This window comes from Heptranchias perlo, chromosome 3, assembly GCF_035084215.1.
Source record: "Heptranchias perlo isolate sHepPer1 chromosome 3, sHepPer1.hap1, whole genome shotgun sequence".
In the NCBI taxonomy this organism is placed as follows: domain Eukaryota; kingdom Metazoa; phylum Chordata; class Chondrichthyes; order Hexanchiformes; family Hexanchidae; genus Heptranchias; species Heptranchias perlo.
The window spans coordinates 6,879,034-6,951,122 of record NC_090327.1 but is presented as its reverse complement, the minus strand read 5'-3'; positions in this window follow the sequence as shown (position 1 = coordinate 6,951,122).

Below are 72,089 nucleotides of genomic sequence, written 5' to 3'. Positions count from 1 at the left end.
ATAAATAGAATATCACAGGACAGGATACTAACATATAAATAGAATATCACAGGACAGGATACTAACATAGAAATAGAATATCACAGGACAGGATACTAACATATAAATAGAATATCACAGGACAGGATACTAACATATAAATAGAATATCACAGGACAGGATACTAACATATAAATAGAATATCACAGGACAGGATACTAACATATAAATAGAATATCACAGGATAGGATACTAACATATAAATAGAATATCACAGGATAGGATACTAACATATAAATAGAATATCACAGGACAGGATACTAACATATAAATAGAATATCACAGGACAGGATACTAACATATAAATAGAATATCACAGGACAGGATACTAACATATAAATAGAATATCACAGGATAGGATACTAACATATAAATAGAATATCACAGGACAGGATACTAACATATAAATAGAATATCACAGGACAGGATACTAACAGATAAATAGAATATCACAGGATAGGATACTGACATATAAATAGAATATCACAGGACAGGATACTAACATATAAATAGAATATCACAGGACACGATACTAACAAAAAATAGAATATCACAGGACAGGATACTAACATATAAATAGAATATCACAGGACAGGATACTAACATATAAATAGAATATCACAGGACAGGATACTGACAAAAAATAGAATATCACAGGACAGGATACTCACAAAAAATAGAATATCACAGGACAGGATACTAACAAAAAATAGAATATCACAGGACAGGATACTAACATATAAATTGAATATCACAGGACAGGATACTGACATATAAATAGAATATCACAGGACAGGATACTAACATATAAATATAATATCACAGGACAGGATACTAACAAAAAATAGAATATCACATGACAGGGTACTAACATATAAATAGAATATCACAGGACAGGATACTAACATATAAATAGAATATCACAGGACAGGATACTAACATATAAATAGAATATCACAGGACAGGGTACGAACATATAAATAGAATATCACAGGACAGGATACTAACATATAAATAGCATATCACAGGACAGGATACTAACATATAAATAGAATATCACAGGACACGATACTAACATATGAATAGAATATAACAGGACAGGATACTAACATATAAATAGAATATCACAGGACAGGATACTAACATATAAATAGAATATCACAGGACAGGTTACTAACATATAAATAGAATATCACAGTACAGGATACTAACATATAAATAGAATATCACAGGACAGGGTACTAACATATAAATAGAATATCACAGGACAGGATACTAACATAGAAATAGAATATCACAGGACAGGATACTAACATATAAATAGAATATCACAGGACAGGGTCCCAACATATAAATAGAATATCACAGGACAGGATACTAACATAGAAATAGAATATCACAGGACAGGATACTAACATATAAATAGAATATCACAGGACAGGATACTAACATATAAATAGAATATCACAGGATAGGATACTAACATATAAATAGAATATCACAGGACAGGATACTAACATATAAATAGAATATCACAGGACAGGATACTAACATATAAATAGAATATCACAGGATAGGATACTAACATATAAATAGAATATCACAGGACAGGATACTAACATATAAATAGAATATCACAGGACAGGATACTAACATATAAATAGAATATCACAGGATAGGATACTAACATATAAATAGAATATCAAAGGATAGGATACTAACATATAAATAGAATATCACAGGACAGGATACTAACATATAAATAGAATATCACAGGACAGGATACTAACATATAAATAGAATATCACAGGATAGGATACTAACATATAAATAGAATATCACAGGACAGGATACTAACAAAAAATAGAATATCACAGGACAGGATACTAACATATAAATAGAATATCACAGGACAGGATACTAACATATAAATAGAATATCACAGGACAGGATACTAACAAAAAATAGAATATCACAGGACAGGATACTAACAAAACATAGAATATCACAGGACAGGATACTAACATATAAATAGAATATCACAGGACAGGATACTAACATATAAATAGAATATCACAGGACAGGATACTAACAAAAAATAGAATATCACAGGACAGGATACTAACAAAAAATAGAATATCACAGGACAGGATACTAACAAAAAATAGAATATCACAGGACAGGATACTAACATATAAATAGAATATCACAGGACAGGATACTAACATATAAATAGAATATCACAGGACAGGATACTAACAAAAAATAGAATATCACAGGACAGGATACTAACAAAAAATAGAATATCACAGGACAGGATACTAACAAAAAATAGAATATCACAGGACAGGATACTAACATATAAATAGAATATCACAGGACAGGATACTAACAAAAAATAGAATATCACAGGACAGGGTACTAACATATAAATAGAATATCACAGGACAGGATACTAACATATAAATAGAATATCACAGGACAGGATACTAACATATAAATAGAATATCACAGGACAGGGTACGAACATATAAATAGAATATCACAGGACAGGATACTAACATATAAATAGAATATCACAGGACAGGATACTAACATATAAATAGAATATCACAGGACAGGATACTAACATATAAATAGAATATCACAGGACAGGATACTAACATATAAATAGAATATCACAGGACAGGATACTAACATATAAATAGAATATCACAGGACAGGATACTAACATATAAATAGAATATCACAAGACAGGATACTAACATATAAATAGAATATCACAGGACAGGGTACTAACATATAAATAGAATATCACAGGACAGGATACTAACATAGAAATAGAATATCACAGGACAGGATACTAACATATAAATAGAATATCACAGGACAGGGTCCTAACATATAAATAGAATATCACAGGACAGGATACTAACATAGAAATAGAACATCACAGGACAGGATACTAACATATAAATAGAATATCACAAGACAGGGTCATAACATATAAATAGAATATCACAGGACAGGGTCCTAACATATAAATAGAATATCACAGGACAGGATACTAACATATAAATAGAATATCACAGGACAGGATACTAACATAGAAATAGAATATCACAGGACAGGATACTAACATATAAATAGAATATCACAGGACAGGGTCCTAACATATAAATAGAATATCACAGGACAGGGTCCTAACATATAAATAGAATATCACAGGACAGGGTCCTAACATATAAATAGAATATCACAGGACAGGGTCCTAACATATCAATAGAATATCACAGGACAGGGTCCTAACATATAAATAGAATATCACAGGACAGGATACTAACATATAAATAGAATATCACAGGACAGGATACTAACATATAAATAGAATATCACAGGACAGGATACTAACATATAAATAGAATATCACAGGACAGGGTACTAACATATAAATAGAATATCACAGGACAGGATACTAACATATAAATAGAATATCACAGGACAGGATACTAACATATAAATAGAATATCACAGGACAGGGTACTAACATATAAATAGAATATCACAGGACAGGATACTAACATATAAATAGAATATCACAGGACAGGATACTAACATATAAATAGAATATCACAGGACAGGATACTAACATATAAATAGAATATCACAGGACAGGATACTAACATATGAATAGAATATCACAGGACAGGATACTAACATATAAATAGAATATCACAGGACAGGATACTAACATATAAATAGAATATCACAGGACAGGGTACTAACATATAAATAGAATATCACAGGACATGATACTAACATATAAATAGAATATCACAGGACAGGATACTAACATAAAATTGAATATCACAGGACAGGATACTAACATATAAATAGAATATCACAGGACAGGGTACTAACATATAAATAGAATATCACAGGACAGGATACTAACATATAAATAGAATATCACAGGACAGGATACTAACATATAAATAGAATATCACAGGACAGGATACTAACATATAAATAGAATATCACAGGACAGGATACTAACATATAAATAGAATATCACAGGACAGGATACTAACATATAAATAGAATATCACAGGACAGGATACTAACATATAAATAGAATATAACAGGACAGGGTACTAACATATAAATAGAATATCACAGGACAGGATACCAACATATAAATAGAATATCACAGGACAGGGTCCTGACATATAAATAGAATATCACAGGACAGGATACTAACATATAAATAGAATATCACAGGACAGGATACTAACATATAAATAGAATATCACAGGACAGGATACTAACAAAAAATAGAATATCACATGACAGGGTACTAACATATAAATAGAATATCACAGGACAGGATACTAACATATAAATAGAATATCACAGGACAGGATACTAACATATAAATAGAATATCACAGGACAGGGTACGAACATATAAATAGAATATCACAGGACAGGATACTAACATATAAATAGCATATCACAGGACAGGATACTAACATATAAATAGAATATCACAGGACACGATACTAACATATGAATAGAATATAACAGGACAGGATACTAACATATAAATAGAATATCACAGGACAGGATACTAACATATAAATAGAATATCACAGGACAGGTTACTAACATATAAATAGAATATCACAGCACAGGATACTAACATATAAATAGAATATCACAGGACAGGGTACTAACATATAAATAGAATATCACAGGACAGGATACTAACATAGAAATAGAATATCACAGGACAGGATACTAACATATAAATAGAATATCACAGGACAGGGTCCCAACATATAAATAGAATATCACAGGACAGGATACTAACATAGAAATAGAATATCACAGGACAGGATACTAACATATAAATAGAATATCACAGGACAGGATACTAACATATAAATAGAATATCACAGGATAGGATACTAACATATAAATAGAATATCACAGGACAGGATACTAACATATAAATAGAATATCACAGGACAGGATACTAACATATAAATAGAATATCACAGGATAGGATACTAACATATAAATAGAATATCACAGGACAGGATACTAACATATAAATAGAATATCACAGGACAGGATACTAACATATAAATAGAATATCACAGGATAGGATACTAACATATAAATAGAATATCAAAGGATAGGATACTAACATATAAATAGAATATCACAGGACAGGATACTAACATATAAATAGAATATCACAGGACAGGATACTAACATATAAATAGAATATCACAGGATAGGATACTAACATATAAATAGAATATCACAGGACAGGATACTAACAAAAAATAGAATATCACAGGACAGGATACTAACATATAAATAGAATATCACAGGACAGGATACTAACATATAAATAGAATATCACAGGACAGGATACTAACAAAAAATAGAATATCACAGGACAGGATACTAACAAAACATAGAATATCACAGGACAGGATACTAACATATAAATAGAATATCACAGGACAGGATACTAACATATAAATAGAATATCACAGGACAGGATACTAACAAAAAATAGAATATCACAGGACAGGATACTAACAAAAAATAGAATATCACAGGACAGGATACTAACAAAAAATAGAATATCACAGGACAGGATACTAACATATAAATAGAATATCACAGGACAGGATACTAACATATAAATAGAATATCACAGGACAGGATACTAACAAAAAATAGAATATCACAGGACAGGATACTAACAAAAAATAGAATATCACAGGACAGGATACTAACAAAAAATAGAATATCACAGGACAGGATACTAACATATAAATAGAATATCACAGGACAGGATACTAACAAAAAATAGAATATCACAGGACAGGGTACTAACATATAAATAGAATATCACAGGACAGGATACTAACATATAAATAGAATATCACAGGACAGGATACTAACATATAAATAGAATATCACAGGACAGGGTACGAACATATAAATAGAATATCACAGGACAGGATACTAACATATAAATAGAATATCACAGGACAGGATACTAACATATAAATAGAATATCACAGGACAGGATACTAACATATAAATAGAATATCACAGGACAGGATACTAACATATAAATAGAATATCACAGGACAGGATACTAACATATAAATAGAATATCACAGGACAGGATACTAACATATAAATAGAATATCACAAGACAGGATACTAACATATAAATAGAATATCACAGGACAGGGTACTAACATATAAATAGAATATCACAGGACAGGATACTAACATAGAAATAGAATATCACAGGACAGGATACTAACATATAAATAGAATATCACAGGACAGGGTCCTAACATATAAATAGAATATCACAGGACAGGATACTAACATAGAAATAGAACATCACAGGACAGGATACTAACATATAAATAGAATATCACAAGACAGGGTCATAACATATAAATAGAATATCACAGGACAGGGTCCTAACATATAAATAGAATATCACAGGACAGGATACTAACATATAAATAGAATATCACAGGACAGGATACTAACATAGAAATAGAATATCACAGGACAGGATACTAACATATAAATAGAATATCACAGGACAGGGTCCTAACATATAAATAGAATATCACAGGACAGGGTCCTAACATATAAATAGAATATCACAGGACAGGGTCCTAACATATAAATAGAATATCACAGGACAGGGTCCTAACATATCAATAGAATATCACAGGACAGGGTCCTAACATATAAATAGAATATCACAGGACAGGATACTAACATATAAATAGAATATCACAGGACAGGATACTAACATATAAATAGAATATCACAGGACAGGATACTAACATATAAATAGAATATCACAGGACAGGGTACTAACATATAAATAGAATATCACAGGACAGGATACTAACATATAAATAGAATATCACAGGACAGGATACTAACATATAAATAGAATATCACAGGACAGGGTACTAACATATAAATAGAATATCACAGGACAGGATACTAACATATAAATAGAATATCACAGGACAGGATACTAACATATAAATAGAATATCACAGGACAGGATACTAACATATGAATAGAATATCACAGGACAGGATACTAACATATAAATAGAATATCACAGGACAGGATACTAACATATAAATAGAATATCACAGGACAGGGTACTAACATATAAATAGAATATCACAGGACATGATACTAACATATAAATAGAATATCACAGGACAGGATACTAACATAAAATTGAATATCACAGGACAGGATACTAACATATAAATAGAATATCACAGGACAGGGTACTAACATATAAATAGAATATCACAGGACAGGATACTAACATATAAATAGAATATCACAGGACAGGATACTAACATATAAATAGAATATCACAGGACAGGATACTAACATATAAATAGAATATCACAGGACAGGATACTAACATATAAATAGAATATCACAGGACAGGATACTAACATATAAATAGAATATCACAGGACAGGATACTAACATATAAATAGAATATAACAGGACAGGGTACTAACATATAAATAGAATATCACAGAACAGGATACCTACATATAAATAGAATATCACAGGACAGGGTCCTGACATATAAATAGAATATCACAGGACAGGATACTAACATATAAATAGAATATCACAGGACAGGATACTAACATATAAATAGAATATCACAGGACAGGATACTAACATATAAATAGAATATCACAGGACAGGATACTAACAAAAAATAGAATATCACAGGACAGGATACTAACATATAAATAGAATATCACAGGACAGGGTACTAACATATAAATAGAATATCACAGGACAGGATACTAACAAAAAATAGAATATCACAGGACAGGATACTAACAAAAAATAGAATATCACAGGACATGATACTAACATATAAATAGAATATCACAGGACAGGATACTAACATATAAATAGAATATCACAGGACAGGATACTAACATATAAATAGAATATCACAGGACAGGATACTAACATATAAATAGAATATCACAGGACAGGATACTAACATATAAATAGAATATCACAGGACAGGATACTAACATAGAAATAGAATATCACAGGACAGGATACTAACATATAAATAGAATATCACAGGACAGGATACTAACATATAAATAGAATATCACAGGATAGGATACTAACATATAAATAGAATATCACAGGACAGGATACTAACATATAAATAGAATATCACAGGACAGGATACTAACATATAAATAGAATATCACAGGATAGGATACTAACATATAAATAGAATATCACAGGACAGGATACTAACATATAAATAGAATATCACAGGACAGGATACTAACATATAAATAGAATATCACAGGATAGGATACTAACATATAAATAGAATATCAAAGGATAGGATACTAACATATAAATAGAATATCACAGGACAGGATACTAACATATAAATAGAATATCACAGGACAGGATACTAACATATAAATAGAATATCACAGGATAGGATACTAACATATAAATAGAATATCACAGGACAGGATACTAACAAAAAATAGAATATCACAGGACAGGATACTAACATATAAATAGAATATCACAGGACAGGATACTAACATATAAATAGAATATCACAGGACAGGATACTAACAAAAAATAGAATATCACAGGACAGGATACTAACAAAACATAGAATATCACAGGACAGGATACTAACATATAAATAGAATATCACAGGACAGGATACTAACATATAAATAGAATATCACAGGACAGGATACTAACAAAAAATAGAATATCACAGGACAGGATACTAACAAAAAATAGAATATCACAGGACAGGATACTAACAAAAAATAGAATATCACAGGACAGGATACTAACATATAAATAGAATATCACAGGACAGGATACTAACATATAAATAGAATATCACAGGACAGGATACTAACAAAAAATAGAATATCACAGGACAGGATACTAACAAAAAATAGAATATCACAGGACAGGATACTAACAAAAAATAGAATATCACAGGACAGGATACTAACATATAAATAGAATATCACAGGACAGGATACTAACAAAAAATAGAATATCACAGGACAGGGTACTAACATATAAATAGAATATCACAGGACAGGATACTAACATATAAATAGAATATCACAGGACAGGATACTAACATATAAATAGAATATCACAGGACAGGGTACGAACATATAAATAGAATATCACAGGACAGGATACTAACATATAAATAGAATATCACAGGACAGGATACTAACATATAAATAGAATATCACAGGACAGGATACTAACATATAAATAGAATATCACAGGACAGGATACTAACATATAAATAGAATATCACAGGACAGGATACTAACATATAAATAGAATATCACAGGACAGGATACTAACATATAAATAGAATATCACAAGACAGGATACTAACATATAAATAGAATATCACAGGACAGGGTGCTAACATATAAATAGAATATCACAGGACAGGATACTAACATAGAAATAGAATATCACAGGACAGGATACTAACATATAAATAGAATATCACAGGACAGGGTCCTAACATATAAATAGAATATCACAGGACAGGATACTAACATAGAAATAGAACATCACAGGACAGGATACTAACATATAAATAGAATATCACAAGACAGGGTCATAACATATAAATAGAATATCACAGGACAGGGTCCTAACATATAAATAGAATATCACAGGACAGGATACTAACATATAAATAGAATATCACAGGACAGGATACTAACATAGAAATAGAATATCACAGGACAGGATACTAACATATAAATAGAATATCACAGGACAGGGTCCTAACATATAAATAGAATATCACAGGACAGGGTCCTAACATATAAATAGAATATCACAGGACAGGGTCCTAACATATAAATAGAATATCACAGGACAGGGTCCTAACATATCAATAGAATATCACAGGACAGGGTCCTAACATATAAATAGAATATCACAGGACAGGATACTAACATATAAATAGAATATCACAGGACAGGATACTAACATATAAATAGAATATCACAGGACAGGATACTAACATATAAATAGAATATCACAGGACAGGGTACTAACATATAAATAGAATATCACAGGACAGGATACTAACATATAAATAGAATATCACAGGACAGGATACTAACATATAAATAGAATATCACAGGACAGGGTACTAACATATAAATAGAATATCACAGGACAGGATACTAACATATAAATAGAATATCACAGGACAGGATACTAACATATAAATAGAATATCACAGGACAGGATACTAACATATAAATAGAATATCACAGGACAGGATACTAACATATGAATAGAATATCACAGGACAGGATACTAACATATAAATAGAATATCACAGGACAGGATACTAACATATAAATAGAATATCACAGGACAGGGTACTAACATATAAATAGAATATCACAGGACATGATACTAACATATAAATAGAATATCACAGGACAGGATACTAACATAAAATTGAATATCACAGGACAGGATACTAACATATAAATAGAATATCACAGGACAGGGTACTAACATATAAATAGAATATCACAGGACAGGATACTAACATATAAATAGAATATCACAGGACAGGATACTAACATATAAATAGAATATCACAGGACAGGATACTAACATATAAATAGAATATCACAGGACAGGATACTAACATATAAATAGAATATCACAGGACAGGATACTAACATATAAATAGAATATCACAGGACAGGATACTAACATATAAATAGAATATAACAGGACAGGGTACTAACATATAAATAGAATATCACAGGACAGGATACCAACATATAAATAGAATATCACAGGACAGGGTCCTGACATATAAATAGAATATCACAGGACAGGATACTAACATATAAATAGAATATCACAGGACAGGATACTAACATATAAATAGAATATCACAGGACAGGATACTAACATATAAATAGAATATCACAGGACAGGATACTAACAAAAAATAGAATATCACAGGACAGGATACTAACATATAAATAGAATATCACAGGACAGGGTACTAACATATAAATAGAATATCACAGGACAGGATACTAACAAAAAATAGAATATCACAGGACAGGATACTAACAAAAAATAGAATATCACAGGACATGATACTAACATATAAATAGAATATCACAGGACAGGATACTAACATATAAATAGAATATCACAGGACAGGATACTAACATATAAATAGAATATCACAGGACAGGATACTAACATATAAATAGAATATCACAGGACAGGATACTAACATATAAATAGAATATCACAGGATAGGATACTAACATATAAATAGAATATCACAGGACAGGATACTAACATATAAATAGAATATCACAGGACAGGATACTAACATATAAATAGAATATCACAGGATAGGATACTAACATATAAATAGAATATCACAGGATAGGATACTAACATATAAATAGAATATCACAGGACAGGATACTAACATATAAATAGAATATCACAGGACAGGATACTAACATATAAATAGAATATCACAGGACAGGGTACTAACATATAAATAGAATATCACAGGACATGATACTAACATATAAATAGAATATCACAGGACACGATACTAACAAAAAATAGAATATCACAGGACAGGATACTAACATATAAATAGAATATCACAGGACAGGATACTAACATATAAATAGAATATCACAGGACAGGATACTAACATATAAATAGAATATCACAGGACAGGATACTAACATATAAATAGAATATCACAGGACAGGATACTAACATATAAATAGAATATCACAGGACAGGGTACTAACATATAAATAGAATATCACAGGACATGATACTAACATATAAATAGAATATCACAGGACAGGATACTAACATAAAATAGAATATCACAGGACAGGATACTAACATATAAATAGAATATCACAGGACAGGGTACTAACATATAAATAGAATATCACAGGACAGGATACTAACATATAAATAGAATATCACAGGACAGGATACTAACATATAAATAGAATATCACAGGACAGGATACTAACATATAAATAGAATATCACAGGACAGGATACTAACATATAAATAGAATATCACAGGACAGGATACTAACATATAAATAGAATATCACAGGACAGGATACTAACATATAAATAGAATATAACAGGACAGGGTACTAACATATAAATAGAATATCACAGGACAGGATACCAACATATAAATAGAATATCACAGGACAGGGTCCTGACATATAAATAGAATATCACAGGACAGGATACTAACAAAAAATAGAATATCACAGGACAGGATACTAACATATAAATAGAATATCACAGGACAGGGTACTAACATATAAATAGAATATCACAGGACAGGATACTAACAAAAAATAGAATATCACAGGACAGGATACTAACATATAAATAGAATATCACAGGATAGGATACTAACATATAAATAGAATATCACAGGATAGGATACTAACATATAAATAGAATATCACAGGACAGGATACTAACATATAAATAGAATATCACAGGACAGGATACTAACATATAAATAGAATATCACAGGACAGGGTACTAACATATAAATAGAATATCACAGGACATGATACTAACATATAAATAGAATATCACAGGACACGATACTAACAAAAAATAGAATATCACAGGACAGGATACTAACATATAAATAGAATATCACAGGACAGGATACTAACATATAAATAGAATATCACAGGACAGGATACTAACATATAAATAGAATATCACAGGACAGGATACTAACATATAAATAGAATATCACAGGACAGGATACTAACATATAAATAGAATATCACAGGACAGGGTACTAACATATAAATAGAATATCACAGGACATGATACTAACATATAAATAGAATATCACAGGACAGGATACTAACATAAAATAGAATATCACAGGACAGGATACTAACATATAAATAGAATATCACAGGACAGGGTACTAACATATAAATAGAATATCACAGGACAGGATACTAACATATAAATAGAATATCACAGGACAGGATACTAACATATAAATAGAATATCACAGGACAGGATACTAACATATAAATAGAATATCACAGGACAGGATACTAACATATAAATAGAATATCACAGGACAGGATACTAACATATAAATAGAATATCACAGGACAGGATACTAACATATAAATAGAATATAACAGGACAGGGTACTAACATATAAATAGAATATCACAGGACAGGATACCAACATATAAATAGAATATCACAGGACAGGGTCCTGACATATAAATAGAATATCACAGGACAGGATACTAACAAAAAATAGAATATCACAGGACAGGATACTAACATATAAATAGAATATCACAGGACAGGGTACTAACATATAAATAGAATATCACAGGACAGGATACTAACAAAAAATAGAATATCACAGGACAGGATACTAACAAAAAATAGAATATCACAGGACAGGATACTAACATATAAATAGAATATCACAGGACAGGATACTAACATATAAATAGAATATCACAGGACAGGATACTAACATATAAATAGAATATCACAGGACAGGATAGTAACATATAAATAGAATATCACAGGACAGGATACTAACATATAAATAGAATATCACAGGATAGGATACTAACATATAAATAGAATATCACAGGACAGGATACTAACATATAAATAGAATATCACTGGACAGGATACTAACATATAAATAGAATATCACAGGATAGGATACTAACATATAAATAGAATATCACCGGATAGGATACTAACATATAAATAGAATATCACAGGACAGGATACTAACATATAAATAGAATATCACAGGACAGGATACTAACATATAAATAGAATATCACAGGATAGGATACTAACATATAAATAGAATATCACAGGACAGGATACTAACATATAAATAGAATATCACAGGACACGATACTAACAAAAAATAGAATATCACAGGACAGGATACTAACATATAAATAGAATATCACAGGACAGGATACTAACATATAAATAGAATATCACAGGACAGGATACTAACAAAAAATAGAATATCACAGGACAGGATACTAACAAAAAATAGAATATCACAGGACAGGATACTAACATATAAATAGAATATCACAGGACAGGATACTAACATATAAATAGAATATCACAGGACAGGGTACTAACATATAAATAGAATATCACAGGACAGGATACTAACATATAAATAGAATATCACAGGACAGGGTACTGACATATAAATAGAATATCACAGGACAGGATACTAACATATAAATAGAATATCACAGGACAGGATACTAACATATAAATAGAATATCACAGGACAGGATACTAACAAAAAATAGAATATCACAGGAAAGGATACTAACATATTAATAGAATATCACAGGACAGGGTACTAACATATAAATAGAATATCACAGGACAGGATACTAACAAAAAATAGAATATCACAGGACAGGATACTAACAAAAAATAGAATATCACAGGACAGGATACTAACATATAAATAGAATATCACAGGACAGGATACTAACATATAAATAGAATATCACAGGACAGGATACTAACATATAAATAGAATATCACAGGACAGGATACTAACATATAAATAGAATATCACAGGACAGGATACTAACATATAAATAGAATATCACAGGATAGGATACTAACATATAAATAGAATATCACAGGACAGGATACTAACATATAAATAGAATATCACAGGACAGGATACTAACATATAAATAGAATATCACAGGATAGGATACTAACATATAAATAGAATATCACAGGACAGGATACCAACATATAAATAGAATATCACAGGACAGGGTCCTGACATATAAATAGAATATCACAGGACAGGATACTAACAAAAAATAGAATATCACAGGACAGGATACTAACATATAAATAGAATATCACAGGACAGGGTACTAACATATAAATAGAATATCACAGGACAGGATACTAACAAAAAATAGAATATCACAGGACAGGATACTAACAAAAAATAGAATATCACAGGACAGGATACTAACATATAAATAGAATATCACAGGACAGGATACTAACATATAAATAGAATATCACAGGACAGGATACTAACATATAAATAGAATATCACAGGACAGGATAGTAACATATAAATAGAATATCACAGGACAGGATACTAACATATAAATAGAATATCACAGGATAGGATACTAACATATAAATAGAATATCACAGGACAGGATACTAACATATAAATAGAATATCACTGGACAGGATAGTAACATATAAATAGAATATCACAGGACAGGATACTAACATATAAATAGAATATCACAGGATAGGATACTAACATATAAATAGAATATCACAGGACAGGATACTAACATATAAATAGAATATCACTGGACAGGATACTAACATATAAATAGAATATCACAGGATAGGATACTAACATATAAATAGAATATCACAGGATAGGATACTAACATATAAATAGAATATCACAGGACAGGATACTAACATATAAATAGAATATCACAGGACAGGATACTAACATATAAATAGAATATCACAGGATAGGATACTAACATATAAATAGAATATCACAGGACAGGATACTAACATATAAATAGAATATCACAGGACACGATACTAACAAAAAATAGAATATCACAGGACAGGATACTAACATATAAATAGAATATCACAGGACAGGATACTAACATATAAATAGAATATCACAGGACAGGATACTAACAAAAAATAGAATATCACAGGACAGGATACTAACAAAAAATAGAATATCACAGGACAGGATACTAACATATAAATAGAATATCACAGGACAGGATACTAACATATAAATAGAATATCACAGGACAGGGTACTAACATATAAATAGAATATCACAGGACAGGATACTAACATATAAATAGAATATCACAGGACAGGGTACTGACATATAAATAGAATATCACAGGACAGGATACTAACATATAAATAGAATATCACAGGACAGGATACTAACATATAAATAGAATATCACAGGACAGGATACTAACAAAAAATAGAATATCACAGGAAAGGATACTAACATATTAATAGAATATCACAGGACAGGGTACTAACATATAAATAGAATATCACAGGACAGGATACTAACAAAAAATAGAATATCACAGGACAGGATACTAACAAAAAATAGAATATCACAGGACAGGATACTAACATATAAATAGAATATCACAGGACAGGATACTAACATATAAATAGAATATCACAGGACAGGATACTAACATATAAATAGAATATCACAGGACAGGATACTAACATATAAATAGAATATCACAGGACAGGATACTAACATATAAATAGAATATCACAGGATAGGATACTAACATATAAATAGAATATCACAGGACAGGATACTAACATATAAATAGAATATCACAGGACAGGATACTAACATATAAATAGAATATCACAGGATAGGATACTAACATATAAATAGAATATCACAGGACAGGATACCAACATATAAATAGAATATCACAGGACAGGGTCCTGACATATAAATAGAATATCACAGGACAGGATACTAACAAAAAATAGAATATCACAGGACAGGATACTAACATATAAATAGAATATCACAGGACAGGATACTAACATATAAATAGAATATCACAGGACAGGATACTAACAAAAAATAGAATATCACAGGACAGGATACTAACAAAAAATAGAATATCACAGGACAGGATACTAACATATAAATAGAATATCACAGGACAGGATACTAACATATAAATAGAATATCACAGGACAGGATACTAACATATAAATAGAATATCACAGGACAGGATAGTAACATATAAATAGAATATCACAGGACAGGATACTAACATATAAATAGAATATCACAGGATAGGATACTAACATATGAATAGAATATCACAGGACAGGATACTAACATATAAATAGAATATCACTGGACAGGATACTAACATATAAATAGAATATCACAGGATAGGATACCAACATATAAATAGAATATCACAGGATAGGATACTAACATATAAATAGAATATCACAGGACAGGATACTAACATATAAATAGAATATCACAGGACAGGATACTAACATATAAATAGAATATCACAGGATAGGATACTAACATATAAATAGAATATCACAGGACAGGATACTAACATATGAATAGAATATCACAGGACACGATACTAACAAAAAATAGAATATCACAGGACAGGATACTAACATATAAATAGAATATCACAGGACAGGATACTAACATATAAATAGAATATCACAGGACAGGATACTAACAAAAAATAGAATATCACAGGACAGGATACTAACAAAAAATAGAATATCACAGGACAGGATACTAACATATAAATAGAATATCACAGGACAGGATACTAACATATAAATAGAATATCACAGGACAGGGTACTAACATATAAATAGAATATCACAGGACAGGATACTAACATATAAATAGAATATCACAGGACAGGGTACTGACATATAAATAGAATATCACAGGACAGGATACTAACATATAAATAGAATATCACAGGACAGGATACTAACATATCAATAGAATATCACAGGACAGGATACTAACAAAAAATAGAATATCACAGGAAAGGATACTAACATATAAATAGAATATCACAGGACAGGGTACTAACATATAAATAGAATATCACAGGACAGGATACTAACAAAAAATAGAATATCACAGGACAGGATACTAACAAAAAATAGAATATCACAGGACAGGATACTAACATATAAATAGAATATCACAGGACAGGATACTAACATATAAATAGAATATCACAGGACAGGATACTAACATATAAATAGAATATCACAGGACAGGATACTAACATATAAATAGAATATCACAGGACAGGATACTAACATATAAATAGAATATCACAGGATAGGATACTAACATATAAATAGAATATCACAGGACAGGATACTAACATATAAATAGAATATCACAGGACAGGATACTAACATATAAATAGAATATCACAGGATAGGATACTAACATATAAATAGAATATCACAGGATAGGATACTAACATATAAATAGAATATCACAGGACAGGATACTAACATATAAATAGAATATCACAGGACAGGATACTAACATATAAATAGAATATCACAGGATAGGATACTAACATATAAATAGAATATCACAGGACAGGATACTAACATATAAATAGAATATCACAGGACACGATACTAAGAAAAAATAGAATATCACAGGACAGGATACTAACATATAAATAGAATATCACAGGACAGGATACTAACATATAAATAGAATATCACACGACAGGATACTAACAAAAAATAGAATATCACAGGACAGGATACTAACAAAAAATAGCATATCACAGGACAGGATACTAACAAAAAATAGAATATCACAGGACAGGATACTAACATATAAATAGAATATCACAGTACAGGATACTAACATATAAATAGAATATCACAGGACAGGATACTAACATATAAATAGAATATCACAGGACAGGATACTAACAAAAAATAGAATATCACAGGACAGGATACTAACAAAAAATAGAATATCACAGGACAGGATACTAACATATAAATAGAATATCACAGGACAGGATACTAACATATAAATAGAATATCACAGGACAGGGTACGAACATCTAAATAGAATATCACAGGACAGGATACTAACATATAAATAGAATATCACAGGACAGGATACTAACATATAAATAGAATATCACAGGACAGGATACCAACATATAAATAGAATATCACAGGACAGGATACTAACATATAAATAGAATATCACAGGACAGGATACTAACATATAAATAGAATATCACAGGACAGGATACTAACATATAAATAGAATATCACAGGACAGGATACTAACATATAAATAGAATATCACAGGACAGGATACTAACATATAAATAGAATATCACAGGACAGGATACTAACAAAAAATAGAATATCACAGGACAGGATACTAACAAAAAATAGAATATCACAGGACAGGATACTAACATATAAATAGAATATCACAGGACAGGATACTAACATATAAATAGAATATCACAGGACAGGGTACTAACATATAAATAGAATATCACAGGACAGGATACTAACATATAAATAGAATATCACAGGACAGGGTACTGACATATAAATAGAATATCACAGGACAGGATACTAACATATAAATAGAATATCACAGGACAGGATACTAACATATAAATAGAATATCACAGGACAGGATACTGACAAAAAATAGAATATCACAGGAAAGGATACTAACATATAAATAGAATATCACAGGACAGGGTACTATCATATAAATAGAATATCACAGGACAGGATACTAATAAAAAATAGAATATCACAGGACAGGATACTAACAAAAAATAGAATATCACAGGACAGGATACTAACATATAAATAGAATATCACAGGACAGGATACTAACATATAAATAGAATATCACAGGACAGGATACTAACATATAAATAGAATATCACAGGACAGGATACTAACATATAAATAGAATATCACAGGACAGGATACTAACATATAAATAGAATATCACAGGATAGGATACTAACATATAAATAGAATATCACAGGACAGGATACTAACATATAAATAGAATATCACAGGACAGGATACTAACATATAAATAGAATATCACAGGATAGGATACTAACATATAAATAGAATATCACAGGATAGGATACTAACATATAAATAGAATATCACAGGACAGGATACTAACATATAAATAGAATATCACAGGACAGGATACTAACATATAAATAGAATATCACAGGATAGGATACTAACATATAAATAGAATATCACAGGACAGGATACTAACATATAAATAGAATATCACAGGACACGATACTAAGAAAAAATAGAATATCACAGGACAGGATACTAACATATAAATAGAATATCACAGGACAGGGTACGAACATATAAATAGAATATCACAGGACAGGATACTAACATATAAATAGAATATCACAGGACAGGATACTAACATATAAATAGAATATCACAGGACAGGATACCAACATATAAATAGAATATCACAGGACAGGATACTAACATATAAATAGAATATCACAGGACAGGATACTAACATATAAATAGAATATCACAGGACAGGATACTAACATATAAATAGAATATCACAGGACAGGATACTAACATATAAATAGAATATCACAGGACAGGGTACTAACATATAAATAGAATATCACAGGACAGGATACTAACATAGAAATAGAATATCACAGGACAGGATACTAACATATAAATAGAATATCACAGGACAGGGTCCCAACATATAAATAGAATATCACAGGACAGGATACTAACATAGAAATAGAATATCACAGGACAGGATACTAACATATAAATAGAATATCACAGGACAGGGTACTAACATATAAATAGAATATCACAGGACAGGATACTAACATAGAAATAGAATATCACAGGACAGGATACTAACATATAAATAGAATATCACAGGACAGGGTCCCAACATATAAATAGAATATCACAGGACAGGATACTAACATAGAAATAGAATATCACAGGACAGGATGCTAACATATAAATAGAATATCACAGGACAGGATACTAACATGGAAATAGAATATCACAGGACAGGATACTAACATATAAATAGAATATCACAGGACAGGGTCCTAACATATAAATAGAATATCACAGGACAGGGTCCTAACATATAAATAGAATATCACAGGACAGGATACTAACATATAAATAGAATATCACAGGACAGGATACTAACATATAAATAGAATATCACAGGACAGGATACTAACATATAAATAGAATATCACAGGACAGGATACTAACATATAAATAGAATATCACAGGACAGGATACTAACATATAAATAGAATATCACAGGACAGGATACTAACATATAAATAGAATATCACAGGACAGGGTCCTAACATATAAATAGAATATCACAGGGTAGTGTGCTAACATTTGAATAGCAGCTTGTCAGAATTTCAAGTCATGTGGCTAATTTCGCTTTTCGCAGCTAATTTATGACACAACTTTGCAGAATATCACAAATCAATTTCGGAAAACAGAACACAATATAAAATTACAAATATCTGGGTAACACAACACAATACTGAAAAACAATAATGCTGCAACATCAGGAAATATTATTTTTTAAGATTGCCAGACATTAGAAAATCATTATCCCAAGTATAATGCTATAACATTATCAGTCGTGTCAGCCATGGCTCAGTGGGTAACACTCTTGCCTCTGAGTCAGAAGGTCATGGGTTTACGTCACACTCAAGAAACTTGAGCACAAAATCTATGCTGACTCCCCAGTGTCGTACTGAGGGAGTGCTGCACTGTCGGAGGTGCCGTCTTTCAGATGAGACATGAAACTGAGGCCCTATCTGCCCTCTCAGGTGGCTGTAAAAGATCAAATGGCACTATTTCAAAGAAGAGCAGGAGAGTTCGCTGCAGTGTCCTGCGGCCAATATTTATCCCTCAACCAACATCACTGATGCAGATTGTTTGGTCATTAACACATTGCTGTTTGTGGGATCTTGTTGTGCACAAATTGGCTGCCATGTTTCCTACATTACAATAGTGACTGCACTTCCAAGGCACTTCATTGGCTGTGAGGTGCTTTGGGACTTCCTAAGGTCATGAATGGCGCTATATAAATGCAAGTTCTTTCTTTCTTTAACATTTGGTAGAAGATCTGCCCATAATTCAGGATGGACACCAACCAAAGGGACCCATCATAGTCAATGAACAGAGATAGGATGATCCATTAAAGGGAAGGATGATGCAGCACTTCCAGATCAGAATGGGTCACCAGCAAAAGACTACCATCCTTAATGGAACTAGGCAGCAAGAAGTCATAAAAATTTACAGCAAAGGAAGAGGCCATTCATCATATCTTGTCTGCGCTAGCTCTTCACCAGAATGATCCAAAACTCACCCCACTGTCCCGCAGTCTGACCATAGCCCTGTATCTTCCCCTGCTTCAAGTATTTATCAAACTTTCCTTTAATAGAGCAGGAGGAAGCCACACAGCCCCTCGAGCCTGATCTGCCATTCAATTAGACCATGGCTGATCTGTACCTCAACTCCATTTACCTGATTTTGCTCCATATCCTTTAACACCCGTACCTAACAAAAATCTCTCGATCTCAGTCCAGAGAGCTCCAAGTGTCCTAGTATCCACAGCCGTTTTGGCGGAGAGAGTTCCAGATTTCCACTACCCTTTGTGCGAAAAGATGCTTCCTGATTTCACTCCTAAATGGCTTAGCTCTAATTTTAAGGTTATACCCCCTTGTTCTAAACAGCCCCACCAGAGAAAATAATTTCTCTCTATCCACCCCATTGAATCCTTTCTCATTTTGAAGTCCTTGATTTGATCACCTCTCAACCTTCTAAACTCAAGGAAATACAAGCCAAGTTTGTGCAACCTGTCCTCGCAATTTAACCCTTTCATTCTGGTGAATCTGCGCTGCACCCCCTCCAAGGCCAATATATCCTTCCTGAGTTGCGGTGCTTAAACTGATCGCAATACTCCAGATGGGGTCTAACCAGAGCTCTGTACGACTGAAGCGTAACTTTCTCCCCCTTGAGATGATGGCCAACATTCCATTAGCCTTTTTGATTACTTTTTGTGTCTGTGCACAAGCTTCTAGTGATTGGTATAAATGGCCATTTAAATCCCTTTGCACCTCCACAGTTCTCACTATTAAGAAAGTATTGCAGTTTATCACATCCAAAGTGGATGACCTCAGATTTCCCCACATTAATTGCCACAGTTTTGCCCACTCACATAGTCTGTCTCTGTCTCTTTGTAACTACCTGCTCTCATCCAAACAACATACTGTGCCTCCTAACTTAGTGTCAGCTGCAAACTTGGGTATACGACTCTCTGTTCCTTCATCCAAGTCATTCATATAAATGGTGAAAGGCTGATGCCTGGGGAACACCACTTGTCACATCCCGCCAATCAGAGACTGTTCCCTTTATCTCTACTCTCCGTCTCCTCACCCCCAACCATTTGCTGACCCTCGTCACCAAGTTACCTCCAATTCCTTGTGCGCTACCTTTTGCTAATAACCTCTTGTGCGGAACCTTATCAAATGTCTTCTCGAAGCTCATACAGACAGCATCGATAGAGGCTCCCCTATCCACCATGCTAATTACATATAATTACATAGAATGTACAGCACAGAAACAGGCCATTCAGCCCAACGGGTCCATACTGGTGTTTATGCTCCACATGAGCCTCCTCCCACCCTTCTTTATCCAATGCTATCATCATAACCTACAATTTCTTTCTCCTTCTGTACTTATCTAGCTTCCCCTTAAATGCATTTATTCCTATTCACCTCAACTACTCCTTGTGGTAGCGAGTTCCACATTCTAACCACTCTCCGGGTAAAGAGGTTTCTCCTGAATTTATTACTGACTATCTTATATTTATGGACCCTAAAGTGATCTCCTCAAAAAAAAAATTAACTAGATTAGTCAGACACGACCTACCCTTCACAAATCCATGGTGACTCTCTTTGATCAGCTCAGATTTGTCCAAGTGCTCAGTCACTCTGGGGGTGAACTTGTTCTGTGCCAGGATCGCCAATCAGACTCATGGTGAAATGACAGCCCGTTTTACACCGAGACTGATTTTCTTTTCCATTCAAGCCATTGAGGCCATTGTACTCCACAAATGATGTTAAAATAGCAAAGAGTAGCGATAAAAAAGCATACGGGATCCTGGGCTTTATTAATAGAGGCGTAGAGTACAAAAGCAAGGAAGTTATGCTAAACCTTTACAAAACACGAGTTAGACCTCAGCTGGAGTATTGTGTTCAATTCTGGGCACCGCACTTTAGGAAGGATGACAAGGCCTTGGAGAGGGTGCAGAGGAGATTTACTAGAATGGTACCAGGGACTTCAGTTATGTGGAGAGACTGGAGATGCTGGGATTGTTCTACTTAGACCAGAGAAGGTTAAGGAAGATTTAATAGCGGCATTCAAAACCTTGAAAGGTTTTGATAGAGTAAACAAGGAGAAACTGTTTCCATTGGCAGGAGGGTTGGTAACCAGAGGACACAGGTTTAAGATAATTGGCAAAAGAACCAGAGGGGAGTGAGGAGAAATTTTTTTAAGCAATGAGTTGTTATGATCTGGAATGCACTGCCTGAAAGGACGGTGGAAGCAGATTCAATAGTAACTTTCAAAAGGGAATTGGATAAATACTTGAACAGGAAAAATTTGCAGCGCTACGGGGAAAGAGCAGGGGAGCGGGACTAATTGATCGCTCTTTCAGCGAGCCGGCATGGGCGCATTGGGCCGAATGGCCTCCTTCTGTGCTGTATGGTTCTGGGGTGAAGCAAAAGGAGTCCTAGGACCCTTCCAGCCACTGCAGTGCACCCAATCAACAAAGCCGAAGGGATGTTGAGTTAAATCACCAAAACAGTAGTGTACAAGTTAAGGGACATCATGAGTCAAAGTTCATGGAGCTCTGGTCAGGCCACACTTGGTCAGGTCACCGAGCCACAGAGAGACATTCAGGCTCTGGAAGCAGTGCAAAGAAGAGCCAAGGACTCTCCCTAATGTGAGAAGTTTGAGTAATGAGGAGAGATTGGTTAGCCTTGAAAGGAGGTGCAGGAGTGGCGATGTTATAGATATGATAGCAATCGGTATCAAAAAGCTAAATCCATATAATTTTAAATTAAATCGCAAGAGTAGAATAAAGGGATACAAGGTTCAAAATAATAAAGGGTGATATAGGACTGATGTCAGGAAGTTCTTATTCACACAAAGAATGGACACATGGGGCTCGATATTAGGAGGGAGGCGGGTTGGCAGCGGGGGGGTCGATGGGCCAGTGAATTCGGGGTGCTCCGCACGCGATTGCAGCCTAATTGGAGCCACTTACCTTGGCTTCCGGGTTTTGCGCTGGAAAGCTGCGCAGCGGGCGGACTGCGCACCCGCATCATAGGCTGTCAGCTGGGGGGAGCCCTATTTAAAGGGGCAGTCCTCCACTGACTGATGCTGCAGAAAGGAGCCAAAATTACAACATGGAGCAGCCTAGGGGGAAGGCTGCTCCCAGGTTTAATGATGCCTCACTCCAGGTCTTACTGGATGGGGTGAGGAGGGGGAGGACAGAGATCTTCTCCCCGATGGACGGGAGGAAGTGGCCTGCCTCTGCCACCACGAAGGCCTGGCTCGAGGTGGCAGAGGAGATCACCTGCACCACCAACATATCACGCATCTGCATACAGTGCATTAGGCGCTTCAATGTCCTAAGTAGGTCAGCTCAAGTGAGTACACTTACTCATTCCCCTACACTCTGTCTGCCACATCACTGCCCCCACCCCACATCTCCTTCTGCACTGCCAACACTACTCTGTCACATCACTCCTCACACCCACTCAAACCTCATCCTCATCTTACCTGCACTTACTCACCTCGTCAGTACTCATCCCACCACTACCACTCAACCCAATCCTCATACAATCTCATGGCTCTGTCTCATACTCACCCTCTAATGCATCTCTTTGAATGTCAGCCTCACTCAACCTGCCACTACCTGTGCTGCAGCCACAGGGCATGCATCACATATGTGCAGTAGGAAGCGTAAGGCAAACGTGTCGTGAGCATGAAGGGGATGCACAATGGTGTTTGAGGGTTTGCATTGGTTTTTACTTATATTTGATTTCTGATCAACTCACATCACATATTATATTGTCACCACTACTGCCACGTCTTTGCAAATCTTGTCTGGTTTGTGCAATAATGCCCTTTCCTGAGGATCACAATGAAGACCCACACCTGATGCCACCCATTGTGTCACTGCAGAGTGGGTGTAGGTGTATTTGCAGGGCTGTTTTGTGCAGACGACTGAGAGACGTCGGCGATGTCCCTGGTGGCACCCTAGAAGGATGCAGAGGAGAAGTTGTTGAGGGCAGTGGTGACTTTGACAGCGACAGGTGAGAATATTGTGCTTGGGCCAGCCGGGAGCAGCTCGGCATGAAAGAGGCTGCAGATGTCCACGACTACATGTCGAGTGACTCTGAGCCTCCGTGTGCACTGCTGCTCAGAGAGGTGCAGGAAGCTGAGCCTCGGTCTGTAGACCCTGTGGCGAGGGTAGTGCCTTCTGCGACGCATCTCTCTCTCTGTGGTTGCCCTCCCTCCTGCTGTGCAGGTGGATGTGTCACAGCACTCTGTTGTGGAGCTCCACGTGTCAGAGGTGGACGGCGTGGCCGGCGAGGCTGGTGATGCCGTTCATCCTCCAAGGAGGTCATGACTGCAGCTATGGCGGCCCCCATCCGGAAGATATACGTTTGAGGGGGTCCGCAAGGTGTCTGCACACCGGGGTTGAGGTTCCAAGTTGGTGAATTTTATTGTTAGGAGGAGGGTGGTGGAGGCCACACTTTGTCCAAAGTGACAGAGTGGTCTCCTGCAATGAGTGAGGGTCTCCCCCCCCACCTGACAAATGGACCTTTGCAGCTGCCACAGGCTGATGGCTGCAAGACGTCCATTTCAACTGGGAGTGTTTCCCCCAGTACGGGAAACACGCTCAGTTGAGATGAAAATCCCACCCCTCCTAAAATATCCTACAAATCTGGTCTGCTGACGACCTGAACTATGTAATTAATTGCCTTAATTGGGATCTCGCCGGCTTTAATTGCCGGCGGGAGACCCGCATGCGGGGGCTGCTCGCGCATCTAAGCGCGTCACTGGGGAACACGGGAGTGGGCGGGTTGGAGCCGGGCTCCGGACCCGCCCCGGGAATCCCCGATTTTCGGAGCCCCCCCACCACGAACCCGCTGGCTCGGACGTCCAAAAATCGAGCCCATGGAGTGGACTCCCCGATCGAGTAGTGGAGGCAGGAATCCTGGAATTATTTAAGGAAAATTGGCTGCTGCAATAGGGAGACTTTGGATGAATGAATTCAGATGGGCCAAATTATCTCGTGATCTGGAAAAGGCTCACTGGGGACTTCTTAGATTTTGAACGTCCGACCTCCGAAATTGAAAAAGGGAAATGTCAGTCAAATACAAACTGATTCAATCATACAATCTTGTTTAAATTTGAACTATCTTTCAATTAAACCTGTAACTACAGGCATCTCGGGGCACAGATACACAAATCACTAAAAGTAGTAATGCAGGTTAATAAGGCCATAAAAAAAACAAACCGAGCACTGGGGTTCATTTCTAGAGCGACAGAATTGAAAAGCAGAGAAATTATGTTAAACTTGTGTAGATCCTTGGGTAGCCCACACTCAGAGTACTGGGAACAGTTCTGGTCTCCATATTACAAAAAGGATATAGAGGCACTGGAGAAGGTGCAAAAAAGATTCACAAGGATAATAACAGAGCTTTCCTATCAGAAAAGGCTAAACAGGCTGGGATCACTGTGGGATCACTGGGTGCACTGTGGGATCACTGGGACACACTGGGTGCACTGTGAGATCACTGGGACACACTGGGTGCACTGTGGGATCACTGGGACACTCTGGGATCACTGTGGGATCATTGGGTGCACTGTAGGATCACTGGGACACACTGGGTGCACTGTGGGATCACTGGGACACACTGGGTGCACTGTGGGATCACTGGGACACACTGGGTGCACTGTAGGATCACTGGGACACACTGGGTGCACTGTGGGATCACTGGGACACACTGGATGCACTGTGGGATCATTTGGTGCACTGTAGGATCACTGGGACACACTGGGTGCACTGTGGGATCACTGGGACACACTGGGATCACTGTGGGATCATTGGGTGTACTGTGGGATCACTGGGACATTCTGGGATCACTAGGTGCACTGTGGGAACACTAGGTGAACTGTGAGGTAACTGGGACACTCTGGGATCACTGTGGGATCACTAGGTGCACTATAGGATCACTGGGACACTCTTGGATCACTGGGATCACTGTGGGATCATTGGGTGTACTGTGGGATCACTGGGACATTCTGGGATCACTAGGTGCACTGTGGGAACACTAGGTGAACTGTGAGGTAACTGGGACACTCTGGGATCACTGTGGGATCACTAGGTGCACTATAGGATCACTGGGACACTCTTGGATCACTGGGAGCACTGTGGGATCATTGGGTGAACTATGGGATCACTGGGACACTCTGAGATCACTGTGAGATAACTGGGACACTGTGGGATCTCTGGGACATTCTGGGATCACTGGGTGGACTGTGGGATCACTAGGTGCACTGAGGGATCACTGGGACACTATGAGATCACTGGGAGCACTGTGGGATCACTGGGATACTGGCGGCCCGTGTGTGTTTCAGTCTCAGCTCCTGTACACATACAGTACACAGTGGGTAAAAGGGAATGATTCCTGGACACTCTCTGTCATACCCAGGAAGGTTTGACTTGATAGATAAAAAGTGTCACAAATGGGTCTGTTCATACACATGTCACTGACTGTTTAACGTGTGTGTCTCAGTGTCACTGGTCACATAATGTAACCCAGGGACCCCTCAAATCCTGTCTCCCCCTCCCTCTGTGGCCCAAGCACCCCAGGGTCTCCTGGCATATCCCACACTTTCCGGTGACAACATTTAAAGGACGAAAGCTAAACAGAATCTGCTACAAAGGCATGACAGCTGGAGCACTGGAATTGGAGCTGACACTTTCCTTCTGCTCTGGTCCAGGCCTCAGGGCTCTGTATATTCTCCCATCTCCTGTTCCTTTATGTGTTTTGTCATATTGAAGTTTCTCAGACATTGTTTAACCGTTTCATTGTCTCCGGGGGTTTACTGTAAACAGCTTCAATCCGGTGTAGATACGGGGGACAAAATCTAATTCTCACCCTATTGAATTGGACAAATCGTCCACTTTTGGAGGAGTCCAAAACTAGGGGTCATAAATATAAAAGATATTCACAAATAAATCCAAAAGGGAATTCAGGAGAAACTCCTTCACCCAAAGAATGGTGAGACTGTGGAACTCACTACCACAAGGAATAGTTGAGGCGAATAGGATAGATACATTTAAGGGAAAGCTAGATAAACACACGAGGGAGAAAGGAATAGAAGGATGATACCTGGACTTCAAGGGTTAAGTTACGAGGCGAGATTACACAAATTGGGGTTGTATTCTCTAGAGTTTCGAAGGTTAAGGGGTGATCTGATCGAAGTTTATAAGATATTAAGGGGAACAGATAGGGTGGATAGAGAGAAACTATTTCCGCTGGTTGGGGATTTTAGGAGTAGGGGGCACAGTCTAAAAATTAGAGCCAGACTTTTCAGGAGCGAGATTAGAAAACATTTCTACACACAAAGGGTGGTAGAAGTTTGGAACTCTCTTCCGCAAACGGCAATTGATACTAGCTCATTTGCTAAATTTAAATCTGAGATAGATAGCTTTTTGGCAACCAAAGGTATTAAGGGATATGGGCCAAAGGCAGGTATATGGAGTTAGATCACAGATCAGCCATGATCTTATCAAATGGCGGAGCAGGCACGAGGGGCTGAATGGCCTACTCCTGTTCCTATGTTCCTATGTCCTGATGGGGTGAGATGAAGTAGGGAGGGAGAAGGCTCGTGTGGAGCATAAACACCAGCATGGACCCGATGGGCCGAATGGCCTGATTCTGTGCTGTAATTTTGATGTAACCCGACGTAACTTGATGTATACATATGTACATACGAATTAAGAGCTGGAGTAGGCCATTCGGCCCCTCAAGCCTGCTCTGCCATTTGATGAGATTATGGCTGATCTGATTGTGACCTCAACCCTACTTTCCTGTCTACCAACTATAACCTTTGACTCCATTGTTAATCAGGAATCTATCTAACTCAGCCTTAAAAATATTCAATGACCCTGCTTCCACCGCTCTCTCAGGAAGGGAGTTCCACAGACTCACAACTCTCTGAGAGAAAACATTTCTCCTCATCTCCGTCTTAAATGGGAGACCCCTTATTTTTAAACTGTGGCCCCTCGTTCTAGTCTCTCCCACAAAGGGAAACATCCTCTCAGCATCTACTCCTTCAAGTCCCCTCAGGATCTTATATGTTTCATTAAGATCGCCTCTCATTCTTCTAAACTCCAGTGTTTACAGGCCCAATTTGTCCAACCTTTCCTCATAAGATAACCCCCTCATCCCAGGAATCAGTCGAGTGAACCTTCTCTGAACCGCCTCTAAAGCAATTATGTCCTTTCTTAAATAAGGAGACCAAAACTGCACACAGTATTCTAGATGTGGTCTCACCAATGTCCTGTACAACTGTAGCAAAACATCTCTACTTTTATATTCCATTCCCCTTGCAATAAATGACAACATTCCATTTGCCTTCCTAATCACTTGCTGTACCTGCATATTAACTTTTTGTGATTCATGTACTAGGACACCGAGATCCCTCTGTACCTCAGAGTTCTGCAATCTCTCTCCATTTAAATAATATACTGCTTTTCTGTTCCTCCTGCCAAAGTGGACAAGTTCACATTTTCCCACATTATACTCCATCTGCCAAATTTTTGCCCACTCACTTAACCTATCTATATCCGTATGAAGCTATCTATATGTATGAAGCTGGCAACACTGTATAGAGACAGGGCAGGCCCAGCATTCCTGGCTTTAGCTGGCTGCTAAACTCCACATGCATTATGGAACATAGGAGCAGGAGTAGGCCATTCAGCCCCTCCAGCTTATTCCGCCATTCAATTAGATCATGGCTGATCTGTATCTTAACTCCATTTACCCACCTTGGTTCCGTAACCCTTAATACCCTTTGCCTAACAAAAATCTATCGTTCTCAACTTTGCCATTTTCAATTGACCCCCAGCCTCAACAGCTTTTTGGGGGGGAGAGAGTTCCAGATTTCCACTCCCCTTTGTGTGAAGAAGTGCTTCCTGACATCACCCCTGAACGGCCTAGCTCTAATTTTAAGGTCATGCCCCCCCCCTTTGTTCTGGACTCTCCCCACCAGAGGAAATAATTTCTCTCTAATTATGACTGGGTTTAAAAGGGAAGCTACCAAACCAACACAAGACAAAACAAAAAAAAAAATCGTTATTTGTTCCAGAGATATCTCACCGATCCATCATTACCAAGCGGCCGATAATGCATTATCTCTCATGTGATTAGCAGGAACCAATCCCTGACCTTCTGTAGCCATGAACACTGCTGTTGGCCTCAGTATCTCTACTTCAAGTCTCAACCTTTATGTTCCAAAAATTCTTCCCATGCTTCTTCTAAACCTGACCTCCTCTTCAGCCCATAACCTACGCTGCAGAGAATGTACTAGTGTTGCATAAAGTTTATGATAATCACTGTCTATGTACATAATTAAAGCCTCCAGTCATATTTTTAACCAGATACTCATGAATCTCACTTGAAAGTAGCTAATTGGAGCTGCATTAATTCCTTTTGATTGCAGTCTGCTTGACAGATCGACTACTCTGTATTGTAAAGCAATAAATATTTCTAATCACTAGACTCACTTGAGATTTACCAGTTTTTTGGCCATGTATTTTTGTTCTGCAGTCAGTTAATTTAAATAACCAGCTTATGTATGTATATTATCCTCACCTTTCAGGCATTTGAGTTGTTACGATCTGGTGCTCTGCAGGGCAGTAGGGAAAGAGCAGGGGAGTGGGACTAATTGGACAGCTCTTTCAAAGAACTGGCACAAGCACGATGGGCAGAATGGCCTCCTTCTGTGCTGTGTGAGTCTATGATTCTGTACTGCTGCATGACATGATGATGGCATACAAGGTAGTTCCTGATTTAAAGATTTGTATCATGTCCATTCTCAATTTTGTTAGTGACGATTAAATAAACAAAGAAACAAATATATATCTCATAATGGATGGATTACTAATGCAAAATAGATATAGACATAGTATCATAGTAGATACAGCACAGGAGGAGGCCATTCAGCCCATCGCGCCTGTGCTGACTCTTTGAAAGAGCTATCCAATTAGTCCCACTCCCCTGCTCTTTCCCCATAGCCCTGTAAATTTGTTCCCTTCAAGTATTCCCTTTTGAAAGTTATTATAGAATCTACTTCCACCGCCCTTTCAGACAGTGCATTCCAGATCATTACAACTCACTGCCTAAAAAATGTTTCCTCATGTCGCCTCTGGCTCTTTTGCTGATCACCTTAAATCTGAGTCCTCTGGTTACCGACCCTTCTGCCACTGGAAACAGTTTCTCCTTATTCACTATCAAAACCGTTCATGATTTTGAACACCTCTATCATATCTCCCCTTAACCTTCTCTGCTCTAAGGAGAACAATCCCAGCTTCTCCAGTCTCTCCAATTAACTGAAGTCCCTCATCCCTGGCACCATTCTAGTAAATCTCTTCTGCACCCTCTCTAAGGCCTTGACATCCTTCCTAAAGTGCGGTGCCCAGAACTGAACACAATACTCCAGCTGAGGCCTAACCAGTGTTTTATAAAGGTTTAGCATAACTTCCTTGCTTTTGCATTCTATGCCTCTATTAATAAAGCCCAGGATCCCGTATGCTTTTTCAACAGCCTTCTCAACTTGTCCTGTCACCTTCAAAGATTTATGTACGCACCCCCAGGTCTCTCTGTTCCTGCACTCCCTTTAAAATTGTACCATTTAGTTTATATTGCTTATCCTTGTTCTTCCTACCAAAATGCATCACTTCACACTTCTTTGTGTTAAATTTAATCTGCCATGTATCTGCCCATTTCACCAGTCTGTCTCTGTCCTCCTGAAGTCTGTTACTATCCTCCACATTGTTTACTACACTTTCGAGTTTTGTGTCATCTGCAAACTTTGAAATTATGCCCTGTACACCTAAATCCAGGTCATTAATTAAAATCAAAAAGAGCAGTGGTCTTAATACCGACCACTGTACACTTCCCTCCAGTCTGAAAAACAACCGTTCACCACCACTCTGCTTTCTGTCACCTTTCCTATTTTGTATCTATGCTGCCGCTGTCCCTTCAAACCCATGGGCTTTTATTTTGCTAACAAGTCTATTATGTGGTACTTTATCAAATGCCTTATAAACAAGTACAGTCCCTGATCTCTTCTCAGGTCAAGTGTTAGTGTTACCTCTTTAAAACTGGGGGGAAAATCCATCCGTTCCCCACGCAATTGCGGGTAAATTGAAACCACTTACCGTGGCTTCAGGGTTTCCCGTCGGAGACCTGCGCAGTGGGCGGACTGCGCACCCGCATCACAGGCTGTCAGCTGGAGGAGCCCTATTTAAAGGGGCAGTCCCCCAATGACTGATCCTGCAGCAAAAAATGAAACAGGACCATGGAGCAGCCCAGGGAAAGGCTGCCGCAGGTTTAATGGTGTCTCACTCCAGGTCTTACGGTATGGGGTAAGCAGGAGGAGGGAGATCTTCTACCCAGCGGACGGGAGGAAGTGGCCTGTCTCTGCCACCAAGAAGGCCTGGCTCGAGGTGGCAGAGGAGGTCACCAGCAGCAGCAACGTCTCCCGCACCTGGATCCAGTGCAGGAAGCGTTTCAATGACCTAACTAGGTCAGCCAAAGTGAGTACACTTACTCATTCTCCTACACTCCATCTTCCACATCACCGCCCCCGCCCCACAACTCCTTCTGCACTGCCAACACTACTCTATCACATCACTCCTCACACCCACTCAAACCTCATCCTCAACTTACCTGCACTTACTCACCTCCCCAGTACTCATCACACCACTATCACTCAACCCAATCTTCATACAATGGGATGGCTCTGTCTCATACTCACCTTCTGATGCATCTCTTTCATGGTCAGCCTCACCCAAACCAATGCATTCAGCGGTTGGCCACGTCACCATCCCTCACTCACGCCTCTCTACTTTCTCCCCTTATAGGAGAGAGCCCAGAATGTACGGGAGAGGGTGAAGACCGGAGGGGGGCCGCAACATCAGGTCGTCCTCACGGACGCGGAGCAGGAGGCTCTTGAATTGAGCCGCACCCTCGAGTGCCTGTCCATCGGGGACACCGAGACTGCCACCCGACAAACGGCTGGTGACAGAACTTTAACATTCAGCACTCACAATAGCAAATGATGTTAACATGCCTTGCCATCTTCAGCACCTCAACATCTGTCATCATGCTTAATATTGCCTTCTGTTCTCTTACAGGGCCTTCAGCGACTGCTGTGATGGCGGATTGCGATTCCTCAGAGGACCTGCCGGCCTTGAGGGGGCACCGTCACATCTGAGCGAGCCATCTACCAGCGCAGATACACACACCTCGGTGGGTCCCCGTCCTCAGTTAGTTGGGGTTGCACATGGTGAGTCACCACACACATGTGAGCACGAGCAGACACAGGTGGCAGGGGCAGTTGTGGAGAGTCCGCCTCGGTGGGATCATTGTTCTCCAGGCTCTGCTCAGCTGGACACAGATGCTGAACCCTGGGGGCTATCCATTAAAAGGAGAATGATCGAGGGGCAGCAGCACATCTTCAGCCAGAAGTGCCAAGTGGATGATCCATCTCGGCCTCCTCCCGATATCCCCACCATCACAGAAGCCAGTCTTCGGCCAATTCAATTCACTCCACGTGATATCAAGAAACGGCTGAGTGCACTGGATACAGCAAAGGCTATGGGCCCCGACAACATCCCAGCTGTAGTGCTGAAGACTTGTGCTCCAGAACTAGCTGCGCCTCTAGCCAAGCTGTTCCAGTACAGCTACAACACTGGCATCTACCCGACAATGTGGAAAATTGCCCAGGTATGTCCTGTCCACAAAAAGCAGGACAAATCCAATCCGGCCAATTACCGCCCCATCAGTCTACTCTCAATCACCAGCAAAGTGATGGAAGGTGTCATCGACAGTGCTATCAAGCGGCACTTACTCACCAATAACCTGCTCACCGATGCTCAGTTTGGGTTCCACCAGGACCACTCGGCTCCAGACCTCATTACAGCCTTGGTCCAAACATGGACAAAAGAGCTGAATTCCAGAGGTGAGGTGAGAGTGTCTGCCCTTGACATCAAGGCAGCATTTGACCGAGTGTGGCACCAAGGAGCCCTAGTAAAATTGAAGTCAATGGGAATCAGGGGGAAAACTCTCCAGTGGCTGGAGTCATACCTAGCACAAAGGAAGATGGTAGTGGTTGTTGGAGGCCAATCATCTCAGCCCCAGGACATTGCTGCAGGAGTTCCTCAGGGCAGTGTCCTAGGCCCAACCATCTTCAGCTGCTTCATCAATGACCTTCCCTCCATCATAAGGTCAGAAATGGGGATGTTCGCTGATGACTGCACAGTGTTCAGTTCCATTCGCAACCCCTCAAATAATGAAGCAGTCCGAGCCCGCATGCAGCAATACCTGGACAACATCCAGGCTTGGGCTCATAAGTGGCAAGTAACATTCGCGCCAGATAAGTGCCAGGCAATGACCATCTCCAACAAGAGAGAGTCTAACCACCTCCCCTTGACATTCAACGGCATTACCATCACCTAATCCCCCACCATCAACATCCTAGGGGGTCACCATTGACCAGAAACTTAACTGGACCAGCCATATAAATACTGTGGCTATGAGAGCAGGTCAGAGGCTGGGTATTCTGTGGCGAGTGACTCACCTCCTGACTCCCCAAAGCCTTTCCACCATCTACAAGGCACAAGTCAGGAGTGTGATGGAATACTCTCCACTTGCTTGGATGAGTGCAGCTCCAACAACACTCAAGAAGCTCGACACCATCCAAGATAAAGCAGCCCGCTTGAATGGCACCCCATCCACCACACTAAACATTCACTCCCTTCACCACACTGTGGCTGCAGTGTGTACCATCCACAAGATGCACTGCAGCAACTCGCCAAGGCTTCTTCGACAGCACCTCCCAAACCCGCGACCTCTACCACCTAGAACGACAAGAGCAGCAGGCACATGGGAACAACACCACCTGCACGTTCCCCTCCAAGTCACACACCATCCCGACTTAGAAATATATCGCCGTTCCTTCATTGTCGCTGGGTCAAAATCCTGGAACTCCCTTCCTAACAGCACTGTAGGAGAACCGTCACCACACGGACTGCAGGGGTTCAAGAAGGCAGCTCACCACCACCTTCTCGAGGGCAATTAGGGATGGGCAATAAATGCCGGCCTCACCAGCGACGCCCACATCCCGTGAACGAATAAAAAAAAAAGGTGCCGGAACAGGTGCCACGCGCACTCTCCACAATCGCACAGAGGATGGAGGAGTCCAACTCCTGCATGAGTGGAATGGTGGCACAGGTACAGGAGGGGATCTCCGAGATACTGTCACAGGGATGTGAGGGCATCTCTGAGATAGTGTCGCGGGTAAGTGCGGGAATGTCTGCGATGGAGGAAAGGCTAGCCTCCATCGAGCTTCAAGCACGGCTCAACAATGAGTCCATTGAGGCCCTGACAACGGCCATTCGGACTCAGGGTGAGTAACTTTCTGCCGCCTTAAACAGGCAGGCAGATACACTAGCACTGGCCTTACAAGGCTTCACACATGTCCTCCAAACTGTCGTCCAGCAGGGTGGTAGGAATGATGTGGTCCTGGCCCAGGAGAGGGATGATGGCGAAAGGGGACATGGAAGTGGGGACGCCACTCAAAGCGTTCCCATGTCTCACCCGTTGCCCCCCTCTCAACCAGTACCCGCAATGCTGTCTCCTCTCCAGGTGGCTGAGTCTGCCCCTGCACAGGTACAGGTGGAGCAGTCTTTGGAGGGGTCCTCACGGGCACCGAAACTCAGAGGGCGTCGGCACAAAGCATCTAATCGGTCAGGGCATGAACAAGGGCAACCTGCCACTACCTCTGCTGCAGCCACAGGGGATGCACCACGTAGGAGTAGTCGGAAGCGAAAGGCGAAGGTTTTGTGAGCACAAAGTGGATGCACAAGGGAGTTTGAGGGTTTGTCATGTTTTTTATTTATATTTCATTTTTGTGCAACTTACATTAAATATTATTATTGTCACCACTACTGCCACATCTTGGCCATTCTTGACTGGCTTGTGTAATAAGTCCCTTTCATGAGGTTCACCATGAACACCCACACTTGATGCCACCCAATGGATCACTCTACAGTGGGTGTATGTGTAGTTGCATGACTATTTTGTGCAGGTGCCTGTGGAGCAGCACTGTGTTGTGGAGCTCCACGTGGCTGGGGTTGTTTTCTTTGGAACAAAGGAGGCTGAGGGGAGATTTAATTGTGGTACATAAAACTATGATGGGCCTAGATAGGGTGGATAGGGAGGACCTATTTCCTTAGCAGAGGGGTCAGTGACCAGGGGGCATAGATTGAAAGTAATTGATAGAAGGATTAGAGGGGAGCATAGGGAAATCTTTTCACCCAGAAAGTGGTGGGGATCTGGAACTCACTGCCTGAAAGGGTGGTAGAGGCCTTTAAAAAGTACTTGGATGTGCACCTGAAGTGCTGTAACCTACAGGGCCACGGACCAAGTGCTGGAAAGTGGAATTAAGCTGGCTAGCTCTTTATCGGCCGGCACAGACATGATGGGCCGAATGGCCTCCTTTTTTGCGGTAACTTTCTTTGATTCTATTCTATGATTACATCTGATGCATTGTCTTGAATTTACAGAGATTGGTAGTGTAGTTGCGATGATACTGAATTAGACTAGCCTCGCCCCCTCTCTATCTCTGTAACCTCCTCCAGCCCTACCGCCCTCCGAGGTCTCTGCGCTCCTCCAATTCTGGCCTCTTGCGCATCCCCAATTTTCATTGGTCCACCATTGGCGGCCGTGCCTTCAGCTGCCCAGGCCCTAAGCTCTGGAATTCTCTCCCTAAACCTCTCCGCCTCTCCTCCTTTAAGACGCTCCTTAAAACTTGCCTCTTCGACAAAACCTTCGGTCACCTGTCCTAATATCTCCTCATGTGGCTCGGTGTCAAATTTTGTCTGATAATCGCTTGTGAAGTACCTTGGGATGTTTTACTACGTTAAAGGTGCTGTGTAAATGTAAGTAGTAGTAGTAGTGGTTGTTGTTGTTGTTGTTGTTGTTGTTGTGGCGGTGGTGGTGGTGGTCGTGGCCTCAGGGGTTGTGAGTTGAAATCCCTTCGTGCAAGTGATGAATCTGAAGTCAGGAAATGGAAGGTTTGCTGAATTTCCATGGGGTTTCTTTCAGAGGAAATTCCAGGCGCTGGTGTTCAGCACCAGAACAATGACCATGGAACGCAAAGAAAGAAAGAACTTGCATTTCTATACCAACTTTCAAGACCTCAGGACGCCCCAAAGCGTTTACAGCCAATCTCTCCATCCATCGCTTGGTTCCCTATCTATTTCCATTTGCAAAGTGCCTTGGGATGTTTTATTTTATGCTAAAGGCGTTAATCTAAAGACAATTTGTTGTTTTAAAAATGTCAGAGGCAGAAATTTATCGAGTGCTTTCTGAAGATCCAAGTAAATTACCGGGATAATTATGTGATCCCTGTAGGGTCGGCAACATGGGACAAAGATAGAGTTACAACTCTGTAGCCCTGATTCTTTGATACATTTTTCCTGGTGGAATCACAGGAATTGCCCTTATATCTACTAATTGGCCCTCATCCACTGGTTTAGTTACCTCTTTATAGAATTCTAATAGAGTTTCTGATCTATGACCTACTGCTTCCAAAATCATGTTAACTACCCCTTATTATCAATATGCTCTTTAGATTAAGGGTTTTACACGATGTCCTTGAGCATTTTTGCTCTCTACCAGTGCTAAATGAACTAGTCTTTAATTGCTGGGACCATGCCTCACTCCTTTTCTGAATGTCAGGATTACATTAGTCATTCACCAGTCCTCAGGTAGCACTGCTATATTTATGGGGTGCCTAAGAAATATTAATCAGAGCACTGCCAAATTCTTCAGGGATTTCCTGGAAGATTCTAGCACACATCCCGGGATAGAACATCCTGTTGGGAGGGCCGGGGGAAGGGGAGCTCTGACATCTTGCTGTCATGACTCTTGACATCTTGCTGTTCTGCGGCCATTAAGAACTCCCCTGTTGTAAGGACGAACTCAATAGGAATGCAGAATGGTACTTGTACTGTTTGTAGTTAAATAGCAGGAGCTTGAGATACCTATAATTTGATTCTTTGGAAAGTGGCAATTAGCAGATCAACAAAGCCCAGTGATTGACACAGGAATACTAATTTGACAAGTCTACATCTCTATTAAAATACCATAATCAACAGTATCTCTTTCGTTGGATGCCACTTTCATAATGTCACAATTAAGGACTGTTCCTTACAAACCAGCAGATAACTTTTGCTGGTATTTGTGGCAAACCTCATTTAATGGATTCAAGAAAGCTTAATGAAACGAAACCACAGGTTTAAAAATTTGCATTGGATTTCTCATAGTCTATTGCAATTTTTCAGTGTGTTTTATATTAACCGTATAAAACAACAAGGTTGCAACACATTGGAACATAGGAACAGGAGTAGGCCATTCAGCCCCTCAAGCCTGTTCATAGTATTGTAGTATCATGGTAGGTACAGCACAGGAGGCCATTTGGCCCATCATGCCTGTGCCAGCTCTTTGAAAGAGTTATCCAATTAGTCCCATTCCCCTGCTCTCTCTCCCTAGCCCTGTAAACTATTTCCCTTCAAGTATTTATTCAATTCCCTTTTGAAAGTTACTATTGAATCCATGGCCTCACCGCTCCCTATCTCCGTAACCTCCTCCAGCCCTACAACTCTGCAAGATCCCTGCGCTCCCCCAATTCTGTCCTCTTGCGCATCTCCGATTTTCATCGCTCCACCATTGGCGGCCGTGCCTTCAGCTGCCTAGGTCCTAAGCTCTGGAATTGCCGCCCTAAACCTTTCCGATTCTCTACCTCTCTCTCCTCCGTTACTTCAGACCTACCTCTTTGACCAAACTTTTGGTCACCTGTCCGAATGTCTCCATATGTGGCTCAGTAACGCTTCTGTGTAGCACCTTGTTTTATATGTTAAAGGTGCTGTCTAAATGCAAGCTGTTGTTGCTTCCACCAGTCTTTCAGGCAGTGCACTGCGTATCAGGCAATGCGTTGCAGTTTTTTCTTTTTAGCTATTTTTGAAATCTGCATGGGGGGAGGATGGGGGTAGGATACTTTCTCATGGTGCAATTAGCAGGACGCCCTGCTGTCATGAAGTGTGACCCAATTTTTTCAGCAATGTGATGCCCGCTGTGAAATGTGATATAGATTTACTATCACGTTTGATAGAAAAACTGATCCCAGAAGATCTCAGAGTGCCGAGATCTATCGAACAACCCAGGCTGTGCTTTTCTGACACCAAGTAAGCAATCTGACATTTTTTATATAAAGATCAGAAAAATGGCATTTAAAGACAAGAAGTAAATGTGTAGAACTTTTTAAAAATAGTGATGATTTGCTTCGGTTTTTAAAATAAAGATGAGCCAGAACATAGCGCTGGACCCAATTAATTGAGTTACGTCTCAAAAACATAGTAAGGAGATGTAAATTGTTTAAAATGAATATAGGATCACTGCCTGAATCTTCTAAAGAATCACTGAATACCATAGAACATTCAAAGCACATTATTGGCTTTATGAATTAATGAGTTATGTCTGCTCATCCTTCACAGACAAAAATTACTTTGCTCTTTCATTGCTTGCTATCACAGGCACCCTGCAAAATGTATGCTCCCTTTCACTTTTACAATTAGGATGCTATATTTTATGGCAAGACCTTGCATTTATGGTTCCTTTGACTCAAGAAAGGATGTAAAAGGGCCTCTTTATAACAGAGTCTTGTGCTTTATAATGGCTCAAATATTCTTACAAACGTAAGTACTATTGTAAAATTATCGCATCACTATAAAACCTGCAATTTTTTTCCTTTCAAGTAATTATCCAGTTCCCTTTTGAAGGCCATGATTGAATCTGCCTCCACCACCCCCTCGGGCAGTGCAATCCAGATCCTAACCACTCGCTATGTAAAAACATTTTTCCTCATGTCACTTTTGGTTCTTTTGCCAATCACCTTAAATCTAGGTCCTCTGGTTCTTGATCCTTCCGCCAATGGGAACAGTTTCTCTCTATCTACTCTGTCTAGACCCTTCATGATTTTGAATACCTCTATCAAATCTCCTCGCAACCGTCTCTGTTCCAAGGAGAATAACATCAGCTTCTCCAGTCTATCCACGTAACTAAAGTCCCTCATCCCTGGAATCATTCTAATAAATCTCTTCTGCACCCTCTCTAAGGCCTTCGCATCTTTCCTAAAGTGCGGTGCCCAGAACTGGACACAATACTCCAGTTGTGGCCGAACCAGTGTTTTATAAAGGTTCATCATGATTTCCATACTTTTGTACTCTACGCCTCCATTTATAAAGCCCAGGATCCCGTATGCTTTTTTAACCGCTTTCTCAACCTGCTCTTCCACCTTCAACGATTTGTGCACATATACCCCCAGATCTCTCTGTTCCTGTACCCCTTTTAGAGTTGTGCCCTCTAGTTTATATTGCATCTCCTCATTCTTCCTACCAAAATGTATCACCTCATCTGCCACATGTCCGCCCATGCCACCAGCCTGTCTATGCCCTCTTGAAGTCTATCACTATCGCTAGCAAATGTAACCCCACTATTTAAGAAAGGAGGGAGAGAGAAAACAGAGAACTACAGACCTGATACCCTGACATCAGTAATAGGGAAAATGCTGGAATCTATTATAAAGGATGTGATAACAGGACACTTAGAAAATAATAATAGGATTTGGCAGAGTCAACATGGATTTATGAAAGAGAAATCATGTTTGACAAACCTATTGGAGTTCTTTGAGGATGTAACTAGTAGAATAGATAAGGGGGAACCAGTGGATGTGGTGTATTTGGATTTTCAGAAGGCTTTCGATAAGGTCCCACACAGGAGGTTGGTGAACAAAGTTAGAGCACATGGAATTGGGGGTAATATACTGGCATGGATTGAGAATTGGTTAACAGACAGAAAACAGAGAGTAGGAATAAACAAGCCTTCTTAGGTTGGCAGACTGTGACCAGTGGGGTACCGCAGGGATATACATAACAATGATTTGGATGAGAGGACCAAATGTAATATTTCCAAGTTTGCTGATGACACAAAACTAGGTGGGAATGTGAGTTGTGAGGAGGATGCAAAGAGGCTTCAAGGGGATATAGACAGGCTAAGTGAGTGGGCAAGAACATGGCAGATGGAATATAATGTGGAAAAATGTGAAGTTATCCACTTTGGTAGGAAAAACAGAAATGCAGAGTATTTTTCAAATGGTAAGATATTGGGAAATTTTGATGTTCAAAGGGACCTGGATGTCCTTGTACATGAGTCACTGAAAGCTAACATGCAGGTGCAGCAAGCAATTAGGAAGGCAAATGGTATGTTGGCCTTTATTACAAGAGGATTTGAGTACAGGAGTAAAGATGTCTTACTGCAATTATACAGGGCCTTGGCAAGACTGCACCTGGAGTACTGTGTACAATTTTGGTCTTCTGACCTAAGAAAGGATATACTTGCCATAGAGTGAATGCAACGAAGGTTCACCAGACTGATTCCTGGGATGGTGGGATTGTGGTATGAGGAGAGATTGAGTAGACTAGGCCTGTGTTCTCTAGAGTTTAGAAGAATGAGAGGTGATCTCATTGAAACATACAAAATTCTTACAGGGCTCGACAGGGTAGATGCAGGGAGGATGATTCCCCTGGCTGGGGAGTCCAGAACCAGGGGTCACAGTCTCAAAATAAGGGGTAGGCCATTTAGGACTGAGATGAGGAGATATTTCTTCACTCAGGGGGTGGTGAATCTTTGGAATTCTCTCCCCAAAGGGCTATGGAGGCTCAGTCATTGAGTACATTCAAAACAGAGATTGATAGATTTCTAGATATTAAAGGCATCAAGTGATATGGGGATAGTGCAGGAAAATGGCATTGAGGTAGAAGATCAACCATGATCCCCGAGCAGAGATATTTGAATCATCGACAGCTACAGGTGAGGTGCCTGAAGATTGGAGGGTAGCAAATGTTGTGCCTTTGTTTAAGAAGGGCGGCAGGGAAAAGCCTGGGAACTACAGACCGGTGAGCCTGACATCTGTAGTGGGTAAGTTGTTAGAGGGTATTCTGAGGGACAGGATCTACAGGCATTTGGAGAGGCAGGGACTGATTAGGAACAGTCAGCATGGTTTTGTGAGAGGAAAATCATGTCTCACGAATTTGATTGAGTTTTTTGAAGGGGTAACCAAGAAGATAGATGAGGGCTGTGCAGTAGACGTGGTCTACATGGACTTCAGCAAAGCCTTTGACAAGGTACCGCATGGTAGGTTGTTACATAAGGTTAAATCTCACGGGATCCAAGGTGAGGAGCCAATTGGATACAAAATTGGCTTCACGACAGAAGGCAGAGGGTGGTTGTAGAGGGTTGTTTTTCAAACTGGAGGCCTGTGTCCAGCGGTGTGCCTCGGGGATCGGTGCTGGGTCCGCTGTTATTTGTTATTTATATTAATGATTTGGATGAGAATTTAGGAGGCATGGTTAGTAAGTTTGCAGATGACACCAAGATTGGTGGCATTGTGGACAGTGAAGAAGGTTATCTAGGATTGCAACGGGATCTTGATAAATTGGGCCAGTGGGCCGATGAATGGCAGATGGAGTTTAATTTAGATAAATGTGAGGTGATGCATTTTGGTAGATCGAATCGGGCCAGGACCTACTCCGTTAATGGTAGGGCGTTGGGGAGAGTTATAGAACAAAGAGATCTAGGAGTACAGGTTCATAGCTCCTTGAAAGTGGAGTCACAGATGGATAGGGTGGTGAAGAAGGCATTCGGCATGCTTGGTTTCATTGGTCAGAACATTGAATACAGGAGTTGGGATGTCTTGATGAAGTTGTACAAGACATTAGTAAGGCCACACTTGGAATACTGTGTACAGTTCTGGTCACCCTATTATAGAAAGGATATTATTAAACTAGAAAGAGTGCAGAAAAGATTTACTAGGATGCTACCGGGACTTGATGGTTTGACTTATAGGGAGAGGTTAGATAGACTGGGACTTTTTTCCCTGGAGAGTAGGAGGTTAAGGGGTGATCTTATAGAAGTCTATAAAACAATGAGGGGCATAGATAAGGTAGATAGTCAAAATCTTTTCCCAAAGGTAGGGGAGTCTATAACGAGGGGACATAAATTTAAGGTGAGAGGGGAGAGATACAAAAGGGTCCAGAGGGGCAACTTTTTCACTCAAAGGGTGGTGAGTGTCTGGAACGAGCTGCCAGAGGCAGTAGTAGAGGCGGGTACAATTTTGTCTTTTAAAAAGCATTTGGACAGTTACATGGGTAAGATGGGTATAGAGGGATATGGGCCAAGTGCAGGCAATTGGGACTAGCTTAGTGGTATAAACTGGGCGAAATGGACATGTTGGGCCGAAGGGCCTGTTTCCATGTTGTAACTTCTATGATTCTAAGATTCTATGATCTTGTTGAATGGCGGAGCAGGCTCGAGGGGCCGGACGGCCTACTCCTGCTCCTATTTCTTATGTTCCTATGTTCTATCCTCCTCACTGTTCACTACACGTCCCAATTTTGTGTCATCTGCAAATTTGAAAATTGTGCCTTGAGCACCCAAGTCCAAGTCATTAGTATATATCAACCCCTGGGGAACACCACTGTACACCTCCCTCCAGTCCGAAAAACAACCGTTCACCACTACTCTCTGTTTCCTGTTACTTAGCCAATTCTGTATCCATGTTGCTACTGCCCCCTTAATTCCATGGCCTTCAATCTTGATGAGAAGCATACTATGCGGCACTTTATCAAACACCTTTTGAAAGTCGATATACACCACATCAACTGCATTGCCCTCATCTACCCTCTCTGTTACCTCATCAAAAAACTCTATCAAGTTAGATAAACACGATTTGACTTTAACAAATCCATGCTGGCTTTCCCTCATCAATCCATCCTCGTTCAAGTGACTTGTTAATTCTGTCCCAGATTATCGTTGCTGAAAGCTTCCTCACCACTGAGGTTAAACTGACCGGTCTATAGTTGCTGGGTTTATCCTTACACCTTTTTTTGAACAAGGGTGTAACATTTGCAATTCTCCAGTCCTCTGGCACCACCCCCCGTATCTAAGGATGTTTGGAAGATTATGGCCAGTACCTCCACAATTTCCACCCTTACTTCCCTTCAGCAACCTAGGATGCATCCCATCCAGACCGGGTGACTTATCTACTTTAAGTACAGCCAGCCTTTCTAGTACCTCCACTTTATCAATTTTTAGCCCATCCAGTTTCCCAACTACATCTTCCTTTACTGAGACTCTGGCAGCATTTTCTTCCTCGGTAAAGACAGATGCAAAGTACTCATTTAATACCTCAGCCATGCCCTCTGCTTCTATGAGTAGATTTCATTTTTGGTCCCTAATTGGCCCCGCCCCTCCTCTTACTGCCCGTTTACTGTTTACATGCTTATAGAAGGCTTTTGGATTCCCTTTCATGTTGGCCGCCAATCTATTCTCATACTCTCTCTTTGCCCCTTTGATTTCATTTTTCACTTCCCCTCTGAACTTTCTATATTCAGCCTGGTTCTCACTTGTGTTATCAACCTGACATCTGTCATACACCCACTTTTTTCCTGCTTCATCTTACTCACTATCTCTTTTGTCATCCAGGGAGCTCTGGCTTTAGTTGCCCTACCTTTCTCCCTCTTGGGAATGTGCCTAGACTGTACCCGAACTATCTCCTCCTTAAAGGCCACCCTCTGTTCAATTACAGTTTTTGCCTGCCAATCTTTGGTTCCAATTCACCCGGGCCAGATCTGTTCTCGTCCCATTGAAATTGGCCCTCCTCCAATTGAGTATTTTTACTTTAGAGTGGCCCATGTCCTTTTCCATGACTAATCTAAACCTTATGATACTATGATCGCTGCTCCCTAAATGTTCCCCCACTGACATTTGCTCCTCTTGGCCCACCTCATTCCCTAGAACCAAATCCAGCAATGCCTCCTTCCTCGTTGGGCTGGAAACGTACTCGTCAAGAAAGTTCTCCTGAACACACTTCAAAAATTCCTCCCCCTCTTTGCCCCTTATATTATCATTATCCCAGTCTATATTAGGATAGTTGAAGTCCTCAGTTATCACTGCTCTATGGCTTTTGCATCTTTCTGTAATTTCCCTGCAAATTTGCTCCTCTATATAGAATCATAGAATCATAGAAGTTTACAACATGGAAACAGGCCCTTCGGCCCAACATGTCCATGTCGCCCAGTTTATACCACTAAGCTAGTCCCAATTGCCTGCACTTGGCCCATATCCCTCTATACCCATCTTACCCATGTAACTGTCCAAATGCTTTTTAAAAGACAAAATTGTACCCGCCTCTACTACTGCCTCTGGCAGCTCGTTCCAGACACTCACCACCCTTTGAGTGAAAAAGTTGCCCCTCTGGACCCTTTTGCATCTCTCCCCTCTCACCTTAAATCTATGCCCCCTCGTTATAGACTCCCCTACCTTTGGGAAAAGATTTTGACTATCTACCTTATCTATGCCCCTCATTATTTTATAGACTTCTATAAGATCACCCCTTAACCTCCTACTCTCCAGGGAAAAAAGTCCCAGTCTATCCAACCTCTCCCTATAAGTCAAACCATCAAGTCCCGGTAGCATCCTAGTAAATCTTTTCTGCACTCTTTCTAGTTTAATAATATCCTTTCTATAATAGGGTGTCCAGAACTGTACACAGTATTCCAAGTGTGGCCTAACTAATGTCTTGTACAACTTCAACAAGACATCCCAACTCCTGCATTCAGTGTTCTGACCAATGAAACCAAGCATGCTGAATGCCTTCTTCACCACCCTATCCACCTGTGACTCCACTTTCAAGGAGCTATGAACCTGTACTCCTAGATCTCTTTGTTCTATAACTCTCCCCAACGCCCTACCATTAACGGAGTAGGTCCTGGCCTGATTCGATCTACCAAAATGCATCACCTCACATTTATCTAAATTAAACTCCATCTGCCATTCATCGGCCCACTGGCCCAATTTGTCAAGATCCCGTTGCAATCCTAGATAACCTTCTTCACTGTCCACAATGCCACCAATCTTGGTGTCATCTGCAAACTTACTAACCATGCCTCCTAAATTCTCATCCAAATCATTAATATAAATAACAAATAACAGCGGACCCAGCACCGATCCCTGAGGCACACCGCTGGTCACAGGCCTCCAGTTTGAAAAACAACCCTCTACAACCACCCTCTGTCTTCTGTCGTCAATCCAATTTTGTATCCAATTGGCTACCTTACCTTGGATCCCGTGAGATTTAACTTTATGTAACAACCTACCATGCGGTACCTTGTCAAAGGATTTGCTAAAGTCCATGTAGACCACGTCTACTGCACAGCCCTCATCTATCTTCTTGGTTACCCCTTCAAAAAACTCAATCAAAATAGTTGGTGGCCTATAGAATGCACCCAGTACTGTAATGGCACCTCTATTGTTTCTTAACTCTAACCAAATAGATTCTGTCCTTGACCCCTCCAGGATATCCTCTCTCTCCAGCACTGCGATATTCTCCTTAATCAATACTGCCACACCCACCCCCTCCCCCCTTTCTTTCCCTCCCTATCTTTCCTGAACACCTTGTATCCAGGAATATTCAGTACCCAATCCTGCCCTTTTTTGAGCCAGGTCTCCGTTATTACCATGACATCATATTCCCATGTGGCTATTTGCACCTCCAGCTCTCCAACCTTGTTTATCAAACTTTGTGCGTTTACACACACGCACTGCAAACCAGTCTTAGACCTTCTTGTATTCTCTCTTAATCTGATCCCACCTACCTACAGTACTATTTCTTATCCTAGTGCTTTCAGTCTCTCCCAATCCTTTGTGCCCCTTGTTTCTCCTTTCCAATGCTGCATCCTGGTGCCCACCCCCCTGCCGAATTAGTTTAAACCCCCACCCCCGACTCCCCACAGAACGAGCGAATCTCATCGCGAGGACATTGGTCCCAGCTCCGTTGAGGTGCAACCTGTCCGATATGGTGGTTAAGAAGGCGTACGGGATACTTTCCTTTATTAGCCGAGGCATAGAATATAAGGGCAGGGAGGTTATGCTGGAACTGTATAAAACATTGGTTAGGCCACAGCTTGGGTACTGCGTACGGTTCTGGTCACCACATTACAGGAAAGATGAAATTGCACCTGAGAGGGTACAGAGGAGATTTACAAGGATGTTGCCAGGGCTGGAGAATTTTAGCTATGTGGAAAGATTGGATAGGCTGGGGTTATTTCCTTTGGAACAGAGGAGGCTGAGGGGAGATTTAATTGAGGTGTATAAAATTATGAGGAGCCTAAATAGATTGGATAGGGAGGATCTATTTCCCTTGGCGAAGGGGTCAATAACCAAGGGGCATAGATTTAAAGTGATTGGTAGAAGGATTAGAGGGGAGCTGAGGAGAAATGTTTTCATCCATAGGGTGGTGGGGGTCTGGAACTCACTGCCTGAGAGGGTGGTAGAGACAGAAACCCTCATCGCATTTAAAAACTACTTGGATGTGCACTCGAAGTGCCGGGACCTACAGGGCTACGGACCAAGAGCTGGAAAGTGGGATTAGGCTGGATAGTTCTTTTTCGGCCGGCACGGACACGATGGGCCAAATGGCCTCCTTCCGTGCCACAAACCTCTATGATTCTATGTGCAGCTGAAACCACTTTCCATCAGCATGAGTGGTGGAGAACAACTGGTGCAAAAAGGAGCATAAATGTAACTTAGTTATTATTCATAGACTAAACTTTCCTCGAGCTGAGAAAGGTCACTGTTGGTTGGTTAAACAAATGCAGATTTAATGGCAAACTTGGAACTGACATGTGGATCAATTATAGAGTCACGGGCGGGTGGGAGGAGAGGAGCTGGAGTTGCTTATTTATTTCAAATGGTTGATTTGTTTTTACATATTTATTATTAACTTCAGCCTCACGCTGGAGGAAAAAAAAATGCATGATTTTTGAACAACTAAGACCATAATTGGGATATTGTATTATAGCTACAGGCACAACTGATGAGCAGAGCGTAAATGAAGCACTTTAACACATAGCACATCTACTTTATTGCGTGGGGACCTCAGGCTTCTTTTGCTCATGTCATGCATTCCCTAGCTTTTGCCTTTCTATAACCTTGGGGATGTCCTCTGCAATGCTGACACATGTGACTTTGACGCTAAAAGCATCCGATATACTGCATGTCACGGATTTCTTTTGTAATGGAATAAGTCAGCCTAAATTGGTTAATGAAACTAAAGGCACTTTTTACTAAAGGCATGGGGCAGAATTTTACTTGTGAAAAACGGGTGGGTTCAGGGCGAGGTGGGGGCATTGAAAATTGCAACAATTTCATTATTCCGCCTCCGACCCATCCATTTCCGTTTTTCACCGGGGTGGGACGAGGGGCTGGCAACCAATCCGCTCCCTGGAGGCGAGTTGGTCACTGAAACCTCTCAAGGGACTCCATTTTGAAAGCTTTTGCGATTTCAACCCCTGGGGGCCGGGATCCCCGGGCCTTCTCCTTCACACCGCGTGAGAGGAGTCGAGAAGCCCTGAAACTGCAGATAAGTGCCTTTCTGGCACGGCTTGTGGGCCCAGAGGAGCAGGACTGCTTCCCCCAGGCCCAACGAGTCTACCTGCAGCGACCCCCCCCCCCCCGCAACAATCGCAACCCCCTCCTCCCCAATCTCCGATCCTCTCCCAACGATTGCAGATCCACCCCCCAATGATCGCAGACCACCGCGATGACCCCCGATCTCGACCTTCTCCCCCCCCCCACCCACTCCGGTGGCTGACCCCCGATCCCTCCCCCCATGACTGACTCCTCCGATGACTGACCTCCCCCCCCACCAATGACTGATTCCCCCCCCCCCCCGTGACCCCCATGTCCATCGGATCCCCCAGTGTCCCACCCATGCCCCCCATATCCATACAATCTAAGACTTACCTGAAGACTTACCTTTTCACATCCTCTTCCTTGCTCTGCTCCCGTCCGACAGAGGCCAGCCTGTCAAAATTGCAAGGACGTCCTGGAAACCCGTACTTCCGGGTTTCCCAGCCATGATTAGACCCTCCACCCCCGTCCCCTTCCCAGCTCCTGGCCATGGAGTCAGCTGTGGCTCAGTGGGTAACACTCTTGCCTCTGAGTTACATGGTCATGGGTTCAAGTCCCCCTCCAAAGACTCAAGCACTAACTCTCAGCAGATACTCCCAGTGTAATACTGAGGGAGTGTTGTATTCTTAGAGGTATTGTCTTTTGGATGAGATATTAAACTGAGGCCCTGTCTGCCCTTTCAGGTGGATGTAACAGATCCCATGGCATTATGTTGAGAGAAGAGTAGGGGAGTTCTCCCTGGTGTCCTGGACAATATTTATCCCTCAACCAACATCACTAAAAAAAAACAGATGATCTGGTCATTTATCACATTGCTGTTTGTGCACAATTTGACTGCTGAGTTTCTGACATTAATGCTGAAGGCTGATATATGTATTATCAGATTAAAAGACCCAAATAACATCAGTTTACATTTCCAGCAGTTCGTATCATTAAACCCAGCATTTCAAAAGTATGAAACTTGAACATATACCTCAATATTATTGTCAAAATTGTATCGTAAGTCTCTTGATATATGGCTAGCACCAGGAATTCAGATTGAACCCAAGCAATCATTAATTGCATAATGCATTAAAAGCAAAGGGAAACAACATCATTTTGACAATAAAATATAAACATATATTCAGATTTTGAAACCTCTGATTGCAATAAAGGAGCCAGAAATTAACATGTTGGGTTTAAATCTCCGAACAGCGGATAATATTTGTATATCGTTTACATTAAGTAAAGGATTTAAGCATATAAATATGTCCATTAAGATACTTGGCAGTATAGGTGGACTAATGTGATGTACTGTGGAGTGATAGGATGTGAGTTTGTTCTCACAAAAAGATTATGATAAACTAGGGAAATAACAGCTATTTGGTCCATCAAGTCTACTCTTTCCGACAGGCCATGTTTAATTCACAACGTTATATACTCAATAACCAGAGGTAAAAAAGATAAACCCCTGTGAAATTTCTCCCTGAACTACCAAGCAAAACTCCATGATACTAATCTCACATCACAACTTGCATTCTTCAACGTTGAACGATTGTGTTCGACAGTTAACATTTTCATCAACTCAACAGTACTGGAGCCACAGAATTCCATGAATCAAATAATCGTACATGGGGGGGAGATTTTAAACCCAGAGCCGGGAGGAGGGCAGGGGGTTGGGGAATTTCTGAGGGGAAACCCGGAAGTACGGGTTCCCTGGACGTCCTTATGATTTTGACGCCGGTCACCAGTGGGGTTGGGAGTCATCGAGGGGGAGTCATCGGAGGTGTCAGGCGTCTTCGGTGGGGTCGGTCATTGGGGTCGGGGGTCACCAGGGAGGTTCGGAGATCGTGGGGGTGTCGCAGATCGTGGGCGGGGTGGGCCGATCGCAAGTGTGGGATCAGTGCTTTTTGGGCCCGGGGGAAACACTCCTCCTCCTCCTGGCCCACAAGCCGTGCAATAAAGGCACTTACCTGCTGAGCCGGGCCTTCTCGCCTCCTCTTATTTGGCGTGAAGCAGAAGGCCCGGGAATCCCGGCCCACAGGGGTTAAAAATAAAAAACCTGTTAAAATGGAGGCCCGCAGCCTCCTTAAAAGATTTCACTGACCGAGGGGTCGCCCCCCCCGCCCTCGACCCGCCTCCGTTAAAACCGGAAGTGGGTGGGTTGGCGTCGGGTTTTAGTTTTTTTACAATTTTTACCTTCCATCCATCCCCAACCCACCCCTCCGTGGGGTTAAAATTTAGGCCCTGGTCTCTGGATGGAGCAGACTTCATGGGATAAATAATCCTTTCTTGCTCTGGATTCTGTTGCTGTTCTAGCCATTTGATCACCCCTGCACCTATGTCTATAATTTACAATTCATTCTTAAAGAGCTCACAACAAGCTTCCTTTTAAAAGATGCTAATCACCATACATAACTGCCTTTTCTAGAGTCTTATAACACACATGTACCAAGTGGGAATTTTTAATTCTTTTTTTCTAATCCCTTGTCTCATTTGAAGCTTGTTAATTTTGCCCTTGTGTCCTTTAGCCCTGCAATCGCAGTCCAAGTTAAACAGGCGACTTACAATATCTTCCAGCACTTTGAAGACCGACATTAATGTTCCTCCATAATCTTCTTTAATCCAATTAAAAATAAGTTAAATATGATGTGCTTGGCCTCTTAGGTTTTATATCTTACAATTGTCCTTGTCACTCTACTCTGAAGGCAAGATGCTTTCCCAGAGGAGTGTAAGAGAAATAAGGGAAGGACTCACCTGATTTCTCGTTCTAATATATCTTCGGAAGATCCTTTTCTGTTTGCTATTTGTAGGAAAATTGTGAACGCATTAATTTTGAATACATTTGCATTGTTGCTACACACAGCGACCAGAACAATTCTTACCCAGAAACAATTTCTGAGTCAGAAAGTTCTGATTGCAACTCCGACTCCAAAAATTTGAGCACAAAAACTAGGCTGACACTTCCAGTGCCAGTACCGAGGGAGTGCTGCGCTGTCGGAGGTGCCGTCTTTCAGATGAGATGATGTACCGAGGCCCCGCCTGCCCTCTCAGGTGGACGTAAAAAGATCCCACAGCCATTATTTCGAAGAAGAGCAAGGGGAGTTCTCCCCAGTGTCCTGGGCCAACATTTATCCCTCAACCAACATCACTAAAAACAGATTATCTGGTCATTATCACATTGCTGTTTGTGGGACCTTGCTGTGTGCAAATTGGCTGCCGCGTTTCCTACATTACAACAGTGACACACACTTCATTGACGGTGAAGCGTTTTGGGATGTCCTGAGGTCGATTCGAATATTGTTATCAGTAGAAATCAATGAATAGGTTGATTGGTTACCTTTTGTGTAAGAAATTGGAAGCATGAAATGAGGCAGTCAGTAACAAAATAACTTACAATATAAGGTCAAGAGAACCCCGTCCAAATAGGCTTGAATTAATCTTTATACACGGAGACACATAAGAGCATACCTTTGGTAATCTGGTGGAGTGGATTGGCCTCCCGTTATAGAACCAATTTTCATGATTTCAATAGGATGAAAATTGTGGGGGGGTTTATAATGAGTGAGCGACTTTTCCAGATTACTGCCATGCAGTAAGGATGAAAATTTACCCCATAGAAACCCCTAATTAAATACAAAAACCTGTATTTAATAACCTATAAATAAATGATATACTAGTTGAAATAAAGAGGTCAATATTTTTATAAAAATATGCAAGTAATTTGTAACATTAAAACTATTTAAAAATGCAACAAAAAGGCAAATGATCAGAATTAAACATTAACTATACTTCTCCTCCTTTACAAAAATTAGCAAATTAACCCTAAGGTGCACCTTGACTCTCACTTTTTTATTGCTATAAGGTGGATTCTGTTTTACACCAGTAACAGTATGGGGGACTATAGGAAGCCTAGCCCACCTGTGGTACATATTGGAACTTGGAATGGGCTGTGCACAGTTATTTAACCCTCGTCCGTGCCTTTAATTACCTCCAGACTCGATTATTCCAATGCTTTCCTGGCCCGTGTCCCATCGTCCACCCTCCATAAACTTGAGCTCATCCAAAAACTCTGCTGCCCATATCCTAACTTGCACCGAGTCCCGTTCACCCATCACTCTTGTGCTCGCTGACCTACATTGGCTCCCGGTTCCAGAACGTCTCGATTTTAAAATTCTCATCCTCATTTTCAAATCTCTCCAGGGCCTCGCCCCCCCCTCCCTATCTCTGTAACCTCCTCCAGCCCTACAACCCTCCGAGATCTCTGCGCTCCTCCGATTCTGGCCTCTTGCGCAGCCTCGATTTTAATCGCTCGATCACTGGCGGCCGTGCCTTCAGCTGCCTTGACCCTAATCTCCTCCTTCCGACCTCTCTCTCCTCTTTTAAGACGTTCCTTAAAACCTACCTCTTTGACCAAGCTCTTAATCACCTGTCCTAATATCTCTGTATATGGCTTAGTGTCAAATTTTGTTTGATAATCGCTCCTGCGAAGCGCCTTGGGGCGTTTTACTACGTTAAAGGCGCTGTAACAATGCAAGTTGTTGTTGTTGTATTAATTTTAATAGGCTCAAAGTCGTGGGCTGGGACTGCAAAATTTCCCACGGTGCAATCCTGAGACCGTCAAAACTCAAGGCGTCCTCTCTAATAGCTCGGCGCAGGAACTTGTCGCGGTGTGTATTATGGGATGTATGCGGACAACTGGGTTTTTGCTGCATCGCCCGGCAACCAAATAAAATTCTTCTTTTTGCCAATGTTTTTAAAGGGGAAGGCAAACCATAACAACTTGGCAGACAGGTCAAAAAAGTAAAAGCACATGGGATCCAAGGGAAAGTGGCTAGTTGGATCCAAAATTGGCTCAGTGGCACGAAGCAAAGGGTAATGGTTGACGGGTGTTTTTGCGACTGGAAGGCTCAGTACTAGATGAGCCATGATCTTATTGAATGGCGGAGCAGGCTCGAGGGGCCGATTGGCCTACTCCTGCTCCTATTTCTTATGTTCTTATGTACTAGGTTCCTTGCTTTTTGTGGTATATATTATTAATTTGGACTTGAATGCAGGGGGCATGATGAAGAAGTTTGCAGATGATACAAAAATTGGCCGTGTGGTTGATAGTGAGGAGGAAAGCTGTAAACGTCAGGAAGATATCAATGGACTGGTCAGGTGGGCAGAAAAGAGGCAAATGGAATTCAATCCAGAGAAGTGTGAGGTAATGCATTTGGGGAGGGCAAACAAGGCAAGGGAATACACAATAAATGGGAGGATACTGAGAGGTGTAGAGGAACAAAGGGACCTTGGAGTGCATGTCCACAGATCCCTGAAGGTAGCAGGACAGGTACATAAGGCGGCTAAAAAGGCATATGGAATACTTTCCTTTATTAGCTGAGGCATAGAATATAAGAGCAGGGAGGTTATGCTAGAACTGTATAAAACATTGGTTAGGCCACAGCTTGAGTACTGCGTACAGTTCTGGTCACCACATTACAGGAAAGATGTAATTGCATTAGAGAGGGTGCAGAGGAGATTTACGAGGATGTTGCCAGGACTGGAGAATTTTAGCTATGGGGAAAGATTGGATAGGCTGGGGTTGTTTTCTTTGGAACAAAGGAGGCTGAGGGGAGATTTAATTGAGGTGTATAAAATTATGACAGGACTAGATAGAGTGGATAGGGAGGGCCTATTTCCCTTAGCAGAGGGGTCAGTGACCAGGGGGCATAGATTTAAAGTGATTGGTAGAAGGATTAGAGGGGAGCTGAGGAGAGATTTTTTCATCCAGAGGGTTTTTTTTAATTCGTTCATGGGATGTGGGCGTCGCTGGCAAGGCCAGCATATATTGCCCATCCCTAATTGCCCTTGAGAAGGTGGTGGTGAGCCGCCTTCTTGAACCGCTGTAGTGGGGGTCTGGAACTCACTGCCTGAAAGGGTGGTAGAGGCAGAAACCCTCAACTCATTTAAAAAGTACTTGGATGTGCACTTGAAGTGCCGTAACCTACAGGGCTACGGACCAAGTGCTGGAAAGCGGGATTAAGCTGGATAGCTCTTTTTCGGCTGGCACAGACACGGCACGACATGATGGGCTGAATGGCCTCCTTCTGTGCCGTAACTTTCTATGATTCTATGATTCAAGGACACCACCAGAGGCAATGCTCAACTTCATCCAGAATTTGTAAAAGACACAGAAAATCTTCCCATTTTTTTCCATAATTTGAGATGCTTGTACTAAAAGTGGCCAATTAAATCACGCTGAAGAATTCTGGACAAAACCAAAAAAGTGGGTAATTCTATGATTCAATGGCTTATATTTGTGCCGTTAATAATTTTGATTCTGGCAGATATTAATAAGTACCTGCTGTAATTTGTGGTGGTGTTACTTGTGTTATCATAGATGTCTTAATAAAGTAATGATGTGGAGATGCCGGTGATGGACTGGGGTTGACAATTGTAAACAATTTTACAACACCAAGTTATAGTCCAGCAATTTTATTTTAAATTCACAAGCTTTCGGAGGCTTCCTCCTTCGTCAGGTGAACGATGTGAAAATGAAATCTTCGAAATGAAATCGCATTTATAATTCACAGAACTACGCCATGTTCTCCGCAGCCTTCAACATGTCATCAATGACGACGAACACCTCGCTATGGCCATCCCCACACCTCCACTACTCGCCTTTAAACAGCCACCCAACCTCAAACAGACCATCGTTCGCAGCAAATTACCCAGCTTTCAAGAGAACAGTGTCCACGACACCACACAACCCTGCCACGGTAACCTCTGCAAGACATGCCAGATCATCGACACAGATACCACCATCACACGAGAGGACACCACCCACCAGGTGCATGGTTCATACTCCTGTGACTCGGCCAACGTTGTCTACCTCATACGTTGCAGGAAAGGATGCCCCAGAGCATGGTACATTGGCGAGACCATGCAGACGCTGCGACAACGGATGAACGGACACCGCGCAACAATCGTCAAACAGGAGGGTTCCCTCCCAGTCGGGGAACACTTCAGCAGTCATGGAAATTCATCCACCGACCTTGGGGTAAGTGTACTCCAAGGCGGCCTTCGAGACACACGACAACGCAAAATCGTCGAGCAGAAATTGATAGCCAAGTTCCGCACCCATGAGGACGGCCTCAACCGGGATCTTGGGTTCATGTCACGCTACACGTTACCCCACCAGCGAACAAATGTTATCTGTTTTTAATATAACGGGTCAGTTGCTGTCTTTTCTATGTTTCTACCTCTCTATCTCTGTTTTTTTTTTGTTTGTTGTTTTTTTTGGTGATTTGTATATTCTGAGACCTGGCAGGTAACACCTGTCTGTCTGCACACTGATTGCCTTGGCAACGGGCAGTTGAAAAAACTGTCTGTACTCACCAAGCATTGTTCTGTGAATTATAAATGCGATTTCATTTCGAGGATTTCATTTTCACATCGTTCACCTGACGAAGGAGGAAGCCTCCGAAAGCTTGTGAATTTAAAATAAAATTGCTGGACTATAACTTGGTGTTGTAAAATTGTTTACAATTAATAAAGTAATACTAGTTCATGTATTTCTTCATTTGCTGTCAACGGACATGACTCTGGTAATCCGGAGTTGATCATCTCACTCAGCAACAAATAACACCCTACTGTGATTAGTTCTGTTTGTGTAACTGTTAATATAACTTAGACTGGGTAAAGTAAAATGCTTCATAGGTGAGCTCAATGCTTAGGCGTTTAATAACCTTAGATATGGATGATAAATCTTCAGCCCAATTCACTGTTAGGAGGGTGGAAGATGGGAGGCCAGCCAGGGCAGCATTGGAATAGTCGCATCTAGGGGTGACAAAGGCATGGATGAGGGTTTTGGCAGCCCATGAGCTGAGGCAGGGGCGGAGGCGGGCGATGTTACGGAGGTAGAAGTAGGCGGCCTTGGTGATGGAGCGGATATGTGGTCGGAAGCTCATCTCAGGGTCAAATAGGACGCCAAGGTTGTGAATGGTCTGGTTCAGCCTCAGACAGTTGCCAGGGAGAGGAACGGAGTCGGCGGCCAGGGAATGGAGTTTGCAGTGGGAACCAAAGACATTGGCTTCAGTCTTCCCAATATTTATCATGGTATGCACAGCACAGGAGGCGGCCATTTGGCCCATCGTGCCTGTGCCAGCTCTTTGAAAGAGCTATCCATTTAGTCTCATTCCCCAGCTCTTTCCCCATAGCCCTGTTTATTTTTTCCCTTCAAGTATTTATCCAATTTCCTTTTGAAAGTTACTATTGAATCTGCTTCCACCGCCCTTTCAGGCAGCGCATTCCAGATCATTACAATTCGCTATATAAAAAATGTTTCCTCATGTCACCTCTGGCTCTTTTGCCGATCAGCTTAAATCTGTCTCCTTTGGATACCGACCCTTCCGCCACTGGAAACAGTTTTTCCTTATTTACTCTGTCAAAACCATTCATGATTTTGAACATCTCTATCAAATCTCCCCTTAACTTTCTCTGTTCTAAAGAGAACAACCCAAGCTTCTCTTAAGTCCCTCATCCTGGCACCGAGCAAATCAAGCCCAGTCGGCCCTGCAAAGTCCTCCTCACTAACATCTGGGGATTTGTGTCAAAATTGGGAGAGCCCAGACTAGCCCAGACTCTTCCATCACCATCCCTGGGTATGTCCTGTCCCACCGGCAGGACAGACCCACCAGAGATGGCGGTACAGTGGTGAACAGTCAGGAGAGCATTCTCAACATTGACTCCTGGACAATGAAATCTCATGGCATCAGGTCAAACATGGGCAAGGAAACCTCCGGCTGATTACCACCTGCCGCCCTCCCTCAGCTGATGAATCAGTCCTCCTCCACGTTGAGCACCACTTGGAGGAACTCTGAGGGTAGCAAGGGCACAGAATGTACTCTGGGTGGGGGACTTCAACGTCCATCACCAAGAGTGGCTCAGTAGCACCACTACTGACTGAGTTGGTCGAGTCCTGAAGGACATAGCTGCCAGACTGGGCCTGCGGCAGGTGGTGAGCGAACCAACATGAGGGACAAACCTGCTTGACCTCGTCCTCACCAATCTATCTGTCGCAGATGCATCTGTCCATGACAGTATTGGTAGGAGTGACCACTGCACAGTCCTTGAGGAGACGAAATTCCGTCTTCACACTGAGGACACCATCCAACGTGTTGTGTGGCACTATCACCGTGCTAAATGGGATAGATTCAGAACTGATTGAGCAGCTCAAAACTGGGCATCCATGAGGCGCTGTGGGCCATCAGCAGCAGCAGAATTGTATTCCAGCACAATCTGTAACCTCATGGCCCGGCATATTCCTCACTCTACCATTACCAACAAGCCAGGAGATCAACCCTGGTTCAATGAGGAGTGTAGAAGAGCATGCCAGGAGCAGCACCAGGCGTACCTAAAAATGAGGTCCCAACCTGGTGAAGCTACAACTCAGGACTACATGCATGCTAAACAGCGGAAGCAACATGCTATAGACAGAGCTAAGTGATTCCACAACCAACGGACCAGATCAAAGCTCTGCAGTCCTGCCACAATCTAGTCGTGAATGGCAGTGGACAATTAAACAACTAACAGGAAGAGGAGGCTCCATGAACATCCCCATCCTCAATGATGGCAGGGTCCAGCACGTGAGTGCAAAAGACAAGGCTGAAGCATTTGCAACCATCTTCAGCCAGAAGTGCTGAGTGGATGATCGATCTCGGCCTCCGCCCGATATCCCCACCATCACAGAAGCCAGTCTTCAGCCAATTTGATTCACTCCATGTGATATCAAGAAATGGCTGAGTGTACTGGATACAGCAAAGGCTATGGGCCCCGACAACATCCCGGCTGTAGTGCTAAAGAATTGTGCTCCAGAACTAGCTGCGCCTCTAGCCATGCTGTTCCAGTACAGCTACAACACTGGCATCTACCCAACAATGTGGAAAATAGCCGAGGTATGTCCTGTCCACAAAAAGCAGGACAAATCCAATCCGATCAATTACCGCCCCATCAGTCTACTCTCAATCATCAGCAAAGTGATGGAAGGTGTCGTCGACAGTGCTATCAAGCGGCACTTACGCACCAATAACCTGCTCACAGATGCTCAGTTTGAGTTCCGCCAGGACCACTCGGCTCCAGACCTCATTACAGCCTTGGTCCAAACATGGACAAAAGAGCTGAATTCCAGAGGTGAGGTCAGAGTGACTGCCCTTCACATCAAGGTAGTATTTGACTGAGTGTGGCACCAAGGAGAACTAGTAAAATTGAAGTCAATGGGATTCAGGGGGAAAACTCTCCAGTGGCTTGAGTCATACCTAGCACAAAGGAAGATGGTAATGGTTGTTGGAGGCCAATCATCTCAGACCCAGGACATTGCTGCAGGAATTCCTCAGGGCAGTGTCCTAGGCCCAACCATCTTCAGCTGCTTCATCAATGACCTTCCCTCCATCATAAGGTCAGAAATGGGGATTTTCGCTGATGATTGCACAGTGTTCAGTTCCATTCGCAACCCCTCAGTTAATGAAGCAGTCCATGCTCGCATGCAGCAAGACTTGGACAACATCCAGACTTGGGCTGATAAGTGGCAAATGACTCACCTCCTGACTCCCCAAAGCCTTTCCACCATCTACAAGGCACAAGTCAGGAGTGGAATACTCTCCACTTGCCTGGATGAGTGCAGTTCCAACAACACTCAAGAAGCTCGACGCCATCCAGGGCAAAGCAGCCCCCTTGATTGGCACCCCATCCACCACCCTAAACATTCACTCCCTCCACCACTGGCGCACTGTGGCTGCAGTGTGTACCATCCACAGGATGCACTGCAGCAACTCACCAATGCTTCTTCGACAGCACCTCCCAAACCCGCGACCTCTACCACCTAGAAGGACAAGAGCAGCAGGCACATGGGAACACCACCACCTGCATGTTCCCCTCCAAGTCACACACCATCCCGACTTGGAAATATATCGCCGTTCCTTCATCATTGCTGGGTCAAAATCCTGGAACTCCCTTCCTAACAGCACTGTGGGAGAACCTTCACCACACGGACTGCAGTGGTTCAAGAAGGCGGCTCACCACCACCTTCTCAAGGGCAATTAGGGATGGGCAATAAATGCCGACCTTGCTAGTGACGCGCACATCCCATGAATGAATAAAAAAAAAATTCTAGCAAATCTCTTCTGCACAATATATTATGCCTTGATATCTGGTGCGCATAATTGAACACAATACTCCAGCTGAGGCCTAACCAGTGTTTTATGAAGGTTTAGCATAACTTCCTTGCTTTTGTACTCTATGCCTCTATTAATAAAGCCCAGAATCCTGTATGCTTTTTCAACAGCCTTCTCAACTTGTCCTGCCACCTTCAAAGATTTAGTTGGAAGAAATTTTTGCTCATCCAGTACTGGATGTCGGACAAACAGTGTGACAAATGAGAAATAGTGGAGGGGTCAAGAGTGATGGAGGTGAGGTAGAGCTTGGTGTCGTCAGTGTACATGTGTGATCTAACGTTGTGTTTGCGGATGATGTCGCCAAGGGGCAACATGTGGATGAGAAATAGGAGGGGACCAAGGATAGATTCTTGGGGGACTCCAGAGGTAACGGTGCGAGAGCAGGAAGAGAAGCCATTGCAGGTGATTCTCTGGCTACAACTTGATAGATAAGAATGGAACCAGGCGAACGCAGTCCCACCCAGCTGGACGATGGTGGAGAGGTGTTGGAGGAGGATGGTGTGGTCAACCGTGTCAAAAGGCTGGAGACAGGTCGAGAAGGATGAGGAGGGATAGTTTACCATCGTCACAGTCACATAGGATGTCATTTCGGCTTTGATCATTAGCATATCTGAATGATTGACAGTTAAGTCAATCAAAACTAGATGCCATGATCTCATATGGCAGAAAATTGATCTTCAATGTGTCCTGTTGGTGCTTCACACTTCTATTGTCTAATCATTCTGTGTGTTGGAGACTTGACTTCCTTCATAGTTTCTTGATGGCCTGGTGTGATCATAGAATCATAGAAAGTTACAGCACAGAAGGAGGCCATTCGGCCCATCGAGTCCGTGCCAGCAGATAAAGAGCTGTCCAGCTTAATCCCATTTTCCAGCACTTGGTCCATAGCCCTGTAGGTTACGGCACTTCAAGTGCACATCCAAGTACCTTTTAAATGAGTTGAGGGTTTCTGCCTCTACCACCCTTTCAGGCAGTGAGTTCCAGACCCCCACCAGCCTCTAGGTGAAAAAAATTATCCTTAGCTCCCCTCTAATCCTTCTACCAATTACTTTAAATCTATGCCCCCCCGGTCACTGACTCCTCTGCTAAGGGAAATAGGTCCTCCCTATCCACTCTATCTAGTCCTGTCGTAATTTTATACACCTCAATTAAATCTCCCCTCAGCCTCCTTTGTTCCAAAGAAAACATCCCCAGCCTATTCAATCTTTTCTGGCAACATCCTTGTAAATCTCCTCTGTACCATCTCTAGTGCAATCACATTTTCCTGTAATGTGGTGACCAGAACTGTATGCAGTACTCAAGCTGTGGCCTAACCAATGTTTTATGCAGTTCAAGCATAACCTCCCTGCTCTTATATTCTATGCCTCGGCTAATAAAGGAAAGTATCCCATATGCCTTTTTAACCACCTTATCTACCTGTCCTGCTACCTTCAGGGATCTGTGGACATGCACTCCAAGGACCCTTTGTTCCTCTACACCTCTCAGTATCCTCCCATTTATTGTGTATTCCCTTGCCTTGTTTGCCCTCACACTTCTCTGGATTGAATTCCATTTGCCACTTTTCTGCCCACCTGACCAGTCCATTGATATCTTCCTGCAGTCTACAGCTTTCCTCCTCACTGTCAACCACACGGCCATTTTTTGTATCATCTCCAAACTTCTTGATCAAGCCCCCCACATTCAAGTCCAAATCATCAATATATACCACGAAAAGCAAGGGACCCAGTACTGAGCCTTGCAGGACCCCACTGGAAACAGCCTTCCGGTCACAAAAACACCCATCAATCATTACCCTTTACTTCCTGCCATTGAGCCAATTTTGGATCCAACTAGCCACTTTCCCTTGGATCCCATGGACTTTTACTTTTTTCACCAGTCTGCCATGTGGGACCTTGTCAAAAGCCTTGTTAAAATCCACGTAGACTACATCGAACACACTACCGTCATCGACCCTCCCTGTTACCGCCTCAAAAAATTCAATCAAGTTAGTCAGACACGACCTTCCCTTAACAAATCCATGCTGGCTGTCTTCGATTAACCCGTGCCTTTCTAAATGACGATTTATGCTGTCCCTCAGAACTGATTCCTATAATTTGCCCACCATCGAGGTTAGACTGACTGGCCTATAATTACTCGGTCTATCTTTTACACCCTTTTTAAACAACGGTACGACATTAGCAGTCCTCCAATTCTCCAGCACCGCGCTGTAGCCAGTGAGGATTGGAAAATGATGGTCAGAGCCTCTGCTATTTCCTCCCTTTCTTCTCTTAACAGCCTGGGATACATTTCATCCGAGCCTGGCAATTTATCTACTTTCAAAGATGCTAATCCCCTTAATATTTCCTCTCTCACGATGTTTATCCCATTCAATAATTCACACTCCTCCTCCTTAACTACAATCTCTGCATCGTCCCCCTCTTTTGTGAAGACGGACACAAAGTATTCATTAAGAACCATACCCACATCTTCCGCCTCCGCACATAGGATGTGAATCTCCCAAGGTTGTCTGGGGGGGCCTCTATTAAGATTAACCCCTTAAAGGTATTATTTAATTGATGGCAGAAGTAATTTCCAGTGGGATTCCACAGGGCTCAGTACTAGGTTCCTTGCTTTTTGTGGTATATATTATTAATTTGGACTTGAATGTAGGGGGCATGATGTCTTGTAATATATGCTGGCCTTGCCAGCGATGCCCACATCCCATTTGGGCAGTCAATTTAAAAACTGCAAAATACAAAGTACGACAGGACACGTGTACCACCTCTACTTCTAAATGCAGCTTCTGGCTTAGCCATTACCTTAATATATCAGCAACACAACTTGAGACTGTACAAGTATTTCAAGCTTTGATTTTCCAGAAAGAATTCTAATCACTGTTATGCTTAGTTAGTTTATAAATTACTTACAAGACATCAATTAAATAATACCTTTAAGAGATTAATCTTAATAGAGGCCCCCCCAGACAACCTTGGGAGATTCACATCCCAGCCATGAGCCCCCAGTAAATGCCGAGATTGGTACCCTGACAAATATTTATAATCGCAGTGCGTGAATCTTTAACCCTTTCTCCTTAACTCCACAGATTATCTGGTCATTTATCTCATTGATGTTTGTGGGACCTCGCTATGTTCAATTTTGGCTGCTGCGTTTCCTACATTACAACAGACGCTTCGTACAAAGAAAGTTTTATTTTTTTTTCAGTTAGAGAGTTGCGTTTGTATCTCTCCTACTGGGTATGTTCTTATAGTTTTTAGCAATTTAGCATCCCATAGTTCAGTCTGGCTGCTGCCTCCATTTTGAGGCAATTTTCAGGGCATTGTGCCCACACATGCACATCTCCTGCTACAGAAATCTGCTCCGTCACAAATCAACTATTTACTAGAATGGTCCCAGGGGTGAGGGACTTCAGTTATGTGGAGAGACTGGAGAAGCTGAGATTGTTCTCCTTAGAACAGAGAAGGTTAAGGGGAGATTTAACCCAGGTGTTCAAAATTATGAGGGGTTATGACAGAGTAAATAAGGAGAAACTGTTTCCACTGGCAGGAGGGTCGGTAACCAGAGGACACAGATTTAAGGTAATTGGCAAAAGAACCAGAGGGGAGATGAGGAGAATTTTTTTTTTAACGCAGTGAGTTGTTATGATCTGGAACGCACTGCCTAAAGCAGATTCAATCGTAACTTTCAAAAGGCAATCGGATAAATACTTGAAGGAAAAAGTTTGCTGGGCTATGGGGAAAGAGTGATTAGCCGACCACCCCGCGTTCTCTCCCCCCGCGATTTCTCCCCCACGGTTATCCCCCCATGATTTCTCTGCCCACGATTTCTCCGCCCCCGCCATCTCCCCACTGTGATCTCCCTCACCATGATCTCTCCTCCCCCCGGTGATTCCTTCCCCCAACACCCCCCCCGACCCCCGACGATCTCTTCCCCCCTCCCCCTGTGGATCCCTTCCCACCCCCCGGCGATCTCTTCCGCCCTTCCCCTGTGGATCCCTTCCCTCCTTCCTCGTGATCTCCTCCCCCCTCCCCCCAGGGATCCCTTCCCCCCCCCCCGCCGGCGACCTCTTCCCCCCATACCCTGCCAATCCATTCCTCCCCCCTGCGATCCGAAACCCCCCCCATGACCCCCAATTGCCAGGGACTGTCCCTAGTAGTTCCCGGCTGAGGCCTTCTACAACAGGCTTTCCCGGCTGAGCCTCCCAATCTGTCTGGCTGCCGAGCGGGAAACCGAGTTTAAAAATTATAATGAGGTCCTGCCATTAAATTCGGCAGGACCTCCGCCTTCCCCATATTTCCCCGCTCCCCCGCTCCCTCTCCGCCTCCCCGTAAATATCGGGGCCCTTGTGTTCAGGATTAAGCACGTACTTCTCAATATCTAATTATAGCATGACCCAGGGGTATGGTAATAGGCCCCTTTGAGACCTGAATTTGATCTTGTGCCTTTTGCTTGTGCTCTCCCGTGTCTTTCTCCAATCTTTCCAAAGAAGCACTTTAGAGAGAGGATGCCTGGTGTGAAGCCTTAAGCTGCTTTTTACTTTGCAGACAGTAAGTGACAGTACAGGGAGACAGACAAAACAAACCTTCTCTCAATCTCACTTCTCGCCTCAGATAACGAGGAGCAAATAGTAAACCAGGGGCCCTGTTCCTTTCAGGGCATGACTTACGTTTCTTTCTAGACACCTTCTAACTGCAAAAAAATATGATGTGGAGATGCCGGTGATGGACTGGGGTTGACAATTGTAAACAATTTTACAACACCAAGTTATAGTCCAGCAATTTTATTTTAAATTCACAAGCTTTCGGAGGCTTCCTCCTTCCTCAGGTGAATGTGGAAGGAGGAAGCCTCCGAAAGCTTGTGAATTTCAAATAAAATTGCTGGACTATAACTTGGTGTTGTAAAATTGTTTACAATTGCAAAAAAATAAACTAACCTTCTGCTTTTAATTCCAGCTGCAGGTTGAGGCCTGCACCTTGCAGGCTCCTGATTAAAATGTGACTGACTGCAATTGTGTGTCTTTTCCCCTGTATACGCTCTGAGTATTCACAGGAAGTGGAAGGGCAGGGCCTCTGACTTCCAACCTGTTCCACCGCTCCGGTCTCCTTTTTTTGAAAACCTTCTCCCAACCCATCTTTTCGACCAGACTCTCAGTCGCCCCTCCTAAACTTTCCCTTCCACTCCCAGTACTGAGGGGGTGCTGCATTGTCAGAGGTGCCGTCTTTCGGATGAGACGTTAAACCGAGGCCCCGTCTGTCCTCTCAGGTGGATGCAAAAGATCCCGTGGCCACTATTTCGAAGAAGAGCAGGGGGAGTTCTCCCCGGTGTCCTGGGCCAATATTTATCCCTCAACCAACAATTAAAAACCAGATTAATTAGTTATTACCTCTTTGCTGTTTGTGGGACCTTGCTGTGCGTAAATTGGCTGCCGCGTTTCCTACATTACAACAGTGACTACACTTCAAAAGTACTTCATTGGCTGTAAAGCACTTTGGGACGTCCTGAGGTTGTGAAAGGCGCTATATAAATGCAAGTTCTTACTATGGTTATCATTCCATCCTGGATGATTAGGAACCTGACCAATGATGTAACATAAGAACCACCAGCGGAAAAACATCTGGAATTCTGTGGTAATTCAAGTGGCAAGGTTTCTATTTCACGATGTTGTTTCGTGAGACCCTTACTTGCTACGTTGAAATTGTAATCCCTATTTCAGTTAATCCACCATAACCGGATGAAAATAAGAAGGAAGTTCTACACAATAATCCATCAAAAGCAAAATACTGCGGACGCTGGAAATCTGAAATAAAAGCAGAACGTGCTGGAGAAGCTCAGCAAGTCGGGCAGCCTCTGTGGAGAAAGAAACAGAGTTAACGGGGTCGATATTAGCACCCGCTATCGGGTGCGTTGGTGGCGGCGGGGGGGGGGTGGGGGGGGGGCTCCGAAAAGCCTTCCCCCTGGGTTGCTCCGTGCTGTAATTTTTTCTGTTTGTTGCAGCATCAGTCAGTGGAGGACTGCCCCTTTAAATAGGGCTCCTCCAGCTGACAGACCTTACTGCGCATGCGCAGCCCGCCCGCCGCGCAGATCAGCAGCGGGGAACCCGGAACAAGAGGTAAGTGGATCCAATCAGCCTGCGATTGCGCGCGGGGCAGACTGATTTCACCGGGCGCGTTACCCACGCGCCCAATCGACCCCCCCGCCGCGAACCCGCCGCCATGGTAATATCGAGCCCAACGTTTCAGGTCGATGACCCTTCGTCAGAACACAATAATAAACGGTTCTCCATATAGCCTCACTTGGGTGTTAGACAGTGCTTCTTTTCCCAGAGAGCAGTGAACCTCTGGAATACATCTGCCGGCTGGTGTGGTGAGTGCTGACTCTCTGGATGGATTCAAGAGGGAGCAGGGCCGGTTCCTGACTGCGGCAAAGGTCGCGTCATATAGAAGGTAAGTGTCTTTATAGATAACACTTGGTCCATGTGATCTCCTGGACTGGTTTCGATCGTCTGAGTTGGGTGAGGGTGCGGGGGGGGGGGGTCGGAGAGGAATTTACCCACAGTATTTTTTCCCTTATTGGCCCTGGGATTTTTCTTTGATTTTTTTTTGCCTCTCCCAAGAGATTACATGGCTGGGGAGGAAGTGGGGGGAGGGGAGGATGGGACGGGGAGGGGGGGAGGGGAGGGGAGGATGGGAGGGGGAGGAGGGAGCGGAGGGGGATGGAGGGAGGGGATGGGGGAAGGGGCAGGGTAGGAGAGGGGGGAGGGGAGGATGGGGGGAGTGTCTAGTCTTGATGCTCCGGCCATTGTGGTGTGGGACAGGCTCAATGGACCAGTTGGTCGTTTCCTGCCTGTACTCCCTCAACTTGTTCGCAACATATTCCTTTAATAACATTTTCGCAGCATCTAAAGCTCTCAAAAATTTTGAAATAACCTTCAAGGTGTAGGTTTAAAAATAGCGGGGGGTGGAAATTCGCTAAGGGTCCGTTTTGGGCGGTGGTAACACAATGCACTAACACCCCGCGCCCGACAGACCCTGCGCAGGCAGGACACAAGTTTGGTCCCCAGGGAGAACTTACCTGCAATCGGTGTTCCATTCCAGGCCTTGCACATGGAGTCAGTGCAATTCACACTTTCCCACCACCAGGGGGAAGCTCAATCTCTTAATGGGAGGATGTTTCTTAGAAATCTCTTAAAGGTAGCTGGTACCTGTGATTTGCTGAAATTAACAGTCTACTGTCTGCACGGAGTCTGAACAGAGATCAGACATCGCACACGTAAAACACAGATGCAGGTCCCACCCCTATGTTTACACACTGATGAGTTATGTTAAAACATTGAATAAAGGTTGCGCACTACTAAATCCCACATCCTCCAATCTGCACACCCGAGCTCACCAATCTGCCGATCTGAGTTGGTACCAGGCCTGTGAGAGTGCATGCACCAAGGTTCTCCGCTGATGCACTAGAGACCTTGGTGCAAGAGGTGGACAGAAGGAGGGACATCCTATATCCACAGGGTTGGGGGCGGGAGGGGGTGCGAGAGGCCCTCCAGACATATACTCAGAAGGCAGTGGGAGGCAGCGGGGGATGAAGTCAATGCCAGGCCCACAGCATCATGAACATGGATGCAGTGCAGGAAGAAGTTCAATGCTTTGACATGAGTGGTCAAGGTGAGTGAGGTCAACTGTCAAGTGGTGTCTCCCACCAACTGCACCACACACTACACCCCCATCACCCACATACCAACAAACTCTTTCCATCAGTACTCAACTCTTCCAATCAGATGCTTCCTCTCACCCTTACACATTACCACTGTTGCAAGTCACCCACCCACAACTCACAGGCCACACACACTGGCAGCTATTCAACCATGACAGGCACATCACCCAGGCACACGTCCTGCTTTCTTGCATGAGAAGGTGGCGCATATCAGGATGCAGCAAGTGACCGTGGCATTTAGCCCCTCGAGCCTATTCCACCATTCAATGAGATCATGGTGGACCTGTGACCTAACTCCATATACCCGCCTTAGCCCCATATCCCCTAATACCCTTGGTTCACAGAAATCTATCAATCTCAGATTTAACATGCCGTCTGCAGAAGAGCGTTCCAAACGTCTCCCACCCTTTGCGTGTAGAAGCATTTCCTAACTTCACTCCTGCACGTCCTGGCTCTAAATGTTAGGCTATGTCCCTGCGTCCTAGTATTCAAGTCTAGGAGACCTCCAAAAACAGTTACAAATGTCTCGGCAGCCAGAAGCAATAATCCAGCCACTAACCTGTAAATCCTGCATGGTCCCTTTAAATAGCTCCAGTGTGGGGGGGTCCTCCAGGCACTCTAAGACACGTTCAGATGGTCGGGGTTAAGACTGTGCGTTGGTTAAGTCCCAAAATGGTGTCTATCACTTTAAATCAGCGTTGCACACTGATTGAAGCCATTTTCTCCCTACTTTACATGACTCCAGCGTTCGTTATCTGCGCCTGCGCTAACTGCTATACCGAGATGGCGTCCGGCGCACATCACGCAGGAAACGTGCGTGCGCGCGCATCCAAGACGCCACCTTGGATGTCGGAGAGGCCGTGTAGCGCCGAAACAACGGGAGCTACACGGCCCAATTTAGCGCCCATGGTAACTCTACTGGATTTAGGTAAAGAACAGCAAGCTTTCGATGGGTGGTGACACCAACTAATAGAAAGGGACACGGCAGCTTTAAGCTTGAGCTGGTTTTCAATCTGCCAGATGGCCTCCAGGTGTGATATAATGAAGAACACATTAATGTTAATAAGTAGCAGGGAGCACCTTCCATACTGTGCTGCAACAGCGTTCCATTCCCCCACCAGCGTATTTACAACTGATAGATCTTGTGGGTTTTTTTCAGTGCGTTGCGGAGTTTTTACTCAGAGCTGCTGTACCTGGTCACGGCCCCTTTGCCCCGTCCGACGCAGCGTCTGATTGACCAGTTCCCCCCGGGCAGCAGCGGTCTGGATCTCCCGGGTAGCTGATGGTCGAGCGCTTGCTGTGATGGTCAGGGGCCCTGAAATATCGTTCGCAAAGGAGTTCATGATGCTCGTGGCCTTGGAGGAGATGCCAGTGTCGAGGGGAGGGGTGGGGGGGTGTGAGCCTGCTTCATCGCTTTACATTGAATTACAGAGAATGTACGGCACAGAAACAGGCCATTCGGTCCAACTGGTCTATGCCGGTGTTTATGCTCCACACGAGCCTCCTCCCACCCTTCTTCATCTCACCCTATCAGCATATCCTTCTATTCCTTTCTCCCTCATGTTTATCTAGGTTCCCCTTAAGTGTATCTATGCTATTCGCCTCAACTACTCCATGTGGTAACAAGTTCCACATTCTCACCACTCTCTGGGTAAAGAAGATTCCCCTGAATTCCCTATTGGATTTATTAATAACTATCTTATATTTATGGTCTTTAGCTCTGGTCTCCCACAAAAGTGGAAACATCTTCTCTGCGTCTACCCTATCAAAAGCCTTTCATAATCTTAAAGACCTCTATCAGGTCACCCCTCAGTCTTCTCTTTTCTGGAGAAAAGAGCCCCAGCCTATTCAATCTTTCCTGATAAGTATATCCTCTCAGTTCTGCTATCACCCTAGTAAATCTGTTTTGCACCTTCTCCACTGCCTCTATATCCTTTTTATAATATGGAGATGTACATGGGGTTACTAACCTTCCTTGACTTTCTCCGTTTCTTGCTGTCCTTTTCTGGCGATTTATTCACGCCTTTCTTGGGAGCTGCTTTTCTCTTCTCAGGCATCGTTACATTCCAGTAGTCGCAGTTGTATCCTTGTCCCCCTCCTAGTTATCATCTACATGCTGCCCCTTGTGGCATCATCCGAAAACACAATGCCAGGTTTTAAATGTACGCTGACCACACCCAGCTCCACCTCACCACCACCTCCCTCGACCCCTCCACTGCCTTTCATTTGTCACACTGCTTGTCCGACATCCAGTACTGGATGAGCAAAAATTTCCTCCAACTAAATATTGAGAAGATCGAAGTCACTGTCTTTGGTCCCTGCCACAAACTCGTTCCCTAGCCACCGATTCCATCCCTCTCCCTGGCCACTGTCTGAGGCTGAACCAGACAGTTTGCAACCTTGGCGTCCTATGTGACCCTGAGATGAGCTTCCGACCACATATCCGCTCCATCACCAAGACCGCCTACTTCCACCTCTGTAACATCGCCCGTCTCCGCCCCTCCCTCAGCTCATCTGCCGCTCAAACCCTCATCCATGCCTTTGTTACCGTTACATTTGACTATTTCCAATGCTCTCCTGGCTGGCCTCCCATCTTCCATAGGAACATAGGAATATAGGAACAGGAGTAGGCCAGTCAGCCCCTCGTGCCTGCTCCGCCACTTGATAAGATCATGGCTGATCTGTGATCTAGCTCCATATACCTGCCTTTGGCCCATATCCCTTAATACCTTTGGTTGCCAAAAAGCTATCTATCTCAGATTTAAATTTAGCAATTGAGCGAGTATCAATTGCCGTTTCCACCCTCTAAATTCTAAAACGGTCCCAGTGGATTGGAAGGTAGCAAATGTAACACTACTATTCAAGAAAGGAGGGAGAGAGAAAATAGGAAACTGCAGGCCAGTTAGCCTGACATCAGTCGTCGGGAAAATGCTGGAATCCATTATTAAGGAAATGGTAACGGGACACTTAGAAAATCATAATATGATTAGGCAGAGTCAACATGGTTTTATGAAAAGGAAATTGTGTTTGACAAATCGATTAGAGTTTTGAGGGTGTAACTAGCAGGGTAGATAAAGGGGAACCAGTGGATATAGTGTATTTGGATTTTCAAAAGGCATTCGATAAGGTGCCACAAAAAGGTTGTTACGCAAGATAAGGGCTCATGGGGTTGGGGGTAATATATTAGCATGGATAGAGGGTTGGTTAACGGACAGAAAACAGAGAGTAGGGATAAAC